This window comes from Channa argus, chromosome 2 (genome assembly GCF_033026475.1).
Source record: "Channa argus isolate prfri chromosome 2, Channa argus male v1.0, whole genome shotgun sequence".
Taxonomy (NCBI): Eukaryota; Metazoa; Chordata; class Actinopteri; order Anabantiformes; family Channidae; genus Channa; species Channa argus.
The window spans coordinates 9,810,423-9,871,370 of NC_090198.1; the positions used below are offsets into that span (position 1 = coordinate 9,810,423).

General features: G+C 38.8%; 1 protein-coding gene across 3 annotated transcripts; it reads left to right on the plus strand.

Annotated features, from left to right (window-relative positions):
• Positions 1-54,586: 54,586 nt before the first annotated feature.
• irx6a (iroquois homeobox 6a) lies at positions 54,587-60,383 on the plus strand. Of its 3 annotated transcripts, none has more exons than XM_067495214.1 (7): positions 54,588-55,488; positions 56,574-56,849; positions 57,610-57,719; positions 58,028-58,323; positions 58,529-59,206; positions 59,465-59,576; positions 59,841-60,383. In XM_067495214.1, the coding sequence occupies exons 1-6, from the start codon at positions 55,423-55,425 to the stop codon at positions 59,569-59,571; spliced, it is 1,533 nt and encodes a 510-aa protein (XP_067351315.1). In that variant the 5' UTR covers positions 54,588-55,422; the 3' UTR covers positions 59,572-59,576; positions 59,841-60,383. The 3 variants fall into 3 exon arrangements, with proteins under 3 accessions (XP_067351317.1, XP_067351315.1, XP_067351316.1); XM_067495215.1 differs by having other exon boundaries at positions 54,589-55,488; positions 56,624-56,849; XM_067495216.1 differs by lacking the exon at positions 56,574-56,849 and having other exon boundaries at positions 54,587-55,488.
• Positions 60,384-60,948: the final 565 nt, after the last annotated feature.

A 60,948-nucleotide genomic window follows, 5' to 3' on the forward strand; every position in this document is an offset into this window, starting at 1 on the left:
AAGCTGACATGACAAATTTATGCTGGTTATAATAAACTTGTTTTCTTTGCCAAACTTTATTCTGCGTATCATTGACTACAGATTTTGTCAACAGTTACCAGAAACATTTAAATTATGCATTTTAATATGTAATAATATTCATAGAACGGCTCGGTGGTAGAACATTGAGTTGGCATGCAGAAGGCCGTGGGTTCGAATCCCACCCCACCAGGTGTGGGCCCGCCCAGCCACTAAGGGCCACCTTGCTGCTGGTCCCGAGCCCAGACTAAACAGGAGGGATGCAGCAGGAAGGGCATCCAGCAAATCAATATGCGGAGCACGTTCCGCTGTGGCGACCCCTGAAGGGACAAGCTGAAAGCCGTTGATCATGCGTAGATAATTACAAAAGGATGTGGTTAAAAATAAATATGGTAATTATGGGTTTAATAACAATTTGGCTTCAGCCTATTTCATTTCAGTCTTACTTGAGCGGACATCAATAATCATATATTGGAGCAATGACCATTTGTTGTACAAACATGCAATGATATGTATGTTGAATATCCATTTAATTATAAAGACTTAAAATATAGACTCATGAAATTAAATTTAGGTTTGGGTCACACCAGTTACTGAAGACACAGGTTCACATGCTTTTTCCACACATTAATATTTATGAACATATCCTTTTCCACTGCAAATACATGAATAAGTATATTTTTAGTCTTATTTGCTTAATTGGATTTCCTTTCAGTTTAATAACTTTCATAAAAATCAACCTAAACTCTACCACTGCTACAACAACAGATTGTAAGGGTGAAAATATCCATAGTATTATATACACGATTACATATTCTCCATGACTACGCCATGGTTTGCCTGGGGGGTGTAGACAAGAGGAGACAGAAGTTGTCCCTAATACATCATTACTAGCAGTGCAACCCTATCACTAGTCAAAAGGCATCAATCAATCTTGAATGTTTGCTTAAACCCTGGTGAGACACTTCTCATCATCTCTGCATAGCAGCCATTACACAAGCCTGTGGTGACAGTAGCACTGACACAAGGTGCTTATTCACGAATATTACTGGTGACAGATGAGTATGTTAGCTTATTTTACTGTCATGGGATTGTGTAGTGATGGACTTCGGGCTCTCACAATGTGTTTACTGTAATGTTGGTGGCATACACTAGGACTGAAAATATCAGACCTGGCTTAAAGTGATGGTCCCCCTATACCTCACTGAAACAATTATCCAAAAAATAAAATAAAACAAAGAAGCTGTAAGATGAGTCAGATTCCTCTACAAAGGACTTCTTAAGTGGTTTAAACAAAATTATTGATACCTCTTAGATGTGATTAATGTATAGATTGTATTATCCTGTAGTCATCACCATCACAAGTGTGTTATTAATTTAAATGCTATTGTCATTAACATTTAGCCTTTTTTAAACGAGGGGGAAAAATACTGTCTATGTGTAAAAAAACATCACAAGTCACAGATTGGAACACGAATCTATCGTCACAAATCGGATAGTTTCTCTCATTGGGGTTGATAAAATATGAATTCTGAAATATTAAATTTTATATTTTTCCTAAAAATCTTCTTGCTCCCCCCCCCCCAAAAAAAAATTACTTTATGCCTGGGAAAAGAGTAGACTTCTTTGTCCCTAAGCGGTGTAGTGTCCGGCCATTGTTGGTTTGCCAGCATCCTTAATTATTAATTTGATTTAAAAATGATGCACACCTGCAGAGCCGTACAGATTGTGGTGGATTATAGAAAGCAAAGAAGAGCTGCAGTGAAGTGGGGAGAGGGAGAGCTGGGCGTAAAGTGGATTGATTTCAAGTCTCACACTAACGCTAGCTTAAAGTTACACATTGTAGATTTGTAGTCCAAGGGCCCCGTACATGCCGAACTGTGTGGGGTTATCTGTATGGATCAACTATAATGTGTTACACTACCGACTTGAATTGTAGTAAAGGAAAACCAGAAAAAGTGTAGCTCAGTTGGTAGATCAGTTGTCCACAGGGTCAGTGGTTCTATTCCCACTTCCTCCGGGCTACACATCAAAGTGCCCGTGGGCAAGAAGCTGAACCCCAAGTTGCCCTTGGTGTGTGCTACTTACTTGTAAGCCACTTTGGATAAAAGCATTTGTTAAATGACTAATTGTAATTAACTGGAGATTTGAAAGTTGTTCGCTGTTAACAAGTAAAATTAGAGCTGTGTGATCAACATCAGCTCTATGTTCAGATGATAAGCCTAAGCTTTAAAGAAAAGGACATCATCACTACTGTAAAACATGAAAGAGGCTCAGCTATGAACTAACATCTATGGAAAAAGCTAGAAGTTAGTGAAAAGGCTCCAATTAAACTGGAGTGAAGCGAAATAGTTTGTTGAGAAGTGTGGAAACCAGGTAAAAAGTACAGAAGACTCATGAAGAACTTGATAGCAGTGTTTGCTTTAAAGTGTGGTAGTACTACTAATATAAGGTGGCAGTCCCTATAATTTTGCTTCAGGTGGAAATCGGTTTATATTTTAATACAAAAACAATGGTAAATATCTTATCAGTACAAAATAAACTTTATCGACAAATCACACTACTGTATAGATCAAACATAGGGAATGTACAGTAGATCATTGTCAAGAAAGGAGTGAAGCATCAAATGATTAAATTTTTTTTCTGATATGTATGATTACTTTTATTGTATGGCCTTCAGAAAACTGCACTACTGTACTTAATACGACTTCACCAAAATCAATCAGGTATGCGTTTAATTTAATCCACCTTGAGTTGGAACAACATGTTCACATGAACTGGTACTGTATAATTAGATTTTTAAAAAGGCTCAAACACAAAGAAAGATCATCTGACATGACATAACAGCTACACAGAACAATGGTTGTTAAGACGTGTTCGATAGATCCGATTTGCATGTTTAATTAAGCTATCAGCTCAGTACAACAGAGACCCAAAACCTAAAGCCGCAGAGTCAACAGCCCCTGTAATAACACCTCCCTCCAGTCAGAAGGGCTGAGGAGAAGTAGAGGGAGGAGAAAAGGAGGCATGCAAAGAGGGTGTGGGGGACTTGCAGTCAGCCACTAATACACTGAAAGGGAATACGCAAAGCTTTTCATTAAGACCCTGTGAAAGGCACATTCACACCCCAACCCACTAATTAAGTCAGGCCTCACTCACTAGGGAGCAGGAGAAAAGGAGAGAGAGGGAAGGAGAAAAGAAAAAGGAGAAGAGTTGGGGAAAGAGAGCAAAAGATGAGACCGATGAGAAAAAAACTGAAAAGACAAAAATGGTAAGAAGTAAAATGGATACAGACACAGTGAATTAGAGTGAAGGAGCCAAAGAAGGAGGGAGGTGCAGAGATATCAGTGGCTCTAATCAGGCTGATTTTAAAGTCACTCGTTGCCAGTCCACTGCAGGCCTCATTAACTCGCCCCTGGCTGGCATCATTGTTCAGGCAGCGTTTGAAATCCACCAAAGGAATGGAGATTTGCTTTAATCCGGGCCCATCAAAGGTAACACTGATGCTGCAGTGATGCTGTGCCTCTGGATTAGGCCAAGCTCAAGGGGAGAGAGAGAAGAGAGCGAGTGGAATGAGAGATGCAGACCCATCCTTGAAATGTAACAATTTCAAATTCAGTAGGTGACAGGTCTCAAGAGCCTCACCAGCACTGAAGATGACACTTTCAGGCAGCATTTGAATAATCTGGATGGTCTGGGTTACATAATTATGCCATGACAATTTGGGCACATATGTCAGAGTACAGTCTGGCAGCAAGTGTGTCAGTGTGGGGAAGCTTACGGGGGGTAGGGATAAGCGCCATACTGTCCTTGCATTTACTCTCCTGCTCTGTGCTCTGCTAGGTAGTGATTTAGGAAAATTTGCAATTCAAAACAACTTTTTGAAAAGAATATTTTTTCGTCTCATGAATACAAAATTTGGGAGGCAGGGTTTAAATTGCACATAGCAACAGCAGGAGACCATTTTGTGGTTATCCTACCCCTGGCTGTGTCAAAAGACGAAGACTAAAGACCAGCACATATCTTGGAAATGACAATATCTTTGGGTCTGGTCTTCTCCTTATGTTTAGCTTTTGATTTGTCAACCAGGAAGGCCACTTCGAGCAAACAGGACGGTCCATCCTGATTAAAATAAACTAAGTTGTTAATATAGTGAATATAAGAATATCAGCGCTAGAGGGGCAAACACCAGAAAGCAGCTTTAGCTCCATACAGAGTGCATTATGATGTTTGACAGCCTTGAAAAAATGCATGCTAAAATACACACTTTTATCACTTTCTAAGTGTTTCTTGCAAACATGTTTTCTGAATGAGTAGGCTCGTCTCACAAAAACCTATAAAAAAAAGAGTCCACTAAATGCTCTACAGTGAGTATTAAACTAAACAGTTTCACAAATTTCAAAGAACAGAGCGTCTATCGCGAGAGCCTTTGACATTTGAAGTGAGTGCTCAGAGGGCAAGTCCATTCAATCTACCAGTTGTTTCATTATGATGTTAATGTTGATTCCTATGCTTGCGACATGATAAAAAATGAGTTTTAGGTGTCACCAACCAGGACCCAGCATGATTTGCCATAGTCAAACCCTAGTTATATTGAGAATTCTCAGGGGGCTTGAGGGTGAAGACGACAGTGGGGGATAAGTAGGAGTGGCAACGAGGTGAAAGATTGTGGGCATGAGGGGCCTTAGGCTCGCAGGGGGAGTCAGGTTAAGCCAGTTAAGGGCATTATACCTCCAGGCTGATGAAAAGGGGCCCTCCCAGATCAAATTGAAGTAAATCTAGCCTAAATCCACCCTACAAAGGGAGTTTAGACTTTGCTATTGTGCAGGCCAGAGTAAACAGGGGGTCCATGGGTAAGCTCTTCTTCACATGTGACAAAAGCAGACAGTTGAGGAACAGATCTTACCCCAGCAGGCCAATGTTAGCACACAGATCACAGGGTTAGACACACTCAAACGTATCAGCTGCTACACAGGCCTCTGTGGTCACAACACTCTCTTAAGCCTTATACAAGCTATAAGTTCACCACTGACTCTGACACTCTTTCATGCCCCCCGTGATTGCTCACATTTTACACAAAAGATAGGAGCCAACATAACTTTGTGCCAAGTTGCTGGCTAATGAAGATACTTCTCAAAGGGAAGTTTCCTTACCTTCCTTATGTTTCTTATATCCTGGCATTTTTACTTTTTACGCTTAAGGCATTTTTATTGCATTATGTCTCTATGACAAGTACTGATTTAAGCCTTCACCATCCTTTCCCTCAAAGCATAAGGCAATTTTCCCATATAGGCAATGGGTACTTCTACCCCTAGATCAAAGGATCATAATGGCAGGAAAAAAAATGTCTTCAGTCTCTAAAAAAACTTTCCAGAAAAGCATGCACAATCATCCGGTTAATGGTTCTAATTGAGGCATCATCATACCCGTCACACTCCAGCTGAACCTAGCACAATAAATATGTGTTCAATTAGGACCCATTGCTCCCAGCCACCGCTGCTGGAAAAACAAAGGGGGCCCCTGGCCCATGGGCCTCGTTCAATTCACCTGGCAATCATATTATGATGCTCTCATATTTGACCTGCTTTAAATTATCTCTGAGAAAACAAAACCATTCTCTTATCCATTTATGACAAGACGATTGTTCTTCCTCTCGAGTCAAAAACTTTGGCAGATTATAGCCTCTCAGTGCTTGAAAGGTACTAAAAGCAGGTGTCAACTACTATTACAGTCAAGTCTACACAAACAGGCAGTCACACAAACCCAGACAGAGGTTACAAGCCTGACAGGGGTTTGTGAGCCTGCAAGAAACGCCAACATTGCTTCAGTAATTATCAGCCAATGAAACCATAACAGTGTTCACACAACCGAAGAATGCAAAAACAAAGGAGCCATTCAACGGCAGTAACACCCAAGGTGTTTTCATAGTAACAACTATCGTGTCAGCTAACGCAAACTGCTGAAAGGAAAGATAACCACCGCAGGCAATCAGGTGCGTCTTCCATTTCCCAGGAGTCTATTCACAACACTTTGAGCATGGCTTTGTGTGCATACGTGGATATGCATGTGTTTATTTAAAACAAAGACACATTTCAAAAGTGGGGCTGTTCTGTCTTGATCGAGCATCCAAACAGAGTCCTGCTGTTCATTAGACAGCGGGTTAAAGTCTCCTTTAAAACAAATGTTAATGTATACTCATGCACAAGTACAAGTATATAAACAACAAGGTATTTACAGTTACATTTCCTCAAGTTACCAACTACTGAAAAAAAAACTTAACATATAATTGATGAACCCAAGGTGCAGTCACTCAGCAAACATGCTGTAAAAAACAAAGTATTTTTCTAAGTTTTACTACAGGGCTATGTGTCAGTGCACAGGCTGGTGCATGTGTGCAGGCTTGAAATGAAGGGTAGAGGGCCTCTCACAAGGCCGGCTATAAGGAGATGATAAATAATCCAGCTGAAGTCAGCCATAAGGAGAGTCTACCTGTCAGTCCACTTACCCTAGAACAGCCTGGGGTTATCATGACGTACTTGCACATTTGGTATGAGCGTTTGACTGCTTCACCTCCTAATCGTGACTCCTCCGGGCACCACTCTCCTGGGAAGGCCTCCCATTCACTCCACATCCTGCTGCCCCTCTTTCAGCAGACTCTGCTGTTATACTGAACAGTCAAAAGACCAAAGACAAAGCGTGGGATGTGTGAGGTTAGTTGCGGTAGTGCATGTGTACGCCTAGTGTTCTGTCCTTAAACTGTTTAGATTATAGTATACTGTATGTGTCAAAGTCCTGGTTGTGGACTCACAGGATAAGCTGAAAGGACAAATGGAGACTAAGTTGACATTAGAATTCCACTTAAACCTTATTTTTAAAGAAAATCCACTTTCTAGGTTGACAGAAATATGCAATGTGGAATACTTAAATTTCACTCACTTTGCATCACACATTGCAGAGATGGGCACTTGAGTTGGTGACTTGTACTGAAGTGGCAATCAAGCCCTACAATAAATACTGGATTTGCATAACAGCATCCATCTGTCATTGTCCATTTATTAAAGGTTGCATAAGTTGATTGTGTAAGTTTTTGTGTAAGCTGTTTGAGTGAGCTGTTGGACCTTTACAGTACACTTTTGAAGCAAAAGCATGACAGCACCGAACCATGTTTATGTAGCACCTAACCTTCTGTTTTTTGCCTCTCTCTAAACAAACTAATATGTTTGCATAGTTTTAATCCAGTATTTTTATCTGTTTTGGGGCAAAAACTGTGTGAAACTGGCTATTATTTTGGCACCATTGCAAGGGATGGTATTCAGCATTTTGGTGCCTGGTCACAAAAGAGGTCTTATCTGAACAGATATCTGCTACAAGGTGGGACAAACAGTCCTGTGGGTTTTGTAAGAGGGTAGGGACTGACAAACTATGAATGTTAAGTTTGATTACTGTCCAGAACTTACTTGACCTTTTCTTTTTAAGATAAGTATAATTTTTTTGTTGCCGTTTGTTCAATTGAATATGAACACAATTGTGAATCTGCTAATTGAATCAGAATCCTTTTGAATCTAAATATTATCAATCTTTTTTCCCAAGGTGGTTTTTGGGAGAAAACAAATCTTTTAAACATTTGTTGGTTGGAAGAAATAGCAGTTTCACTCATTTTTCCATATTCTGCAATTGAGAACAATGTTTGAGAGGCTGTGTTGCAGCGTAGAATCAAAAGTAAAACCCGCATGACAAAAATAATATTAATTCTAATTTTGAATTCAGGGAATAGCATCTTAATAAACCACTGATGTCTTGTATGCGTGATTCAGTTAACACTACTTGAAAGTGAATTCCCTATTGCACTGGTAGATTAGGTACTGAAGGCTGCTGTGAGACTGGTCATTTTTATTTTATCAAAAATGTCACAAGTACTTACTTGCCAGTTTATGATTTGTAGCTCAAGCACAGTGGGAAAATACAGCAAGTCAGTGATCCAAAACATAAATGCTAATCCACCTATGACAATTTGTCATCTTAAATGTCGGGTTGCAAAACTCTAGAATGCTGCATTTTGTGTGGCAACCAGCTATAGCACCTCTTCTCTTTGTCCATTATTTTTCTTGGTGGCGTGATTATGAGATTTTAGATCAAGATGAGCACATTTCTACAGTAACTAATTCAGGATGTTTAAAATATATTAGTTAATTATTTGGTTAAGAAATGTGAATTAAGACCTTTACATAAGAGAAATTAAACAGGACAACTTACATTTGTTTTGAATTAATTTCAGTCTAATACAAATTTACAATTATTCAAATTTTTAAAAGCTACCAATTTTCTATAGGTGGCTACACACAGCTGGGCTGATCCTTTCTGCACCTTTTAACTTATATACACACACCCCTGTCAGAGTATGTTCACTGTGTCTACCAGAATGCTTGTTGTCTTCCATGTACAGCCTTCTCCATTGTTTTTTTATTGATATTTAAGTATGGAACTTACTTTTACATAGTTATAATTTCTCAATTTTAAGGTTGAAACTGTCAGAAAGGTGTCAATTCTACTATGCGTTTATTATTGATGTCAAAAGGCAGCCTGGTAGCTCAATGGGTAAAGCAAGAGTATGGGATGCAGGTCAGTGGGTTCAAATCCCAGCCTACGCACCAGGTGAGTCTCCCCCTTCTTGGAAGAACCTTAGTCTATACTCATTTCTGTATTATGTTTTTTACAGTAGGTGTCGATATGTCTAAATGCTTTGAAATATTTTGCTATTCCTACCTGCTTTATGAATGTTTACCAATTTTATTTTGAGGTGTGTAAGTGGCGTTTTCTTGATCCCATTATTTTATTTATTTTTTGTTCTCTGCAAACTGCTTGAGACTGCTCCAGGAGATCTACCCACTCAACTGTTATGCTTGATGAGTGGATGAGCCTCAGATCATCAGATACCTGATTTCACATATTAAAGTTAACTGCCTGAAGGGTTTATTGAGGTGGATTAAAACTTGGAAATTTTTATTACTTCATATCATGAAGGAACATTAGTACCATCTGAATGTGCATTAAATATTATGTTATGATGAAAAACAAATTAATTTACTCTTTTTGCTATTTAAACACAAGTAGGTGCAAACGCTTTTCACTCAACTGTAGATAATGTGAAGTTAAATCACACCTTATTAACTTAATGATGCGGGGACCATCTTGTGAGGTATGCGGCCTGTTTACCTGTGCTTGCACCTCCCTTCGCTGCATGGTGCATTTGGCACCTGTTGCTTAGTCTGATAGGGACGTGTAAGTGAGACTTTATATTTTGCTGCCTATGTTATAAATACTGGTAATAAGCCAATGCACATTTTAAATTCATGGTTATCATACAAATGTGGTACTGTGATCCTGGTATACTCTTGCACTTCTTTTCAGAAGCCTGTTAGAAGAAAGTTCTTTGGAAGGATAAGACTAAAGAAAAACTCTGACTTAAATTAGAGACATTATTTTTGGTGATGACCAAACACTTCATCTCATCTGTAAAATGTGGTGGTGGCATTATGATTTGGGTCTAGTTTGCTGCCTCAGGACTAGAACAACTTTCCATAAATGAGAGAGGACCTAAAGCAGGAAGTTTATCATCCCTGCAATGAAGCTGTTCATGGGTTCAATCTCTCCAAGCTTCTTAGCAGTTATAAAAAAAACATAGTTAAGACTATAGCCATAAAAGGGGATCACAACAGTTACTAAAGACACAGGTTCAACAACACAGTAAATCATTTCCGGTTTGCTTGGCTTGGAAACAAAAGTTCATCTGCTGCCGGACAAATGTAATTTAACTGAACTTAGGTTAATAGTTTTGTGTATGAGTAAAACATACTTGGTTCAGAGTGATCTTCAGAGACCAAATTCAAGATATTGATTCAACTAAATAATTATAAGGTCACTCAAAAGGCATTGGTTTCTTTTGACATTTTGCCATTTAAAAAGACAGTTCTTTATGATGATATAAGGGACTGCTGGCATGAAGAACTGATTTAGTACCAGTCCCAGTTTCTTTGTTAAAATTAGACTTGAGGGGTAGAGACATGAATTCAACACTAACAGCCAGCATGGTTACCTAAGTATTAATTTTATGAAAAGGAGCATTGCAATAAAGAATATAGAGTTACAGAAAGTTTTCTACACTGATATGATTTCAAACTGCAAAAAATTGGAGTCTCTGAAGAGTTTTTACACTCAAACCATAAATGCTGCAAAGTCTGATCTCAGCTTTGTTTCTTTAAAATTGTATTGAATGGGGTCACAGCAGTTCATTTATTCATCTCCTCTTTTCAAGTTTTAAAACCTCAAGTCAGAACAAAGTATGTTTATAACTTCTGAAGTGGTCTGAAAACTAACTAAAACTAAAATTAACAAACCTTACAGATTTACATTAAATTGCCTAGAAAAGCTTAACTGATACTACTTAGATACTGTATGTTGTTTTACCCTTTATGTGATTTTGAACTTGCATGGAAATCAGATCATGTTTTAGGTCATATTATGCAGAAACAGAAAAATCCTCAAGGGCTCTGTAAGCATTTCTGCTGTGAAGTAAGATTGGCACAGCTATAAAAATAAGGTCTCAGTGCTATAAGCACAGTATGTGCAACAGTTCTCCAGGGTCCATTGCCACACTAGTGGTAGCATAATATAGCAGTTTCCTACAGGATTTTATAAGAATATGTTGGATGGAACTCTTATCCTCTAAGGAGAGCGCGCCCCACCAAGACATTTTTGTACAAAATTAGTTAAATTAATAGGCTAGATCTATGAAGAAATATGTGTTCTTGTAAACAATTGTAAGCCTTTTAATAATAGTTTATCCTTACATTTGTTTTTAGGGGCATTTTTGTCCCTAAAGAAGAGATAAATAGGAGTGGACTTTATCGAATCTAAATCCAGCACTAAATTTGGTAATCTGAGACTATCCAATGTTTGTTTCAAAGATGCTTGGTAAATACAATTTCAGTACCATGATCAGAACTCACTTGATCAAATCCATATAATTAATGCTCAATGGTTCATTAAAAAACTGGGGTGATACAAATTAGACTATGATGGGCCTCTATAGTCAAGATAATTAATGGGGAACACGAAATATTCTAACTATATTTAGGTCAAGATCACATAAAGCTAATCATTTGTGACCAGTGTATGTAAATAAATAAATAGATCATAGATTTAATCCTCATTAAACATTACATTCCACCTGAGGTAGTTTTGCATAAGAAGATTTGACTACTTTTAACAGCATTTGTAGCTCCAGTTACTGTGACAATGTCACAGCTATTTTCTTTTCCCATTTAAGCATCTATTTCCGTGGCAGAGGCAGTCTGTTTATATGTGGCCTGTGTAGGCCACATCTTCCTCTGTGGCTTGTTGTTCAGTGCATTTCTGAACCCACCCATTTATTTTGGTTAGTCTTAAACTATATTTATCTTTTTCTCTCTGACAAGTGGGACTTGAAAAAGAACATAGTGTAAAGAGCTAAGTCAGAACAGTTCTCTGCTCTCAGAGTCAAAAAAATTAGTGTATGCATCCACTGTAAGCCAAAATTGTGATTATTCATGCCATGTTTAACAGGCATGTATTTGTAACTCAATGCCAGTCAACTTGTTGACAACATCATGCACTGGAAACTCTAATGTGTCACAAAGCACACGTATATGAATATGCTTAGAGACAAAAATCTTTTAGCAAAACCAAGACATTAGAAACGCACTGCGCAACACAGAGAACACCGCTTCTGAATCTATATAGAAAAATTATTTAAAGATTCTACGTTAGTTAAACCATCAGGGTGTTTTGATCTGGACACCATATGTAACCAAGTGAGTAGCCAGAAAACACTTTAGTCTTTTTTTCCTTAAATTTAGTTCTGCCGCAGTTTCATAACAGTAGATCAGTCTCACCGGCTCACTCATAGCTCTGCCAGTATGGATTTTAAAGATTTATACTATCACCACTCTATCAATAGTTTAACATTTTTAAGGTTTTCTTCTAGTGAGTGTAGTCCCTACCTAAATCCAACAAAAGTAGAAGGATGCCTTCCCTGTCTGTCTAGTGTTTCTTTATAAATGGAATCTTAGGGCCACAGGGAGTTCAGGACCAATTCTGCCAGTCTGACGGGATCACACTGTTGACAATTTGGAATATGCCTTGTGCTTAACTTTTGAGATATACTTAGGACCATTTCATAGTAGCTGTCTGCTCAGTAGGCAGTGGTCTACAGTGCAAATACCAAATGGACTGGTATGCACATTACGGTCATGCACAGGTTTTAGTTCATACTACAGTCTGCAGGTCAGCATCATCAGTACCATGTGTCCACGCGCATGTTGATAAAAGTAATAAAGCATGAAAAATATCCATGTACAGTGAATTTTGAGAAAATAAAGCCCAAGCAATTCATTTGTCTTTTTTTTTCTCCTTTGAGATTAAACAAAGTAAATTTTATATAACACAAAAATGCCAATCCAGTGTTCTTGGTGACTGATCTTACTGTAGCTGCTGTTGCCACATTAGTGCTGCAGAGTGATTAAAGGCCATTTTATACTCAGGTTTCAGGGGGGACATGTTTAACTTCTGCCACCCTGCGGGTTCAGCGCTGGTCTTTTGAAACAGTTTTGAGTTTATCTCAAACTGGGTTTGCTTGGCTTCTTGTTGCTCTTTAAGGAAGCACGCTGAGTAAAAGAAAACAGACACTGTTGTCCACCCACACAAACCTTCCTCTTACACTAAAAATTTTGACAGCTCTACTCCAAAGAGCATTGTGCAGACTGAACGCCTAAGCCACAGCTAGAACTTGGAGGTTTAAATGATGCAAGAGGGTGGGCAGCTACTCAGGAGGATGAATCAGAATTTCTCAGTGCATGGGTATACACTCTAAATATAAATTATTAAGTGGCTATCATACCCCCATAGTATGAAAATAAATCCAGGGCTGGATAGAATGAGAAGGGGCTGAGGTCATGGACATGAATACTGATGGTGGAAATAGATCCCAGAGGAGGTACAAGTACTAAAAGCCACCAGGAAGCTTGCTTGGATCTCCCACTTCAAGTGCCTGATCATGCCTTATAAGCTCCAAGATTGTAGATCACAACACAGACTGAGACCACCAGTGGTCAGACATCTAACTGGACATTTTCGGTTCTCCCATCTAATCTTGTAAAGCAAAGCTACTGATGGGAATTAGCGTCTTACTATTATATCTGAAAATCAGAAGGGCGATAATCCAGTGACTAATAATGCAGTACCAAATATCTAGCAATTAAAAAGTAGAGCTAAAATAACGTATCACTACATAAATGGCTTATTTGAACAAAGTCTATTATAAAGCTTTAGCCATTTAAAATTTAGCTTACTCCAGTTGGGGTTATAAGTATATTGAGGAAAGGACATGAAGTTAGTCTAGACATTGCAAGATTCATGTACAGCTTAGTGTCACAAGCAGTAGGAAAACCAAGTATGAAGGAAAGTAGCATTTTTTTCTATTTATACTCTTATACTACTCTCATTTAATTTGAAGGACAAAACAGTTCCATATATTGCGGGTGTATTTTGAGAAAGATCGAAGAGTTGGGAATTCAGACATAAATGTAATTGAATCTTTCACCACAAGATGGGGTCTGTCTAAGAGGTGTTATTCCACTTTAAACATGCTCCTGTAGCTCTGGGACACAGTGCCCTAGGACTGTCGCACACCACAATTACATACTAATATAGTTTGTGCTTCAGATATTCTAATTAGAAATCCTAAATAAGCCAACTGTTACACAGCAATAAACTGCTCTAGTTACACATCAACTTCATTTTGAGATAAATATTGTCAACTGTAAAAACTTTTTTTTTTTTTTACAATGGAGCAACTTAACCCGTTGAGCATCCACACACTAAAGAACTATACTATTCTGTTATCTAAACTTACATTAGTAAGTTAAGTACTTTAGTAAATCTATTTATCAAAATCTTTTTTTCTAAACTTTTACATAAAATATTTCATTCAGATATTGACTTTTTCATAAATTTTAATTTCAAAGCATGGGATCACAATGTTTTGTAGTAAGTACATAATGTTTTAGTTACACGTAGTAGTGCTGAAAAAAGACAACTGCAATGGGAAACCATCTGGAAAACAGTTGCCCAACAAAGGACTGTTGAATGAACTGAGATTTAAGAGGCCGCAGTAAATATTATATACTGTACATCAAATTCTGTTTCTTATAGTAAAGATATGAAAAGCTGACAGAAGAAAAGATATTTCATGCTCCAAGGTCACACCAGGTCTAAGCTTTAACATCTTAACACATCACACCAGAACAAATTGCTTTAAAGCCCTAACCCCTATTTAAAGATGAATCAGAAAGAACATTTGGGAGTGAATCCAACTAAACCAGAACCATGTGTGCAGCAGCATCTAGGCAGCCAGTTTTGAGCCCAACTCAGTATATGGTCTTAGCTAGTTTATGCAAAAGTATGAGCATTGCAGCTAACTCTAAGGGCTTACTCACACTAGTCAATCTGTACTGTACCCAGTGATGTTTGTCCCCAAAGTCCAATTCATTTGACTAGTTTGATTGCTCCATTCCATGCTGGCCTGCTTGAAGAGGCACTCGTCAGTGTGATCGCTAAAATGCACCCAACCACATGCTAATGATAATGTCAGAGTACTTCTGTGTACAGGGACATGTTCAGACGCCCTGTCTCCTAAAAGGTTCTTAAGCAACTAAACTCCAAAATCATTTTGTAGCCAACAATTGATGTTTGAAATTAATGAATTGATACAATTTCTCAATACATGTACGTACAGACATGTGAACCCCTGTCCATCAGTCCACTGGAGTGGCGAGAAAATAATGTGCCGCGTTTTAATGTCACATTTACAAGTTTGACTCCAATGTTGTTCATGATGTTGCCATAACCAGCGATCATTCAGACTCAAAGTATTTTCACTTTTTATTACATTAGTTCTCCTCCATTATTAAAAAAAAAAAATTATGCAGTTATTTTCCTTATAGCCTAATATTAGCATCCACTTTAAAGAAAAGACTTTCTCTCTTCTCAAGTGATCCCGGTTCAGGTGTCACCTCTAAAACTCCAGGTCTGACGTGAACACGCACTACTCTAAATGTATCAGTTTATCGGCCTATAAATTTGACCAGACGTTTTCAGCCCAGTGAGGTCTGTGCAGCCAGCGGTAATCTTGGTCCACTGCCTGTACGTACACAGCAACATCATCAGTGAGAAATAAACATATCCGAATTATACAGTTAACACTCTCAGAGTTAATCTAACACTGGAGATTTTGCTGTGCACCCGTATACTTGGTTTGGTTTGATAAGTCAAAGACTGTAACAGCCAATTTTTAGGGTAAAATTCCTTGTTGTTTCGACCGCTACACTAATGAGGCTGAATGCGCACGGTCCTTTAGCACCTGAATAAGAGACAGTTTCAACTGGTCAAAGTGTATCTCTGAAAACAGGGACAGCGTTTTTAATACTCCTCTGTCCCTTAAGAGGGGGGAAAACACAAATACAGAAACTACAGTAACAGTGATTCCAGCCATTCTCCTAAAATCTGTATTCAGGACCAAATACATTTTATTCTCTCTCCTCAAATTACTTTGACCTTTGTCCTTCATTTTTTGTTTTCCCATGGGTCGAAAAATCCTGACTGCAACCAGTATCATTCAGCTGAATATTTTGTGCATTATCAAAAAAAACTGATGAAGATTTAAAAGACCAGCAGGCTACAATAGTTCCCAAGTAAAACCAGTTTTTACTGGGGAATTCAAAATGACACATGATTAAAACTGAACAGTTAAAACTGAAATTCTTAAACTTCATGTTTGGAAACGTTTGGTATTCTTGTGCTTCTTGAATAATACTGTATACATCTTCTACTCCCGTACTTAGCTGGTTGTGGTAGGGACTTGCGAATGATTTGCGCATGCACCGGGGTGCTGTAACTGCGATTTCAAGTTGAGCACCACCTGCAGACCATATACTGTAATCACATGACATCCCGTGTGAGCTCATTTGAATTTGATGGCAGCAACACCTCAGAAAAGTTAGAACAGGAGCAACAAAAGGCTGGAAAAGGAATTGCTGCAAATAAAAAAACAAAAAAAACAAAAAAAAATGGAGGAGCGTTTGTTTTACCTGGCTGAAACTGAAAATGTAAACCTAAATATATTAAGCAAAAAAACTTTTGACTAATATGAATAGACAGATGTTACAAAATCACAACTATAAATCAAATCACAAGACCAAGGTCACAAAATATTCAAGATAATTAACATGCATTTTTCCGCCAGATGCCAGCGGAAAAATGTTGGTGTGGTGGGCATCGTACCTGCGGCCTTCTGCATCTAAACCAAATGCTCTATGTTAGGCTCTGTGTTCTTGTCTGCTGCCTTTTGTTACGCACACACACAGTTGGAGAAAGCCAATTAGAAATCCAGTTACGTGCATGAATGGCAAAGAAATTGGCAGTCTCTGACAGAAGTCTACCTGGGAAAACCAGGTTTCCCTAATCACCTACCCTGATTTTCTGAAAGTGGTCCCAATTAGGATCACTTGAGGTTGTGACACCTAAGCTGGAAGTGTGGCCCCAACAGATTCCAGGAACAACATAAGACAAGAAAAGTGCAGTACCAGAAACAGTGCCAACCCTAAACCGTGTTTATTATCATCCGATCGTCAACCTCAGGTTTGAGAAGTGAGTTTACATATGCATTGATAGACATAGATACTTATAGTACAGAAAAAGTACAGTGAGCATCTGTTGTTGTCTGACCTCAGTCCTATAATTCACTCTTTAAGTTGTGATGTGTTAAAATCGGCTTTTATTTACACATAAAACAGTCTTCTATAAAGCTGTTAAAAGTGTATCCAGCAGTATCTCTCAAGCTTCGTCCAAAAGTGCGAAAAACCAAACAACAAAGAATAAAAGCGTATACCGGTGCCAGAGTCTGACCGTCTGCTTTCACTATCACAGCCTGCTGTTTGTTGTTCTCTCTCTGTCTCGCTTTCCCCCACCTCTTTCACACTTTAAGCGCCAAGTATAAATACGGGAGCAGTCCAAGAAGGAGAGAGTGAGCTTTCGAGAATTCACCTTTTATCTCGTATATAGTACGCTGCGAGAAAAATGTAGAATGTGAAAAGGGCAATAAAGTGGTAGGGAAAATTGGAGATGAGAGCTTAAGGAGAGAACCAGATAAAAGGAAGTAATGGATAAAGAAGAAAAGGGGGTCATATTTATGTTCCTTCAGCATATACTGTATTTCATGTTCTCTGATCTGGGAAGAAACTGTCATTTCAGAGTGATAAAAAGAGAATGATATAGTTTTCAATGCAATCCTCCAAAGCACTGCCAGCTCTCTGAACTACACCAACACATCCCTTGGAAATTGCTTGTATTGCTTTACTGATTCTACAACACACATAATCACATGCAGTAATGATATTATTGTTTTCCAATTTTATCATGTGTAAACTCATCTTGCATAAGAATGCAAAAACTATCAACGTGTTCTCTTTTGCTAAGCTCCTCTGACCACAAATGTCCATATGCAGAGCCGGTTTTAGTGCGTTCACACATACGGATACTTGGGCTGTCACTTTTTTACAGAAATTACTTTCCAAATTGACATGAAATTTGTTTGAAGTAGTTCGAATGCAACCCACAACCTACAGTGCAATGTTGCATTGTAAGCTTCATCTTTATAGATATTGTTGCCATCTACAGTGTAGAACCCGAAATAATTCCGCACAAAGCTTCTGAGATGCTTCTGGGTTGTTATTGTCCAATCAGCATGGTTTTGCTTGCTAGTGTAATATAATGTTAGTAGATACGTTTACTGAGAGATCAATAGAGGCATGCGGATCACACTGATATTGAATTTTGCGCCCTCTGCTGGTCACATGGCAAGTGACATCATTCGTCCTTGTGCTCAGACATACAGTTTTGCTATGTTTGCATTTGAATAGAGAATTACTGTTCACATATTTGTTTTTTTTAAACCACATTCAAAACAATGTTCGAAACTTGAATTAAAAGTGAAAGCCCTAATGCATACCGAGTACCAGGCAATATCTTGATTCTCTTTAGCCAGTTATTCTGGGCAGCGTTATGTTTAGCACAGGATTTACGCTCTCTTAAAAATGAACAGGCTGTAAATCAATGTGTTAACACTGTCTGTGAACTTAAGCAGCCACAAGTTACATTTACTATGAAATTATATTAGCTGCGGCCCATAAGATACTCTCCTACCTCCACACAAGAACCTGCTGTAGCAACTCCTTGGCCAAACCGTGACAATAAATCTTTAAGGAAGCTGGCAATTACATTTGTATTAGTGGTAATACAGAGTTTTGAGTACTGAGTGCTATAGGGAAAGGCTGATTTCCTGCTGCCTCAACAGTATATCGCTTGATAGGTGAAGCCAGTGGTTGGGAACATTAAAAAACATGGTGTTGGCACAAGCTAAATTTAACCTGCACTGAAACTAACAGAGACTACACTGTAAGCTTAAAATGGGAACACAACTGAAGACTAGTGAAGACCTTCAAAGACTGGACGGTTCATACATAAAGACCACCAACTACCAGAGATTTCTGGTCTCTGACAGTCTGGAAGTAGCACAAACTTAAAGACCGATTAAACTGAGGACAACACATCGGCTGGGAACGACTGGATGTTTGGAAAAACAGGTCAGCCACAGATTTTTCAAGCAGTTATTGCTGAAAGTAAAATTTCAGATGCAAATATGCCTAAATATAACCCAATTGATTAAACAAAACTAGAAAAAGATAATAGAAATACCAAACTGTGTGTTTTCAAACTTTTTCATTCAGTCAAAATATGTAAAATAAAAAAGCTATTCTACCTGAGATAAACACCCAAGCAAATGTTGCCTAGTTATTGCATCTATATCTATATAAATCTATATCGATATCAATATAAATCTATATCGATATCTATATAAATCTATATTGATATCTATATAAATCTATATCGATATCTATATAAATCTATATCTACCTATATACATCTATATCTATCCATCCATCCATCCATCCATCCATCCATCTATATCTATATCTATATCTATATATATTATGAAAATTATTATGAAATAATTTCATTTTAATCAAATCACTCCATGTAATGCACAACTGTACCCTATTACTTAAATGAATAGGGTGAAAAGATGATGGTGGTCTGTTTTATGGACAAGCAATTTTAAAGTGGAAACTTTGAGGACCATGAAAGGTCTGTTGGTCATATTGGAAGCATTGCAACTAAATGGGTAAAGATGGCTGGTTTCCTACGTGACAGTACAGTGGTCCCTGGTCGAGAGAGATTGACAAGATGGGGATCTTGTTTCGGAATGCAAAGGCTATAAGCAAGAAAGACAGAGCTTTTATTATATTAGCTATGGTTTGTGGTGAGCAAAACAGTTTATGTTAGGGGCGACTGTGGCAGAGCGGTTGTCCACCAATCTCAGTTGTTGGTTCCATCCCTCCTCCGGTCACATGTCGAAGTGTCCTTGAGCAAGACACTTAACCCCAACTTAGTTGCTCCAGGTGAGTGTTGGCCAGCTGCATAGCAGCTCCCCCATTGGTGTATGAGTGTGTGTGTGTGATTGTGAGTGCGAATGGGTGAATAAGAAGCAGTGTAAAACACTTTGAGCGCCAATAGGTAGAAAAGCGCTATATAAGTGCAGACCATTTACCATTTAGTGCCAAGCCCTACTGCATCACTGATGCATATGCTAACACCAAACCCACCAAAAGCAGTATTCTCAGGTATTTATAACGTATTTATGTTTTCATGTATTTCTTACCAGAGCTGTCAGAAGCAAATCAGATTGAACATGGACAGAGAGACAAAGAGACAGAGAGAAGCACCTGACAGAGACTTTCAAGTGTGTATATTGGCCGGTATTTAATTTGATGGATATTGTGTTAAAATTCCACTTGATACAGTCATATTACAGTGTATTTTTGTGACCAGCACTCTAGTTTTTGGCAAGTACGTTCTGAACATTTTAAGCACATTTAAAGTTAGTAAGATAATACTGTAACCCTAAAAATGATCGTCATTATAAATTAGCCCAATCAATCATTTTTTGTGTAAATCTACCATCCTCTTTCTCAGATCTGCATCCAGCTCCTTGGGCTCTGCCACTGTACTGTGCATTGGTCAAATCCACCTCTGTCAAACAACCGTTTTTATGTTAGCACAGATTAGCTACCAGCTGTAGTTAATCGTGATCACTCACAGAAAATGAAGAGGTCTTGAGCTTGAAAGATGTAAAAAGATTTGCAAACTTACAGCACCACTGACTTAATATTTTCATTTGGTGAAAGTGTAATTTTGACCTTGTATTTACTGTATAAACGTAAGCCTGCGTTGATGTCAGGATAGCCCAAATAAATTAAACGTAATGCACCAAATTCTTGGGATTTTTGGTTATTAGACATGTATATTTTAGAATCAATCAATCTGTCTCAGCAAATAACTGTTCAACAAAATAATTTAAAGCCCAATAGAATAAATACTTCTTTGAACTTGTATCTCTATACAAGTGTCTGTGCGTGTAGTTAAAGTAATCATTCGAGGGCAGAGCTCAGGTTAGATAAAGCTCCGCTATTAGGATGAACTGTAAATTAAGATGGACAAAGTTAAGAAGAACTCCCATCAGTTGTCAGACTCACGGTCTCTGATGACTAGTGAAGGGTATTCATTGGAGAGGAGTTTAACATCATTGCGTCCGATTGACTGGGCTTTCAACCACCCTAGGTTAAGGGGGCTCCTGAGGTTAGACTGGTCAGACAGAACAGGAGAAAGGAAGAGTGTGAGAGAGACGGAAAGAGAGGTAGAGAAATAGAGAGAGAGCATTTCAGTAAATAGTTAGTCCACAGAGAACTGAACAGCAGTCTAATGGAGCCTCATCACAGCCAGTCTGTCAGTCACTCAGGTGAAACAAGGGCTAACAGGGTCCTAATGAAGACAGCTTAACACAGAGTTGTCTTGACTGCCCAGGTAAAAGTAGACACTTATTATCCATCTTCCATACTATGGAATATTACTCACTCAAACTCACTAACAAGAACTAATAAAGATCGAACTGTAAGTCCAAGCCAGACAACAACAAATATTGTTCATCCTCTTTAGAATGAACATTGCTGCAAAACAGCACAGAACAATAAGTACTTTTTTACTCTACAGCTGTAACTCAGTTGTATGCCAAATGCTTATAGTTACAGATGTGCTGTTATATTTAGTGCGTATAGTACACAAATGTTTAATATTAGCACTCATGCAATGCGTCTTGTCCAATCAAGCAATGAATGGAATTCTCTTTCTCACAAACTCGTATAACTTATCAGCTACTATATATACCTTTTATATATATATATGTATGTATGTATGTATGTATGTATGTATGTATGTATGTATATATATATATATATATATATATATATATATATATATATATATATATATATATATATATATATATATATATATATATATATATGATAGATAGATAGATAGATAGATATATAGATATATATATATAGATATAGATATATATAGATATAGATATATAGTAGCTAATAAGTATAAGCTGATAAGTATAAAATACTTTTTGTATTTTATATATATATAATTTTTTTGTTTGTTTGTTTGTTTTGTTTTTTGTTTAGTGTCTCTATGTAGTTATTGTTTTGTATGGTGGCCAGCACTAAGCTATAAAACAAATATAGAACAGCTTCAGAACTGTACCGTAAATTACATTTTATTTTGATTCAATTGCCTCATCCATAATGTGTATTATTCCTGCAAGCTCCATCAAACTGGATGGAATATGAACTGCCATCATAAGGTCTCAGGAGATGATTTAAGACTGACACTTGAATGGGCAGTGCGTTTACATGCACTTAAGTAACCATGTTACGGGAAATCCGCATATACAGAAAAGTAACCATATTCTTCCTCCACCTCAGACTTATTTTGGAAGCCCGGCACAGAGATTTTAACTGTATAGTGACTGAAATGCTGCTTTCTGACTTTTCGTGTGTGTCTGTATGTGTGTTTTGACGCAGCACTGACAATGCAGGAAGGGAGAATTGAAACAAATAACATAGCTGAACCACAATAGTCTCATTTTAAAAACCTGCGGGGAAATGACTTATTTAGACTTCTACAAGGGGCTTTGTGTTAGTTACATTTTCTCTTAGACTTTAGGCAGATTTTGTTTTAAAAACGAGGCAACATCGCCCCCTAAAAACCTCTACTTTCATTAATTTTTTCACTCAGCTGCGTATTCCTGTCTGTAGCCTTTTGTTATGCACATGCGCAGTTGGAGAAAGCTGATTGAAAACCTGGTGAAGTGCATACATGCCAAAGAAATCAGTGTTCTACTACAGAAATCTACCAGTCGTGTCGCACAGATGACTTGTAAAACTCTGTTTCAGTGACTATTGGGTTCTTGGCTTGACATTAAGCTTAGACTACTTACCCAAAACTAAATATGTAAACAAAAAAAACAAAAAAACACGGATTTTGACAATAATTATATTTTACTAATACACAAGGAGATAAAATTGAGATTTAACAATATATATTTTCTAGTTTTCAAAAGTATTAAGTATTAAAGTTGGGATAACTTTGGATCAGCTGCTAGAAAGGTCTGTCTATTAATATCAGAGCCATAAAAAAAGTATGAAGTGTTATTCCTTTGACTAAAGGTATTTTAGTTTTCAATTAATTACATTTGTTTTCAGATGTGAGATTTTGTGTTAAAAGTTAAAAAGAACTAAAGGATTAAATGTTGTATGTGCATGTTGGTTAATTGAGAAGGCAGAAATACTACAGTGTTAGAGTGAAGCATAAATACTAATGACAGGTCAGAATAAAGCCAGAAAATAAGATGAAAATCTGAAAAAATAACATGTTGATTAAATGTTTATTTCACACATTAATACAACATCTGTAATATGACTTTACACCTTATATTTAACAAGCTAGTTGATCCAAATACTATAGGGCCTGACACACTGACATGACATCAGTGAGAGTAAGAGACCCTTGAATAATGCATCACAACATACATCCAGGCAGAAGTGTTATTCCACCGTTTTATTACATCTAAATGAAATGGAGCCCACAGAGTTATTACAGTTTGATGGAGTTGACACATTACATTTTTGGGAGCTGTTCACATCGAGTTTCAGTTTACTAGTTGGATTATTGGAAATAATTAAAATATTTTAAGGGTGTACTTTTTTGTTGTTTTTTTTTTATGGCAAGAAAACTTTTTTACTAGTCATTAATGTCAAGGGCAGCACAGCCGCACTGCCATGTTAGTTCAACATTAACTAACTTAATGTAAAAGTTGAGGCAGCTGAGGGAGAGTTTGGTTGTGTGTGTGTGTGTGTGTGTGTGTGTGTGTGTGTGTGTGTGTGTGTGTGTGTGTGTGTGTGTGTGTGTGTTGTCGACACACCTTTCAGTTGTGTTTTAACCAGAAATAGTGTAAAATCAGTGCTAAATGATCAGCAAACTATGAAGCTGCTCCATACATATTGTTAAGAAAACATTGTTTGCCACATTTAAACATAGTGAACGCTTTTTGTATTGCAGATATTAATGTTTCATGAAGTTGTGGAAAAGTTAGTAAACAGGTAGAATAGCATCAAATGGCCAGATGGCCCTGGTGGTTCCAAACGTCTTTCATTTCATCATTAAGCCCACTGTGCTCAGAGACACAGGAAAGATTAAGAAATAGTTTTATACTAGGACTGTGCCATATTGTATCAAATATTGTAAGGTCAATAATTCCTCTACATGATAGTAAAAATGCACATTGTTATTACTTAATATATACTGTAGCTTCCATACATGCCATTAATATAGATGTCTGAAAGAAGTCTCTAATCAGAACAAGCATGGTGGAAGGGAAAGGCCACACCTTGAAAGCATTTGAGAATTAGTCAATTTTGAAAAGGAGTTTCCTCTGTCATTTGGAAATAGTTCGAAAACAAATCACATGTTAATTAAACATCCATAATTTGCAAGATGTATAAGAAACACTAATCAACAAATACATCACATTTGTTCCCTCGTCTCAAAAACAATTATCACCTAAACAAGAAGAATAAGGTAGGTGCTAGACCAACAGAAAACTCATAGTTTCAGTAAGGTTTGCCAACCTCAGGTAAAAAACATTGGCTTAAACTGTTATAAAGTGATAGTTACTTATATTGACCAAAATGAAAAAAATATCATGATAACATTTTTTTTAAAAATCATACTACCCTCCCCATTCTACACTTTTGTCCTAATTTATGCTTTGCTAGAATTTTACATTTCCCACGTAGGAAATTTGGATGGAACATAATAAGTTTAATAGTCATCATCTCATTGAACTATTATACACCCATATTAAAATTTCTTGAAAGCAGCACACAGAAGCTACCAACAGGTGACAGTAGAATGAAAAAGCCTTCTACGGTGTTCATGTAAACTTTCCTTGATCGTGTCTCAACCCCATTCTACAGGCACAAAAATACTTTTAGGTTGGTAAAGGAACAGTAGAGAAACTAAAAAGCCAGTCATCCTCACTGTCCATCCCAGCAGCATTGCCTCAGGACACAGCCTCTGGGTGGTCCCTAACCAGGCTTTGCCCTGCCATCTCTATGGTAAGTGCTCTGTCAAAAGGCTGCCAGGGGGTACAGCATATGCCATGGAATCCCTGGAGTAGACCCCATGGTAAACAAAGCTCTGCTAATGGAGGGGTGAGTATATACCGTATGTATGTCTGTGCCTCAGACTGACCTTCAGCGAGGACACTCCTCCTCTCAGGCAAATGAGTTTATGGCTGAATAACACATCATTGCCTGACTTGTTACATGTGGAAAACAGTGATAGAAAGAGGAAAACGATGGGTGTGAATGACAAAGCCAGACGTAGACCTACTTTATACTCCTTAACATCAGAGTTCCAAGAAAATATATATTCTTCATGTTCATGTGCAACCATGGACGCACCTCACATGTGCAGTCACATCTCCACAAACATCTTCACATTTTAATCTATGGCAAGGCTTTTGTAAAAAAAAAAAAAATTACAAAAAAACCACAACTTATAATACTGGTATTTGTTTCACATTGCTGAGAAATTTGAGTTTTAAAAGATATTGGGAGACTACTACACAGACATTTGTACTTATCCTAAAAAAAGACGTTGCCCACTCTGCAGTGTTATGATCATGTGTTACAATAACCACTGGTGTATTTTCATTGTTCAGCATATAAACAATTTTTACACATAATTACAGGCTTCTGAGCCATCCACCTATGTATAAACTGCCCGCAAGGACGACAGAGTGGAAACTACTGTATTGAAGATTTGACCTATAAGCCTTGGCAAACAAACCTTTCCAAGTATTTATTTGTACTTACTTTGTTTGTACTGCATGCGTGCCTTCCACCAGTCAGGCATGCCATTGCCCACGCTGTAACCTATGCACTGAAACACAATCATAGAGAAAAATAGATTTAATATTTGGTACTTCTTTCCCTCACAATGGCCAGTTCCCCAGTGTGTGTCTGCCATTCTGTGGGCATCTAACATAATTACAAGGCTTTGTGGGTTTGTATAGAGTATTAGGGCTAGATAAAGCCGTCATTACTGTACATACACACTGACAACACATAACCCCAGTGCCGAGTACAACTACAACTGTGTTATCTTTTCTGTACAAGTCTATAATTAGTTTTCCACTTGTTACAAAGTGGGCATATGTTTCATGGAAAAAAGAAAGAAAGCGATTACTTCAAAAGTTAACCCTGTCCTATTTCTCTGAGATAGTTTTACAGCAGACAAAGATATGAGGACAGCTACATGGAGGGACTTTATAATGTGCCTCAATAACAGTGAGTATGCAGGGAGTTCAGAAGCAGAATGGAATGAAGAGCTCAGGGCTTATGTTCTTAAATCACAGCTTTCCAAAGCATGCCTCTGCTTTACAGCATTGAAAATGTTGAGGATAGGATTTTTTTTTTTTTTTTTTTACAGTGAATGTACTTTCCCAGATGCCCTTACAGTGTGTATGTGTGTTCATTAACCACAGTGAATAATATCAATAAAACCATATTACATATCATTTTTAGTGGCTTCTGTCCAAGAAAGTCGGGAAGATGTGTAATACCAAAATCTCATCAACTCATATTTTATTCACAGTATACCAAACAACGTATCAGATGTTGAAACTGAGTAATTTTTACATTTCATGGAAAATATTAGCTCATTTTAAATTTGATGGCAGGAATACATGGTAAAAAAAGTGGGAAGAGGGTGACGTTTACCATTGTGTAGCATCCCCTCTTCTTTTAACAACTGTCTGTAAATGTCTGGGATGTGAGGAGACCAGTTGTGGTGTTTTAGGAGAGGGATGTTGTCACATTCTTGTCTGGTTCAGGATTCTATATGCTCAACAGTCCTGGGCTTTTGTTGCTGGATTTTTTCTTTTATGATGTGCCAAATGTTTTCTACTGGTGAAAGGTCTGGACTACAGTCAGGCCAGTTCAGCACCCGGACTCTTCCGCGTATGAAGCCGTGCTGTTGTGATGGATGCAGTATGTGGTTTAGCATTGTCTTGCTGAAATCTGCAAGACCTCCACTGAAAGAGACGTTGTGTGGATGGAAGCACATGTTGCTCTAAAACCTTTATGTACCTTTCACCACTGATGGTGCCTTTCCAGATGTGTAAGCTGTCCACGCCATAGGCACTTATGCACCTCCACACCATCAGAGATGCAGGCTTTTGAACTGGCCACTAATTACAAGCTGGATGGTCCCTCTCCTCTTTAGTCCACAGGACACAGTGTCCATGGTTTCCAGCAGAATTTCAAATTTTGATTCATCTGACCACAAAACAGTTTTCTATTTTGCGTCAGACCATTTTAAATGAGCTTCAGCCCAGAGAACACAGCGACATTTCTGGATCGTGTTCACATATGGCTTCTTCTTTGCATGATACAGCTTTAACTTATATTTGTGGATTGCACAGCGAACTCTGTTCACAGACAGGGATTTCTGGAAGTGTTCCTGAGCCCAAGCAGTGATGTCCAGTAGAGAATCATGTCTGTTTTTGATGCAGTGCTGCCTGAGGGCCAAAAGATCACATGCATCCAGTTTTGACCTTCGGCCTTGGGATTCCTCCTGATTCTTTGAATATATTGATCTTATTATATTCTTTGCAATTATTCATTAAAGAACATTTTTCTGACATTGTTCCACAATTTTTTGGAGCAGTTTGTCACAGATTGGTGAACCTCTGCCTATCTTTACATTCGATAGGCTCTGCCTCTCTGAAATGCTCCTTTTATAGCTTTTACGTTACTAACATGTAGCCAATTGATCTAATTAGTTGTCAGATGGTCTTCTATTTTTTTCTGGTTTGTGGCAATAACATTTCCAGCATTTTGTCACCCCTTTTCCAACCTTTTTTTAGATGTGTTGCAGCTAACAAATGCAAAATGAGCTAATATTTTCCATGAAATGGTAAAATTTCTCAGTTTCAGCATCTGATATGTTCTATTGTGAATAAAATGTGGGTTGATTAAATTTCATTGCATTCTGTTTTCTTCCAAACTTTTTTGGAATTGGGGTTGTAATTATCTTTATGGTATGAGATGACAATATTTTATTTAACTTCATCACTAGGTCTTTTGTGATAATGACTAGCTGGCAATAGACATGCATGAGAGGATTCACTCCTTGTCGTGCTGCTGAGCATGTTTTTCTTGGCAGCTATGCTTTCCCACCAATGGCCAGAATGACAGTATTATCTACAGTCAAATTTATGACAGCATAACTTTTTATCCTGGACCAAACACACTACCACATTTCCACATGCACTTATTTGTCATCTCTTTCTTTTACTCACTTTCTGTATTCAGGATCCAGATCTAGTGACCTGGTTTATGGCTAGGCAGTCAGGGGGGAAAGGTCAAAAGAGAGAAAAGTTAGAAGTCTAAGAAAAAAACACACAAAAAAACTGAAAAATAAATCGAGTGAAAAACCCAAGAACAAAGAAGAGGGCGGGAGAGTGGTGTCTTGGGACCTGAGAGAGGCTAGTGCCATGCTATTGAGCGCCTGGAAGAGCACAGTCTCTGATTTCTTCCTCTTCTGCTTTTTTCCCTTTCAAAGACCACTTGAAAGCTCTTCTGAGGTATCGAGCAGGTGGGAGTGTATGGTGAGCTGAGAATGGGCAGGCCTGTGTAAAGCAGCTCCCTCTTTCTGTATCCAGTGCACAGAAGTGGAAGACTCACAGGTCCAAAAGCCCAGTGGCCCAGAGCTCCAGCCAAGCATCTCCGAGGAGCCTTCAGCCGGGCAGAGGTGGAAATTGCAGGCATGGGGCTGGGCACCTAGGATGAAGGCTAAATACAAAGGCTGTCTAAAACGTATCTAAGCTTGGAAAAAGGACAGCTACGTTGATACATATTTCAAGAAACATACTTTGACACTTTTCTATACTTAAACTGCACAACATTAGAAAGTCATTCTTAGTGTTTTTACATCACTCATAATAACCCACCATACCCACTGTTCATTTTGGGAAGTCTAAAACAACATTTATTATACTAAAAGTTTCTCTTTGATGTTTGTCCTATTCACTAGGTGTACTGTATCTGAAAATTTAAATCAAGGTACATTTATGCCAGTATTGCCAATATTTAGACATTCAATACTACATTATTACTATGGTAATGACCATCCTGAATATGAGCCATTATGACACCTTGATTTTATTGAAACCTGCATAACACTGTTAAATTAAATCAGGCCAGAAGGCAGTATTGATGCAATCCAGATTTTTTAAAGTTTGCACTTTAATATAATTGATCAAAACAGCAGCAAGCCTTTGAACACTTGGTCCTCTGAGAATAACTTCAAATAGTATCAATTATAGAAATCGGCTCAAAGGATTCAGTTCCCTTTCAATAAAGTATTCAGCGTCAATTGCCAAGAGATTAGGGAAGAGATGAGCCAACTAGCCAACTACATACCCACAGGACTGTCTAAATCTACTGCATGGTGGATGCTCCAGTAAACCAAGTAGCTTCAGATGATCAAACAGGAGCTATTTCAACCAAACACTGTATAGAGCTACAGTAACAACAACTGTTACTCTGGAGAACTGATCTTAAGCCACGTGAACCGAGATAATGGAACTATACTTTTAATAAGTTTTAGAATTAGTCTTCACTGTATCTTACATACCTTACTAAGGCTGTGCAATTATTCAAATTTGGGATTGGACTGACTGCGATGAAAAAAATACAATAAAACAATTATTGTTTCTGTTTTGCAATGATGCTCTTCTTTTATGTTATAAATCCACCAAACTCTAGTGCAAGTGAGACAAAAAGGTGTTTGTCCAAAATTAAGTTAAACACTTAACTATAAGTGGAGACACAAATATGTCTTTATTCACACTAAAACAAACAGCAACCACAGGAAAATTGCCTCACAGGGCTTGTAAAAGGTTATATCACATTAAAACCTCTACATCATAATACATTACAAACATAAAAGACTCTTGCACAGTCTCATTTAGGCTGTAAAATTGATTTATTAATTAATTATTTTACTTTTTATTATTTCACTTAATAACTTTTTGTTTTATAGCTATTTAAAGCTGTCAAGGGTCCATCAGTAAAACAATTTATTATTTTAAACTTAGCCCTAAACCTGACATAATAATGATAATGCACATTCAGCTTTTTTAGTGTATAAAAAAGTTAAATTATATCAAAAAATTAAAATGTATAAATGTTTGCACCCCCTTGATTTTTAATTAAACATCAGCTTGATAAAAAATTGTTTTACACTTTTTGCCATTTCAAAATGAGGAGATGCAAACCAACCCAAAACATTTGATAAATCTTGATATAGATTCAAGTCTACATCTCTCAACCCTACTGTTTATTGCCAATGATGTTCATGCATACAAACAGTATAAAAACATACCGAAAAACATATGCAAGCACATTCCATCCACTCCTCCGCTTTATCAGTGTTACACTGTATAGATCTATTGACAGTGCCATATCAATGACACCTTCGATCTTAACAGGCCCTTCTCCCTAAAAGCCTCTGTTGTGACACAATCATTACAAATTGATTGCAAAATAGCTAACAATCATGATTAAATCATTAAATTCTTGTCTACGCTTCAGAGAATGGGGAGAAAATTAACTTCCCACCAACCTCATTTTTTTCTGAACACGAAATAATGATTTTCTGCCAGTCTAATTACAAAGCCAACATCTGATCAAGCCTACATCCAGAGGGGATTATCACATGCACTAGTATTAGACCTCATTACCAGCCTGAGTGCAGAATTATTACATCTTGTAATTGGATGGTGAGATTTATATACAGATCAGGCTGGTTTCTGTAAGATTGTAATTACAGGCTTCGTTGGTTCGCTACTTATCACTCAGCAGTGGAGTGAGGGAAATCGGGGCGTAGGAGAGCATTTCATTAACCCCTCACCCTGTCAGAGAGGGGAAACACTGTACCTCCCATGTCTGTTTAAAGAAAATGGCATCATTCTCACATCAAACAGTTTATCACCCCCTCCATTGCCCCACCTGGTCAGAAGCGCTCAATTTCTTTTTAACGCTTCTATGAAGAAAAACAAAAAATTTGTCAGAATTAAACCATCCATTTTCATTCTACACAGATAGCCAGTTTGTCAATACACCCGAAATGTCAAATGGCACCTTATATCAGTATTAGCTGACAAGGGTTAACAGGCTAGAAGCGTGTCACACTGCATCTCAGTGTTTCTGGGTGTATGTTCGAATATCTATCCACTTGGCTTCATACATGCACACAACTAAGAGACCTCACTAACTTTGCCATCCCTGTATGGGAAAAACATGTTCTATTTGTCTTTAACTTGTGTACATTATTGAAAACACTTACATTCCATTGACTTAAAGGGCAACTTCCCCGATTTTGAACTTGCTCCCCATGGCTTTAGTTTGGGGTGTAAATATGCAATAAAGCTTTTAAACTTTGCTATATTAAATCTCTCACTTCTCTTTGCTGAAAAATGCCTCCAGATAACATCACTTGGAGGAACCTTCAATTCGGATTGTGTCATCTCGTTGCTCAAGCTATGGAGGTTGTGACCTTGGTCAACCTGCCTTTCCAGACCCCCCCAGATGATATTATCTGAACTCCTAATGATGTAAAACTCCTCTGGGTGATGTCATCTGGAGGCACTTTCAGCCAGAAGAAGAAAAATATTTTAAAATAGGGAAGTCAGAGAGAAGTTTAAATTTACACCCCAAACTAAAGACATGGGGGGGCAAGTTGAAAATAAAGTTGCCCTTTAATGGACCACAACACTTGTTAAACACTTTCCATGGTACATCTTCCATGCTACAAATTGCCAAGTGGTATTAGGACCAGCATTCTGCAGTTCATCATTTAAGCCCAGGATTTTTGGTAAAGGGGCTTTAATATTCGTGATCTTCATTCCTTATTGCAACTCATTGATTGGCTGCTCTACTTACAAAACACTGTCTCCTCACAATAAACCAAAGGAAATCAACTCTGACAATGTCAAGCTCTGACACTTACATACTGTAATAATTTGAAAACAGGACTGAAGCAAATGACATAAAAAATGACAGAAAGAGGAAAAACAAGAAATGTGTGCAATATCATGAAGCTGAGAGAACAACTCATTTGCTGTTTACCATCCTGCAACTCAGCAAGAAACACCTTGAGCCACGAGTCAGGGTGACACTGGCGGTGAAGAAATGAAAGCATCAGCAGCTCTTCACAGTTAACACCCATACAACTTACTTTCTCTCTGCATATCACAGAGCCCTCCCCTGTACCAATCAATACAGGCCTACATTTTATGAGACAAGGAGTTAACTTGTTCAATTATGCCACAGACAGCTCTATTCTTTTGTAACAAGTAATCTGGGTAGTGAAATCAATACTGACAGGTTCACAGCACGCTAGCTAATTTCATATTACCTCCAGCCAATGGTGGAGCAGCTAGTAATGGAGCTGTAGTTCCACTTCATTATAAGAAAGGAGGGAGGGATCAATACCACCAAAGGCGCACATACGCCCACATCGACACACACACAGCAAAAAGGTCTGATTTTTCACACAAAGACTAACACAATCACATACGGGCAAAGAGGGCAACTCTGCTACTTCACAGGCCCCAAGGGGCTACACAGAGCTGTCTGACGCAAGGCAGATGGGGTAAAGGGTTGGACTGAGGGTCCAGGGTCATGACCTCCCAAAAATAAATTACACTTCCAATTGTCAGCAAACGTGCCTGCACGCACACACGCGTGCACAGGGTCACGCACGCGCACACACAAACACACACACCTCTCTTTTAAAACTGCCAAGCAATCATGAAGTAAATATTCACATTTTCATCCACTTCCTCTAAAAATACAAACAAACACATACACAGGCACACAATTAACGCTTGACTCCTTCACAACAAGGTCACAATTTGATTCAGAGGGTGAATACTGAGAGGGAAAGGGAAGAAAGAGGAAAAATAAATAAGGGAGGATAACCTTCAGATTGCAGATCAACTCTTTGACCTCTGAAGCTAATTACAAATTAAACTCCATATCTTCTGTTAAAAAAAAAAAAATCTTCCATTCTTTTTTCCCATTATTGTTATCACTCTGTAGGATTAGCTGGGGACTAAGGGGATGATGTTGTCTAAGCCGATGTCAACTGTACAATTACTCAACTCATCCATCCCTTTCCAAGAAAAATAAGACACTGTAGATTAAGATAAGCCGTCTTGAGGAAGAATGGGGATGTAAAGCCTTTGACAATTACTAAGTACGCTAAGAACAGGGTGACAATTGCTCTTGGTAAACAAACTAAATACTCATTAAACATAACTTCAAAATCCTTTTTTTCATAACTTCTTATTATGCAATTTGTATTTATTGCACTCATTAATTACCTTTACCGGTTTAGGCCACAAACACCATGACAGGAGCATCATTTAACTTTGGTAAAGGGCACCCACAGAACTAACGGATATGTGAGAACACATCTACCATGTTATTCGAAAACACAATTAAATGCATCTTAATCTAAATATCACTCAATATACCTTATTTTTTTCTTTTAATTCCCTTGCTCTTATTCTCTATGGACCTCAAGTTATCCAGGAGGCAAGTTTCTGTGAGCCCAGCAGAGTCGTTCTACCCTGGCACTCTTCAGTATACAGCCATTACCAGGCTTGCAATAATTACTAATAAGATGGAGTACACATGTTTCACATACTAAATAAGAGTTCGAGTGTATAAAGTTTAACATTTGGATCATAGTGAGGTTTCCCTTATTTAGACAAGAGGAAATAATTGCCACTTCCTATATTGGTGTCACGGTGCACTTGTTGGTGCACAGTGACTGTACGTATTCAGCTCTACATATTGCTTTGTGTAACATTTGTTTAAACAACAGGGGGATGTGACTGTGAAATGTATTCAAATTAAAAAAAAAACTTTTTTTTGTCCTTTCAGCTTATCCCGTGAGTTCAGGGTCGCCACAGCGGATCATTGTCCGCATGTTGATTTGGCATAGTTTTTACGCCGGATGCCCTTCCTGATGCAACCCAATAACTACCAGGCTTGGACCGGCACTGCACAGCTGGGAATGGGAATGGGCTGATGGGGGTCAGATGTATTTAGTTTCACATTTTCAATTTTGATTTTATTATGATAAAATCTTTGGTTTAAGTTCAATTTCATTTTAGTTTTATTTACAGTTAATTCCACAAGTAGTTTCATTTGTTTCAGTATATTTTTTTTATTTCACTGACTCATTTCTATTTAACTTTTGTTTTTTCTTTCAGGCATAGTTTTAGCAATATTTGGTAAAAATAAGTTGCTGCATACCCAACATAGAACCCTGACATGCAACTCATCAGAAATATAACTATACATCACAGCAATGCAGATCTCATCAACTGTCACTAGTCAACTTGGTCAGTTCACTGATCACACAGTCCATCCTCTCAGTTGTCTTGTTTCTTTTCTGTGTTGCAGTAGTAAGGTTTATAGTAAAACGTGACTCTTGTTCAACATCTAATAACACAAACTGGATCCATTTTTTTGCCAACATAGTCTCAAACTAAGCATAGAAACCCCACTACAACAACCGGTTTGGCAATTGCAGAATGACACAGACACACCAGCACATGCTTAAAAATGCTCTGAGTAGATTCAATACAAAAGCTTAAATTAGTTTAACGCTCTGATTTGCACTTTTTTAGGGTAATAATTTATTGACTGTGCACAGCCCCAAAATTCTAATAAAAAAAGCATATCAATAAAATCCTCCAAAGCTTGCGAGTCACAATAACCTTATTTACGTCAATATTAATTAACAGATTGAGGAATGTATTTTAATAGTAACTTAATGGTTAACTATAAGATCATGGGCTTTTTCCTCTTTTATTCCTATGCCACCAACAGGGTTCCAACATTTTAAATCTGACAGATTGACTTACTCTTTTTATTGATAGGAAATAAGCTGTAGGTCCTGGAGAGCTGCTAATACATCTTAAGGTTGTAGTCTACAGCTACCTTGACTTTTAGGACAAATTGGGGTTACGGTTAGGTTTATCAAACATGCTAAAGAAATAAATAATTAAACTGTAATGTCCTGCATAAATCCACGTTTGTAGATGTATCAGGGCTTATGATTTACAGTAAGTTGCTATGCGGTCCAGCTTGACCTCTTGCATGCTCTCAGGGTAACTTAACCTACTGATGTGTTTGTTCTGAAGAGACGGGTGATCCGAGTAAGTGATGCTTATGGGACACAGAATCATCTCTGAAGCAGTCTATGGTGGTATTGTTGGTTCTAAAATGTATTTAAAAGATAAACTTGCCATTTCTGGCAAGTTACCAGCATTAATTCAAATGAACTGCAGGTCACTCTGTCAAACATAATTTTCTGAAAAGGTGACAGCTCAACCAGACATGCAGCTGTAGGTACCAGGCAGGTAGGCAGAACTCAGAAGAACACCTGCAGTGCTGTCTGTACATAACCATGATTATGTACTGTTTATAGTTTGTATTTTCTCCACCTATGCTGTAGTAACCATAATTTATTCTCTTCTTTGAAATTCTTTTATTTCAGTTGGAAATGTTTAAAACCATTCATTTTTGTGTTTCATTTTAGAATACAATAACAATGATAGAGGGAGAGTTAAGATATGACTGATCAAACAAGTTCTTTACCTTGGGACACGAAGCCCAACCCAATATTTAATTTACATAAATTATGACGCCTTCAAATAAGCAAACACCATACAGAGGTGCACCTGTTTGAGCAAAGAAGAAAAAGACGACATATTTATGCAACTCTGTGTTCTACTTCTTCTAAAGCCATTTATATTTTATATCATCCTAGGTTAACAATTATTTTGGTTAACTCAAAAAAAGATTTTAAACCATTTCAATCACTACAGCATTGTAGTGTTCCTTATTGTTTTTTTATGATATTTGTAATATACTATTAGTGATTTAAATTATTAAATCAATAAAGAACTAATTATTTAACTATGTCCTTGCAAGTGAGACAGAGGCAGAGAATCAGAGACAGGGAAATCAGATGTTGAGAGACCGAAGATTCTAAGTTAGTCTCCCCTTTTTTTCCATCACCCATAAACTGATTAGCCTCCCATTTCTTCCCCATCAGTGCAGTGACCTGATTTCAGGAGGATAGCGATGGTCATTCAGGGTGGGATCTAGTGAGAGGGGCCAAACCATTTGGGGATGGCGGAACCATAAATCAGCATCAGCGGGAGAGAAGAGAGAGGAGGGATTTATAAAGATGTTGTGCTCAGCTAGCCCACTTGTGGACACTGTGATGAATTCACAAGCACATTGCCAAGACAAACTACTTCATTATACCATGGCCCACTGGTCATTAATCTCCCTGGGAGGCCAGTATCCTGGGGGATCGCCAGACCAGAGAATTTATTCAGGCCTGGAGGTACCCATTTCATTAGCCATTCAATCTGTTCAGTACGCCCCACTCTCTCTCATTTTGCCACCTCCACAGTTATTTCTCTGTGTTGTCTTTATTATAACAAAACACACTTAAGCCCAGCATTTTCCCAAATGTTAATTGCATTCAAATAATGGCATTTCTTACACATGGGTTGAATTTGGCTCTGGTATGACTGCATTAACAAAAAAGGTATCCTGGTTTGTTGTGTAATACTACATCACACTTATGATCAAAACATATCATGGTATGTGTATTTGTGATGTTTTATATTGTGAATGTAGACCATAAAGAAAAAAAAAACAAATGGCCAAAAAATGCACTTCTAGTACATGTTCAACAGACAACCTCCTAGACCTTGTAACAAGGAGGTGAGGCAGAATAGAGAGAGTAGAGATTCCCAGAGGTCTCTCTCAACTGCTGGCTACTTCGGTCCTATAATGGTGTCATTACTGGGGGCAAGTGCTGCTGGTCTAGCATGTTATGGGAGGCCCAACATGTGGTGATTACTTATTAATGATGAGTCTCCTTATTCTACACACACATAAAACAAATATGCTATCACCTCTGCCTATTACTGTGATCAAACAGAGCACCGACACAGAGGAGTACACAGACAGACAGCTACATACACACAAGCATGCTTCAAGGGGAACCAGAGATGTCTTTGGAATTGTGAATTCCAGAAGACATACAAATATTTCTCTAGATACGGAGTGAGGTGAGTTGTAGTGGCATTAACAACTGCTACATAGTAAGCTGTGTCAGACACAACCACAAACAGGAATATGTAAGCACATTGTCTTCAGAGACGCACTGAAGATAATTGTAAAAAAAAGTCCACAGCTTTCTATGTTCCCTTGTTCCTCTCCCTGTAGGATCCTCTCCCTGTAGGACCATACATACAGTAGATGTAGGATACTTTCATGAACCATGCTCTGTCTCGGTAGACCCATTCCACTTTATACACTTAACAGGCTAAATAAATAATGATGGCTTGAGCACTGTGTGAGTGTTAACATTTACGGCATAAACCACTAGTTCTGAGTCCCAGAGCAGCAGGAGTCCTTAAAGTGAATAGTTTGCTTCTACACAGACCACCATACTCTAGCCCTTCACATAGCAGATTATGGACCTTTAAGCAGCAGCCCTAAGTTGTGACTCTAGGGCTCAGTGGCTGTCAGGAGAAGGAGACAAGACTCCTTAGAGAGAAACAGTGGGACAGGGACAGAGAGGAATGAGGAATGACAGTTAGGAAAAATGCTAAATCAATCAATATGAAGGGAAGTGAGAGATGGATGGAGGAATGGGGTAGTGGGATGCCTAAGGAGATAAACACAGCAACCTATTGCAAGCTGCCTATCTAGTCTGCTTAAAAGAAAAGATAGACAAACCAAAAAAAACAAAAACAAATTATGCACAATGTCAATAATGTTCAAGATTCAAAACAAATACGTCTGCTCATCACCCCAACTGTTTCATTACTGAGTTTAATGATGACGTTGCATATATTACAAATTAAAGAAACCATATAATTTCAATTTTGGCAAAGCATAGATAGCCTCTGTGTCATGTCTGATTGGTATTGTATCACAACAGCTGTCAGATTTCCATTAACTTGTAAAAATTAGCAGCATGTACCACAAGGAAACATTATCAAAATTTGTACTGTGAGCACTATGAACTCTGGTACATGTGCAGAGAAATCAGCCCCAGATATTGTTCAGGGTTACATTTCACACATGTACCACAAAGCGGGAAATTGTCATAAGCGTCCCGACAGGAGACACTACTCTTGATTTCAGTGCAGGGTCAGGAGTCACAACATGATAGAAAACTCAGGCTGTGGGAAACATTAGAACCCTGCATCTATCACTGCCCACAGCAGTCAAGTTTTTCATCAACACACCCATTCGCTCACTTTAAATCCTCCAGACAATTCAGTACAGAGCAGTGTGTTTCGCACACAGGCTCATGCACATAATACAGACATTGTTCAAGAGGGGGTCACAGGATGAAGTCCAAATAATCTTGGACGCATCTCACTCGGCCATTAGCGTTCACATTCACCACTTCAGGCAAAGGTCAGGAGAATTTCAGTATAGGTATTTATTTATTGTTGATTTATTGTTTTTTGGTAAGTACTGTGTGGGAACCTGGTGGATCAGTGGTAGAGCAATGGGTTGGGATGCAGAAGGTCGGAGCTTCGAATCCCGCCATACCACTAGAGGCCGCACCCAGCCACAGAGGGCCACCTTGGTGCCAGTCCCGAGCCCGGATAAAATGGGAGGGTATGGGTATTGGGAGGAAGGGCATCCGGCGTAAAAAGTCATGGAAAATCAACGTGCAGAACACGTTCCGCTGTGGTAACCCCTGAAGAGACAGCCGAAAGATGTTGATCTTTTGACAATGGGTAGGTACTGCAAATTTATCCATTAACCACAATGACCCCCGAACGCAATCATAAACTTGGCCTTAAAACGTTATTCACACTTGAGCGCAGTCAACATCCTCCTCGCCAATTTGTCCCTGCAGTGCTAACACCAATTCAAAACATCTTTAGTAGAACAAAATAAGACCAGAACATGTTCTACCTACAATTTTGTGCATTGGGAAACAACACTTATCAAATGCTTAGATAAAGAGCTTAAGTGTTTATGTGTTATTCAGAGCCTGCACCCTGAGTTTGGAGCTTATAATGATAACCTCATTAAGATATCAGGCTTTAAGGCTTCTTTGCCAGAACAAACAAAAAAACATCAATAGCATCCTTCCATTAAACAGTTCTTACTCAACTTTACACTGAAGATTTTCTACTATGAGCAGCACCAGTAAAACCCTGGAGAAAGCAAGCGGACACCATTGTTTGATCTATAGTGCCATCTCTTTACTGAAGAGAGGACAGAAACATCAAACCCCCTCAAATGACATCTGAACATCAATAAATGTTCCTCGCCCCTCCAATGTGACAGTAAAAGCCATATTGATTTCCACACAGATTAAGGATACTGTTGGGAGCAATTTAAACATACAAGCTTCAGTGTCCAGCCCCAGTCCTGAGTGATGTCTTTCACCCTGTATAATCACACCTCTGTAGTGTGTTCTGTGGAAGAAAGCGTCTGGACCACGGAAATCTAAAGGACCTAAGACGCCCCAGATACATAAAGTAAAGCAAATAATCACATTAATTGAAACAAAGACAGAGAGACAGATTTAGTTAAAATTCAAACATTTGCAGTGTGTCAGATTACTTCCCCATATCACGTCACTACAATATATCTAATATCTTTTAATTTTGTTATCAGTCTGAATACATTTTAAGTCGTGCAACCTCTAGTAACTGTTGCCATTTTTTCCAAAACAACCTGCAAATAGATTTGCATTAATTACAGTATGATATAGCTTGATATAACCTTGGTCACAAGCACATTATCAGCGTTAGCTTGTGTGTAGCTATCAAGGTACAAGCTAGCTTGTTACACCTGTTGAAGCAAGCCAGGCTAAAAACGATTTCTGCATAATTACGTGAGGTAATTTTGTTATTGAGATAGCTAAGTAAACATGGTCACTACTGAGAATATAACCTGAAGAAATTGCCAATTGTACGGTAAAATTGTTACTTACCAAAGTCAAGCATGCTGCCTGCTGCAACTACTTCCGTGCACAGTAGCGTCAACGTCAAAACAAACTTTGGCGCGTGCGTTCATGACGTTACTCACATAGAAGGTCTTGTCCGCGTTTCCAAATGACGGCGTGTGGCAATGATTCTGTTTCAGCACCGGGAACAGCGTTTGTACTGTCAGTTTTGTCGCCTAAAGGAAACTTTTAAGATTAGCTCAATGGGTAGAGCAGCAGGATGGGATGCAGAAGTCTGCAGGGTCAAATCCCAGCCTACCCACCAGGTGGGTCCCTGAGTGAGACACCCAGCGTTAGCTCCCCAGTGGCTGTCCACTGCTTCTCCCAGGGAGGGGTAAATGCAGAGGATGAATTTCATTGTAACATGTATGTGCAATAGGTATATATGTGGTCAATCACGACAATAAAGGTTTTGGTATCATTTATTATATTTTATGCAATGATATTTGCTATTTGTTTTATTTGAATAGTGGCTATAAAAAACTTACAGTCTACCTATATACAGTATATCGCAGTGTCTCCTTCTGCCTTTGAGATAACTGCTATGAACATCTTAACCATCATTCAAGAGTCTCATATTTACAGTACCAAGACAGATGTGCACATGCACCTACAGATGTGCAAGTAAATACATGTTCACATACACATCCATTCAGTCTATCCAGGTGTGCCTTGCCCCAGCTGCTCAGCAGTGCTGAGGCTATGTATCCTGATGGCATTGATGATGCGTCATGCAGCCCTAAGACCTCTGAAGGTTATAGTCTCGACCTCTGCGTTCTCCTAGTTGAGGGCTGCCTGGGCAGATATGTGTGTTCCTAGACATTTTGTCCCATCAATTTTAGCAGAGGACGTGCTTATTAAACCTGTACAATATCATCCTATGTAATATAAATTGCAGAGATGTTGCATGAATTTCCCATACTGTAACTGTCTGGCATGTAAATAATAATAATAATAATAATAAAAGTGCATTTTTTTGTAAATGTGATTGATTATATTTTTCAATCGATATATACAGTTTTCATTCACAACTCTATACTGGCACAAAATATTTGTAGAATTATTTCTAAAATATTAGAAATATGTGCCTAATTATTTTTAGGTGAATTGTGATCCAAGTATATGCTTTAATTTTGGGTTATGCTTGCACGGCCTTCAATGTAAAGTGTTTCCCTAATGTTAAATGTTCCTTCTCTCCGTACACACTACCTGCCGGGGACCATTGTAGAATATGACAAGCGGCGAAAGCAACTAGGTGAATTAAATAAAGCAGAAAAAAAGGCGAAAAATTACTGGGGCTGGACACAAGCGAAAGACAGCAGTTGTGGGATAAGAAAGAGGGCATAAAGCATGAAAAAATAATGTGTTAAATGATACAGATTAAAGACATTCACAGACAGATGAAGAGAAAAAAAATTCTTGGCCAAAATTAAACAACATTCCATTCAGTGTTCTAGAACAATCTGATTTGTGAGACCTGAACAAGCACATGAACTTGGTTAAATGTTGCTCTTGAACGTGCGATAGGTGCAGGAAAAAACAAGCAATTAGAGCCAGTTCAGGTAAACAAAACAGGACTCCAGCAGGAACAAGCAACACTGAATGGCTGGGTGAATGGGTGGGCGTCTTTGAAGTGGCTCTGAGAATTCCCCTGACACTTCTGAGATATTTATTTGAATAATGTGCAGATTCACACCCGAGTGAGCAGAGAGCTGTACGGTAGGTGGGAAGATGACACGGTTTAATTTTCAACTCTACTGAGGGGAGTAGTGAGAGTGAGGGAGGGAAAGAGAAGAAAAAGAGACAAGGGAATTAGAGAGAGGAAGAAAAAGAAGGTACAAGAAAGAAAAGGCAGATTGAGGTATATCGGGTTCCCTAAAAACATTTGACATTTTAAACCTAAGGCAGTTTACAGGCAGTAAATAAAGGGAAAGGAATCAATAGCAGTCAGTGATAAGGGGATAAAGAAGCTAAATATAAAATACAGCCTAACAAAATGGTATGGATTTCCAATGGGGCCACGTGACACAAGCTGCTTTGAAATGCAAATAGTAACTTATGCACATTGTCCTTCTCAGGCCTGGCCACCTATTGATCCACTAAAACAAATTCTATTGATCATTGAATATTTAATGGCGATAATTAAATCTCTCATGGAGGTACTTACACCCCATTTCCAGTTTTCAGCGTCTTACTCAGGAGACCTGCCTTTGATTCACTGAAGCTTTAGGACTGCTTATTGAAGAACACCACACAGCCCACTGCAATATAACTAGATACCGAATTCATGTTGAGAATATTGCACAGGCTGTTTCCTGTAAATGTGTGTGTACCTCGCAGGGGAAGAGATGTCTGCTAAAAATGTGAAGTGTAAATCACCTTGTACACCTCTAATTGAGGCGGCCAGTTATCAGCAAATGATTTAAAATGTTTCTGCCTGAGGCTTACATAACATTTGGAATTAATTCATTAATATATTGAGAATTTTACACTTTGGATTAAAACTATGTTTTGCTCAAGTATCTTTGTGAGAAAAGAATAAAGGGTCTTGCCAGGCGCAAGTGAAAAACTACAACCAGTCTAGTTGAAACACATTGAGCATTTAACCTCAACACTGTCTATATCATTGGTTGCCAACCATTTTTGGCTGAGACGTCCCATTAACACCGTGGAATAAGCTTGAGTACCCCTTCACTGTCATGCCTTCTTGCTTGTCCTTTCTTTTTTTTTTTAAATAACACTTAGTGTGGAAGAACTACTTAACTACTGCCTTTTTCTATTGTTTTTAGCTTCCTACTGTATATAAACCTCTGTGTTCATTTACTAACTAGGTTGTATGACTGTGATAACTAGTGTTACAGATTGATGGGGAAACTCCGGAGTGGTTTTAAAGTAGCTCGTAGTTTTTAAATGTTTCAGATGAGCCTTACTCCCGTTTGTGCTCAGTAACCACTTCATTAGTTACACCTGTACAACCCAATGCAATCCAATAGAGCAGCTCTGCCAATAATTTTATAATTAAGTTTATAATTTGAAATTGTCAGAAAGGTTATAATTCTACTATGTTCTTATCTTTGTGGTTATAGTGAGTGGTGGAGTCATATGGGAGTGCATTATATTAAAACGTGGTTCTAATTTTTTTAGGCCCCCCTATGTAAAATGAAAAAGAGAAGCAAAACTTTAGAACCACCTCTTATATCAGACAACAAAGCTCTCTCTCTGTGCAGAATCAAACTACACTTCTAAAACCTTTTATTTGATTAAGGCTTGTCAGTATGCTACCACTACAGCCAATACCTGGCTACATATGGCTGCAGACCTCGTGCAGAGAAACAGGGCAGATGACTAAAGGCATGCATGACAAAAAGTCTTAACTGCTTTTGTGGAGATTCCTACACAACCAGTTCCAGCCCAGATAATACTCTGTACCAGATGCATGACAATGATACAGCATCAATCATCTCATATAACTGTGGGCTTTGACAGAAAAAAATAATTTAATACTAAAAGTAGCTCTCAGGAGCCAAAATATAAAAATGCCCTTCAACGGATGACAAAAATGTGAGGGAATGAAAATATTCCTAATTGAGCAACATAATTTATGACATTACAAGACTGGCAAACAGGAAAGGGTTGCTGTCGGGATGGTATTAGAGGGCAGTGTTAAACAAAGTGCCAATCAATAGCCCTTTTATTAGTGATCACAATCAATGTACCAGTGACTGAGTGAGCCAATTAATGCTATCGACCGCCTAAGCAGGTGAAAGGGAAGAAGAGAAGGGGATGGGGGCATAGGAAAGAGATACCAAAGAAAGTATGGGAGATGATAGTAGATGAGCTGCAGTGTTTTCCTCAGCGCTTGTTTTCCTTCTCATCTGTAGGGAGGGGGCATCTGTGCAGGGAGAAGACCAGATTCCCACCAAGCAAGAGGCCCCAGGGGTCTGTGGTTGAGGACACCCTGACAGAAAGCAGAGGCCGCTTATCTCCCAGAAGGAAGTGTGTGTGTGAGTGTGTATATACGTGTAGCAGTAATGAGGGGTGGAGTTGAGGGGAAGTTGCAGCCCACCCCCCCACACACCACCAATTCATGCACATCATCTAGTAGAGTTGGCGGGGAGCTGTACTGGGAACGAAGCAGCGTTCATCTTCTCACTGTGGGTTCTGAATAGTAATGAGGTCACAGGGCTGTAAGGTCTCTGTGCATGCTCAGCTTCACCTTTCTTCCCAAGAGGCTGATCACTGTGTGACAATGTAGGTGTGTTTGTGTGTGTGTTTGTGTGTGTGTGTGTGTGTGTGTGTGTGTGTGTGTGTGTGTGTGTGTGTAAATTACATAATTTCCAGTGGTCTCCAATATTAAACTGTATGTGACAATAAATGTCAGTGTTGCTGAACATGTGTGCGCTAAACGTAACTGATAATAAACAATTTAAGACAATAATAGGTTTAGTGTTGCTGTGAAAACTTTGTAGCGAAGGGCCATTTCTATAAAACAAAATCTTTTGAAATGCAGACCTGTTCAGAAACATTGTGGTAGATTATTACATGATCAGCATGTCCATCAATAACCTGCCTACATGCATGTTTGTTTTTCATTACTTTGTCGTGTAACATTGAAAAGGTCTGAAAAAGGCCCGTAAATGTACCTTTCAAGTAATGTTACTGATAAATTCATTGACACCCTAAAACATAAATAATGAGCTTATGTTGATAGGGCCAAAGCATAAATGTTATGTAAAGGACAGCTCTACTTAACAACAATACAAATTTTTCTCAAAAGATTTCTTTCTTTTCCATTAAATAAGTATTATTCCTGTTCATATGTTCAGCACCCCAGCCTTTGTATTTGGAGTCCTGTTTCCAAAGAGGAAAGAGTCAGGAGGATATCTGCTTCATGTCAGCCGGCAGTGTAGCACTTGGCTTAGGGGTTATTAGGCTCCATCTATCAGTCTGTGGTTGGAACATGGAGCTCTCCTTCCTGAAGGAAACGCTCGGAACCAGTGTGCCGACAGCTTGACGAGGTACTATGGAGAGAGAAGATGGGAAGGACTGGGGAGACCTGAGAGAAGTGTAAGGAAGAGGATGAGGATGGAGGATGAGTAGAGGAAAGACAATAGGAGATGACAATGTGTGTGAAGCGATTAGCCTCTGGCAAGGACCCCCACACCCTGGGGGAGGACTGGGGGCTACAAGACATCAGCCTCAGTGTTCAATCTTACCACTGTCCCTGATGACCCTGCCCAGCCATCTCACTGCCAAAGTTGTAGACAATAAGTTCGCTGATATACTGTAGTATCTGACTGGAGTGTACTTTACAGGTATGTGAGCTACTGATTGGCTGAATCTTAAATTTACATAGTGATGACATTACTCATATGAAAACACCTATAGTGACAATTTTGAAAGCTAGTTAATTTAAATTTCAAACTAAAATAAAATCTAAATTTCTTTGAAAAAAGCCATTATTGATTGAGGTGCAATGCCTAATCACTAATCACAAGTGTTGAAGAACATTTATGTTAGGTTAGTGGCTGTGTTTAATTACAATATGTACACGATGTGGGTTATTGTTTGCTACAGTATATATTAATATTTTTGCATTTGTACTATTTAGGTTCTTGGAGAATGATGTTTTGTAATGACTTGTTCTTTAAAAATAAAAATCAAATGAAACAAACCAAAACATATGTAAAAGTAAAATTACTTGAGTCTAATGATGCTAAAAATAAGAAAGTTATATATTATATAAAATTACTCCCCTGCCTTTAAAATTCATTAGTATGTGAAAATCACGTCTAACTACTATGAATCTATTTATAGACCAGACATTGACTGTTTCTGGATAACAGAAGTGCTGATTCAGGCATGTACACAAGATGAGGTGAGCACGGGTGATAGCAGAGAGAGCGAGGAAGAGAAAACATACACCATACTCTGTCTTTTTCAGGGTGGACAGTACAGTAGCACAGTAAGAGTGTGCTTTTATGGATCAAACGTATCCAAAGGTCAAGACAGGTGATAGGGAGAAAGGAGACGAGGGAGCTGGATTTAAATGCAGTCAGGCCCATTTCACAGATACACACTTAATCCAGAATACAAGAGTGACTTGCTTCACTAGGTGTCAAAAGAAAAAAACACAGAGAGATTATAATAAAACAAAATTAAAATGAGAGAAAGTGAAGAAAAAAACAGGGAGCATGAGAAATAAAGGACCAAGGGCGATTATGGCAGTGGAGTGTATGTGAATGTAGCTCGGCTCCAGACTGTGAGTACACTGCCAGACATTTGTGGTGAGGGAGCTTCAGATGAAGCACAGCGAAGTGAGCCCCAAAACCAGGGCTAAGTGAGCAGATTAGAGGACCACACAGTGGTATCACTCTTCCACAGCATTTACGATCCTACTGGCAAAGGTCAAGCACAAAAGACATCCACACACAGATACACCAATCAGCAAACACAGTCCCCCATCACACAAAGTTAATGGCGTTAACAGCAACTTTAGTTTATACGTTGATAGGAAGCTCATGGTTTAAACCGATGGTACATGCAATACATTATGACTGGATGAATTGCAGAAATAAAAAATATAAGATAAAATATGTTTAATTTGTTCCCTTACAGGCAGATTAGTTTTTAAATGTGTTTCCTTAGCATATGTTGTTAGTATTTTTTTCTGATTTTGTCAGGGTATAATTGCTAATCTTTTTCAAGGTTTTTGCCACAAAAAGGGTCATATTTGTTGTTTTTTTTAAATATATTTTTGTTGAGATGATGGGAATCCATTTCTTTTTTTCTTTCACATGGAACTCTGCAACTCAAAATGTAGAGAGTGAAAGGTCAAAAGTGCATTGCATTGTTATTTAAAAAAGTGGGGAAGATAATGTATGTTACATCTAACGTGTTTTCATCCAACAGTGCTTTTTTACATCCTTTGGCGAATCATATTGACCCCACAGGTTCCCTTTAGCATTAGTAATGCAGGCTCCAGGAGCGCCGCTACTTAACGCAGTGAGAACAACAGCATTTCATTTTGATGCTGCAGGTAGACAAGTACAGTACGTCAGTATTAGATGCTCCAGGGGGGTAAATATTTGACTCTACAGGAATGACACAAAAACTGTGTTAGGGTTAAGGAAAACAACTTCAGGGTAAGGTTAAGTTAAGAAAGAGGATAAGTTAGAGTTAGGCACAAACCTTAAGTTACAGATAAATTACAAAACGCTACAAACAGTGACACTGACACACACGTACATCCTTACTATAGTAACCATGTACACCATGCTGTGTTATGTAATATCTTTATTATCAAAGCACACAATGTCTCGCACTTTTAGCTTTAAATAAAACACTGATATGAAATATTTGTCAGTTGCAAAACACAGTATTTCCTCAGCCTATGGCTTCAGTGTGTTGATAATTATATTTATTTTAATCATAAACAAAGTTTGTTATATATTTGAAATATCTAACATCCATCGTTATATTATCCATATTATTTCAGGGCTGTTTTGAAGTACTCATTGTTCCGTGATAACCTCTAGAAAAGGACTTGACTGTTTGACCGTCTCAACCTTGCTTTTTGTTTGTTTGAAGACAGAGATCTCTAATACAGCTTTAACATAATTTCCAGTCTTTGGTAAAGGGTGAGCATGCACTTTTCCTTTAGCTAGAAATCTACTGTGTGTTCAGTACGATGAATACAAAATCTCTCTTTATACTGTAAATACACTCACTGGCCTCTTGATTAGTTACACCTGTACAATCTAATGCAATCCAATACAGCAGCTCTGCCATGAATTCTACTTTTAAAATGTTATAATTTCTCAGTTTTTAAGTTGAAACTGTCAGAAATGTGATAGTTCTACTCTTTTTACTGAGGTCGAAATAAGTGGGGGACTTGTACTGGAGTGCATTTTAAGACGAAGAAGAAGTGGTTCTAATGTTTTGGCCACATTGGATTGGCTGCTTTGCATTGCATTAGAGTGTACAGGTGTACCTAATAAAATGGCCAGTGAGTGAGTGCTATTATTATTTGCTCTGATTTTTTTCTGCTCCTGGGTAAAACACTTGCTTTATTTTGTAACTCATGTGAACTTCAATCTCTGTGTTTTTCCCCTATTTAGCCCAAAGTTAACATCGTATATTTACACCTTGGGGTGACACTTCTGTGCTTGCCGCATGGAATTTAAGCTGTGCTCCCGACCAAAGAGCTGTTTTACAGCCCCCTCAGACACCCCCTGTGTCGATTTGTTTTCCCACAAGCAATGTAAACACAACACTTCTTGAAGGACCCTTATTCACCATATATTTAAAAGGAACGTTACCCCCACCCTCCCCTTGTGCACCACTTTTCTCCCCATATTTTACCCCTTATCTTCCTCAGAATAAATATCCTTGAGATAAATAGCAGGCACATCTACGCTGTAGATACCTCAACCTCAAAATGGAAAACATCTTGAACTGAGCAGGGAAGCAGAATCTGGAAATGAATTGTATTTTAAGACTTCTGCTCCTTTATTTAGAGGCGTCTGTGTTACTCCAGGGGAGCTTGTGGAGATCTGATCCACTCCTCTTGCTTTCTACACAGTAAGCTAGAAAATCTGCAAATCAGAAATTAGCAACAAAAGTGTACTTTTCCTGTAATCTGATGATGTGTTGGGCATGAGGCCAAGGTTATGGTTCACCCAGCAAACCATGAACAAAGCTCGTTTATGTTAACCAGTGAAGTAGCCAATCAAAGGTATATGATTTCACCTTCTCCACAGTTAACCAGACCTTTTGATGTTGGCAACCATGTAACATCTGCTTTTAAATTGGATGGACTGAGGGAGCCCCTTTCTTTGTTTAATTCCTTTTTCTGAGGTAAAAAAACAAACGACGGACAATGGAAAAAGAAGAGGAAAACTTTTCTTTGGCTTGCCAATAGAGCTAAAACTAAAAAAAAAACATGGAAAAATATAAAAAATATATTTATTAGTTATAAAATAACCAAAAAACACAAATCTTTCTTAGAAATCATATACAGAATCATGTCAAATAAGCAAAATAAATAAATGTATTTATGTGTACTGTATGTCATTTTATATTGTATCACTTTGGTTGCTATTCTTGTCATATCTCTGTGTGTGTTGAGACTAAACCCATCATTGGTGGATGGAACAAAAATGTCAGGTTTGTCCACCGACTAGAAGACATACCATCATTAGCTCTGCAGCACATGATGTGGCTGCAAAGTACATGAAGACAAAGACAAATGTTGCAGAATTATATATATATATATATATATATATATATATATATATATATATATATATATATATATATATATATATATATATATATATTTGCGATGCATCTGGATCTAGTTGGGATTCAACCATGGAAGACCTCCACTGGCTAAGCAGCAAATGAGTAACAGAGCACCCAAACGATTGAACTGTCATTGGTGTAAGTCCAATTTTCATTCTTCAGGGACTGTGGCTGAGACCCGGGGGCCTGGGTATCCGTAAAACTTTCAATAGAAAAAACTATCTGGTAGCAGTTAGCAGTAAGCTGGCACACTTACTTGGACATGATATCAATCAAGTCAATTTTCTTATACCTGCACCAAAAGCAGAGTTAAATGATCATGACTACCAATTGGTCACTATGCATTTTATTTTGCCACTATGGCAATGTACAATCCAAGCAAACAAAGTGCCTGCAGTGATGGAGAAAAAAGATACAGTTCACTATTTTCCATATGTGTCAAATACGTCTAATTCACCTCACTGCATTAGATTGTTTTTTTCCATCCTTTGGTGTAGCCTTGACCTGTAGGCGAAAAATCAAAGTGGATATGCAAGGGCTTTAGGAAGAGAGACGTTTTCCCCCATCAGGCCGCTGAACTTTCGACTGAACTTTTAGCATGTGTTAAACGCTACGCTGATATTATTGAAATAGACACTGCTTTGCTACGAGGAAAGAGAGAGCAGCTCAGCAGTCTCCGCTGTCATTCACGCACATTCTAGGCACGCACATATATACACACACATACACGCACACACAACTCACTGAAAAGTTCACAGTCCAGACTCTCTGCCAGGAAGAAAGAAGAAAAATCCAAAACAATCTTCTTTTTTTTTTTTTAAGAAGAGCAAATCTAACTGTCAGCTCAGTTAGCATTATTCCACCATGGCTGGCTCTCCAACTTCCCCACCGTAATCCACCCAAAAAACTCTTGGTGAAGCCTTTCAAAACAATTTATGCAAACAAACATCAAGCTCAGCTATTTGTATTGGCACCACTTTGCAGTAAACCAGTCTGAACCAAGACCAGATGGGGCTGGGCCTTTTCTGTCTCCATGTGGTGCAACACAAGAGGCAGCTCAACAGACACGCTCAACCCAGAGCACTGTCTTCTGTAATGGAGAGTGTTTCAATATTTAGACCACTTCTCATCACATTCTCCGCTTCTGGGTGTATATGTGTATATGCGTGGTTGATTTTTACAAAGACACAGAAAGCCACAAGAAAAATAAAACCCTCTCTCTATTGTGTTTTGTCATTATGTTTCTTTTTTATTCATTTTTAGTTGTTTGCAGTTCATATTGATAAAGCAAACTGTAATTTATCTAGTGCACGTTGTGTTTGAGGTGTCTACTTTAGTCATCTCATGACTCTGCATAACGGCTAATTAATTTTAAACCATTTGCTTATTGCTCAAAGCTGTGCTACATAACATACAAGTTCCCATGCTAAGGAAATATGGCCATACATGAAAGAAAAGATGCCGATACACACCATGACCTGTCTGGTGTTGACAGCAGTGGCTGTGCTGTGGCCGGTAATTGGACTGACAGTAATAGGAACTGTCTTTCTCCCTCTGTAGGCCCTAGAGATGAGCCACAATGCTGCTCTGGATTTAGCAGCTGCAGTCAGATGGAAACCATGTAGCAGCAATTTTCTTCGTTTTCTTTTTTCTTCCCCTGTTTGAACGATGATATGATCATTTATGAGTTGAGTGAAATTTCATGACCCTCGGGCCCTTGAAACCTGGTCAAATGCCATGTGATTTTAGAAATACATGGTTGTCAATGAGAAAATGAGCCTTCCATTCGTCATTCTAGAGGAGCTTGTTTTTTGCAGATACGGTACATGTATTTACCCGACAGAAGCATTTTGCTGCTGCTGGTCCTCTGCCTTTAGGGAAAGTTCAGTTCGAAGTCAGCATTCATTTTGGCGGAGACCACACACAAGTAAAGGCATAGTAGCAAGGAGGTTGCCTACACAGTCTCCTGCTGGTGACTGAAAATAATGTACACATAGGATCCCGTTCACGTCCAAGTGTGACCGTTAATGCTCAAGGAGGTCCAGGCAATGCCACTGCAGCAGCTTTGACACACCCAGAATAGACATGTACACACACACTTGCCAACAAGAACACACATAGACAAAAAGCCTAAGGCCTTGACATAAAAGACGGCACACGGATACACATATGATCAACCTACTAGTACACACACAAACACACACACACACACACACACACAAACACATACACACACACACACACATATCACAGAAAACAGACACACATCCCTCCCAGTCACTCTCCATCTCTCTATCTCCCTTACACACACCTACACTCACACAAGCTGTGCGATCCAGGCTCCCTCCATAAGCAGTTATTTCCCAGAGTCACTGCCAGCACTCGCTCTCTCTCGCTCAGTGACAAGCTACAAATCCCTGACACCACGACTGATGATAGCTTTACAGTAGAGCCTCAAGGGGACTCTGCCAGCCAGCAGACACAAACAACACACATGCCTTTCTCTCTTCCTCGCTCCTTCTTCTAGGAGCCCCAGGGGCCTAAAGAAAATGCGGCTCCCAACACTAAATGTCTGGGGTTTGTTTGAGTTAAACATCTGACTACAAGCAATGAAAGTGACGAGGGTACAAAAGAAACAGCAATTAAGCCTGTCCATTCATGCACAGACCTATGTTTGAATCCAAACAGACCAACATATGTGTAACAATTTCTTTTTTCAAAACACACATTGTATTTTAAACTTGAGAAGCACACCACAGGAGAGTAGCACTACTTACAAGTTACAGCAGTCAAACTTGTAAAGTCACATCATATAGTCATTGTTCCTTTTTTTTCTCTACAGCAGATTGATTTATTGAGACAGTCGTCATGATGTCATACTCGCCATATCGCTTTTTGCTCTGTTTGATGAATCCTTAATGACACCCTCTGTGTGCTGTAATTACTCACCAGCCCAAAGGATGTTTGTTTTGGTGTTAACCGGCCACTGCTATGACCATGTCCCTCAATGCTCTATTATATCTCATTACAATATTTATTACTTTTCTTTCCATTTTGGATAATTTAGCAGTACTAATAATGCTCTTCATAGGGGACGTTTGTGTGTATTCCGTGAATGTGTGTGCTAGTGTAATAATTCCAGATCACAATTGCCTTGGATTTATTGGCATATACCAATTTGGCTTTAATGAGATCACACACCTCCAGGTAGGTGCTGCCTCATCCACTGCTCGGCCCGGCATTCTCCCTCCATCTCTCCGTCTGTCTGCCCTTATTACCATTTCATACACACCCCCTCTACCTCCACTATGACTGCCTCTACCCCCCATCTGATGAAAAACCAGAAAGCCTTTGTGTGGTTCATTAAGTCAGCATAGGAAATGTATTAAGTAGGAGAATATGGCTGGAAGCTACTGAGTGTTGACTTAACCTTTCCAGATTTTTTTATTTTACTTTTTCCCACTCAGTGATGCTTTTATTGGAAGATGTGTCCATTACTCAGTGTCATTAGTAACCACATGCATCAGTTACAAAATGACATAACACTTATTCTTAAATAACAAGAGTAAATTACTGTAAGAATGAATGTCTTTGTCTGATAAATGTTGTAAGTGATCAGTCTTAGTCCAGTTGCTATATCTACAGATTACAACCAGTTGTGTTGATCTGTCTGACTGTCTCCACGAATGTGCTCCATCAAAAATGAATAAATGAATTTACTTCCTCATTTTCCTCCATTTCCCCAAACTTCATAAAAAATCAGCAGCAAGATGTAAACACCATGCTGCAGGCTGACAATGACTTGAGTCTCAACCACTGGGATCCCTAATTGCCACCGTCAGTCGTTTAGCCACTAAAAAACAAAACCTTGTTGAATTTGGTGAGCAGCACACAGAAAGTCCACTGTAAAGAAATGGTTCTTTGTTGGGCTGTCATACATTTTACAAGGAAGGGCACTGTGGTCAGTCTGCCATTACAATTAGTGTTCATTTCAGCCTGATTCAGTGGGATCTACACTGACTGCTGGACATGCATTATGCATGAGTCTGTCCATATGTACTTGGGCCATCATGCATGTCCTTGTGGAGATGCATTGACTACCGGCATGCAATTACATTTAGCTTTTCACAACCTTTTCTTTGTGCACCACATTCTAGCAGTTTGGGAAGAATACAATCTAATATCCACCATCAACGGTAAAAGTTAAACATTTGGCTTGTTGTTGACATCTGTGTTCAAATGCTCGCCGCTGACCGGCAACTGATAATATGATGTATACAATATTTATTGAAGAATTAATTATTCATTTTGAGATCGTTTCTGATTTATCTTTCTCATCTTAGTGTCTTAGTGTCTACTACAAACAACATACTGTATAACTGAAGACTGAATGAATCAACAAGTTGGAAACAATATAAGTTATACTTGTAATGCTATTGAAAGAGATATTCTACCAAACATGTGTAATGCAGTTTGTTAACACTAAGAATAATGCAAACTGTAAAGATGTTTTCTAATACGTTCCCTGCTTTGGAGACTGTCATAAGCAACTAGCGCTTGTCAAAAGCAAAAACGTGGTATGTGTGAGTGTTGCTCTAGCCCGTGGATGTTTAAAAATGGCACCTCCCAAAGCTTGGACTACATTGTCCCCTTTATCTCTGTGGAAAATCTCTGACGGGAGATCTTCATCTCCTACACGCGGCTCTTTAGCGCCCCTCGGAGAGAAAGCCAGTAATCGCAGGTGTGTCTCTTGGGGAGGAAACGCCATACATCAGTTTGGAAAAGGAAGGACACCGGGAAATTTGGCACAAGGTATCACTCGTGACAACGAAAACCTTGCACAGCCCTAGATAGTCAGAAACAGACAGATCCCACGACTCAGTAGGACTGATGTTTGCTGTCACTGCCAATACAAATATAGTGTGTATAGGGGGGAAATCAGACCCCCTCCCAAGCTGTCCCAGCTCAGCATCACAGGAGAGGGTTGCACAGCTTGTTTATGTTTATTCGAGAAAGCAAAATAACTCGTGATGGTTGGGCTGCTGATCTAATAAGGCTTAAAATTGTTTCTCGTTTCATTCACTGTGAGGCAGCACTATTCCTTAACCATCTTTCAAGTGAGCATCATTCAATTAAAATGCAATTCTCGTCGCCCCCATCCACGGATATTTAATTAGACTGGGGAGCAGGGCTTCCACTGTCTTTTTTTTTTTTCAAGCACAGCTTTTCGGATTTCACCTCTAAGGCATATTTTCACTGTGTTACTCGTTGGTTAAACAAGGGCATGTATCCATTTGTTAATTGATACAATTACGCATTACGCGTAATGGTCACGTAGGTCTCCAGGCGCGCATCAATCACTGGTCTATTGACCTGCCAAACACCCCTCTAACAGTTCCTGCTGGGACTGCCCCACTCTCTAATAGAGAAGGATAGAAACATCATCGCCATTAACTCCGGGATGGACCTTTGGCCAGAGAGTCAGATGCGAACAGCGGTCGAAAAAAGAAAAAGAAAAACAGTCTTAAAAATGCATATTCAATCCGCTTTAAATATGATGGATTGTAAACAAAGGGTAATATTTCAAACCGCAATCTTTACATCAACAGCAAATATTCATAAAGATTATTAGATTACATGCGTGACTCGTATTTGCCTGGATGAAAAGAAAAGACAATCCTCTGCTGAAAGTGTGATAACTGAGACGACTGCCAGAAATATCTTCAATGTTTATTTTTTTTATAATGTATTTAACTTCACAAAAACTTTCCATATATTGCCATGCTACAATTTAATCATACCAAACACTAATACAGTTTTCCAAGACTTATCTCTACAAATTGGTAAAAGAATTCTGTTACAAAAATGGGACAACACTTAATACAGTGCACCTTAAGAAAACCCTGTGTTGGATGTGATTGGCAAAGACATTATTCTATCCTTGGTACCCTGCCGTTCCGGGATTACAGTGACGTCACGCTGATACCCTTGCATGGATGAATGCTAAAGAACTATAGAGCCACAAATAATAGCACAAGCAGAGTCCATATCTTGCAAGTCTTACGTTATCCTTTAAGCCTCCTTCAGCTAATACAACAACAATTTTTTTTTGCACTTAATGACGCTTAATTTCATTTCTTATCGGGTCCTCGGGGGGATTATTCATTCATATAAAACAATCTGCAGCTGGTGCCATCCAAAAGTATCCCTCCTATGAGTGAAGTCATCTATTATTGAGCGAAAGGCCGTACGTGGAAATGTGTGTAAGACGGTGGATTTGAAGTAGAATTGGTTGCAATCGATCAAGGGTGAAGAATATTGCTGATGGTAACAAAAGAAGCAGCTATGTCTTTCTCGCAATTTGGATACCCGTACAATGCAACTTCCCAGGTAAGCCACTTTGCTTTTTATTTCTCCAAACTTTTACTCGCACACACATAAATAGCCTTTTTTAAAAAAAACACGTTTTCTGTCATTTCACTATATTCTGAGCACTTTTTCTCTAATGGAAAAAGTAAGGAGTGAGAGACTCCTTTGTCAGTATTGACAGCTGTTTTAGTGTGGTGCTTTTGTTGATGAACCAAATATCGATAAACACGCACCCCTGTCCAATTACACTGAATTATGAATGAACTCACGTGTTTTTCTGATGACAATAGAGCTGAATGTCACCTATCGCACGCTACGAGGTGTAGTTGGGCTCCAACGCATGCTTCACACATTTGGAAACTTTCTATTCAAATTACTGGGACAGGCAGACACATTTGAGAGCGTGGAGAGCTCAATTAACGTGGCTCATTAGATTTAAGACAAGTCGCTTTTTCCCTAAATTATGATAGTTGGAATAAGCTGATGTTAATAAGAGACAAAAGTTACTCTTCTGGCAAGTTGTCACCAAACTTTTATATCGATAATGGTTTTAGCGTTCAGTAGTATGATCGTAAAACTCAAACGTTTCACACATGAAACGAAGTTGTGATTGTTTTTTTATCCTGTGTTAAATTTTGAAACCCGTGAAAAACTGGAACAAGTCACTTTTTACGCACGCATTGCGCACATTTGATTTCGTCCCAACAATGCAATGGAAAATATTCATCGGGGGAAGCTGACTTTCATGTGCTGTAATTTTTTTTTATTAAGACACAAAAATGACAATAACTTGACAACACTTATTTCACCTTTTCTCTTCGTACTCTGTCTCATATCAATAATTATCGGAGACTTACCTCGAGCTAACGCACGTCACAAGTTAAGATAATGGCACCTGATTCATAACTGAACAGAAAACAAAGAAAAAAAAACTCTTTACAATTTTAATTTGTGCTGAGATTTCAGGACTCAACACTAGACTGAGCAACTTGCAGCGATGGTTATATCTTTTTCTGTCAAATCACCCACAGCCACTCCACAGTTGTCACAGACATCCAAGCTAAAGCAGCCAATGACCATGTCTGTCCACGGTTCTCTTCATGCAGTTTTTCGTGTCGGCAAACCCCAGTACGACTTGCTGCGATTCGATTTCCAGGTCGGTCTCTGACGGGACAGGCGTCTCCCAGACTGCCGCTGCCGCCGCCGCCGCCTCCTTCTGCTGCCCGTCCTATGAGAACCGGCTCCTGGCGAGCAGCCGGACGGAGCTGAACGCGGCGCTGGGGATGTACAGCTCCCCCTACGCCGCAGCGGCCGCCGCCAGCCAGAACTACGCCAACTACTTCCCCTACAGCACCGACCCATCCGCTATCTACTCCACTCTGGTGGGCTCACTTAGCCTCATCTGATGCGCAAACGGGGGGAGGGAGCCTCAGGCTGATGGATCAACCGGGTTTTGCTGATCAATTTATCTCACACTGCAAACACTTCAAGCTCGACAAGTCTTTTAATCCAGCCTCTAGTTTCGTATACTTCCACTTTAAAACATGGAAAAAACAAAACAAACAAACAAACAAAAAAGAGGCAGGGAAAGTCGTTTATAAAGTATGGAAATTGAGGTTTTATGTGGAAATTGATAAAACAATCATTTTCATTCTTTCAAAATCTAGGCACTTGTATCTGTTGCTCAACATGTATTTGAAAAAAAAAAAGTATTGGACTGTCAGAAATGGCAGTCCCCTGCAAAAGTAAAGGTGTTTTGTTCTAAATAAAGGATAACATATCTTGTTAGTTTGAGTTTTTGCAGTGAAATTGAAAAATGTCTTTCATTCCTCTTCTTTTAAACAGCTAAAGTCAGACACATTTTTACTAATAATGTAAATATTGCACATGAAACGTGAAAATGGGTGTAACGTTATGAAAAATCCATACATAAGTGATAAAAAGTATACTTCTTGTGCGATTCAAGTGTGTAAAATCAATATCATGTGTAGAAACATTCTTCCAGCTCCAGTCAATCTTGATGAGACTAACTTACTTTTGTTTTAAATGCACAAAAATGAGAACAATATCTCTAACTTTTATGTGAGTATACTCAGTTCTTAGGTTGTTGCAATGTTATAACAAATTTCTTTTCTTTCACAGAACCCACAATATGACATCAAGGACAGCACAGGCACTTTACACTCTGGCATTACTCAGACGGCTGCATACTACCCTTATGATCATTCACTGGGGCAGTATCAATACGACAGGTGAGGTCTGTTTATTTCTGGCCACTATGTGTAATACAAGATTAAGTAACCAGCCAAAAAGTATTCTAGCGCTTATCATTTGAAGCAGCCGTATAGTTGAGGAGTACACCAGATTCAGATCAAAGGTCAGAGTGTAACTCCATACTGATAGCTGCACAGAGCGAACCGTACATACGTCAAACAGCAGGGAGTAGGGGTGTAGGATGTCTGAGTGAGTGGTCTAAGATATCCTTCACTTAATGTACTAATGGCCAGCATTTGTGTGTGTGTATGCGTGCGTGCCTCTGCGCGTGTGTGTCATGTTCCAGATACGGGACAGTAGACTTTAATGGTACAGCCAGAAGGAAGAATGCAACTCGTGAAACCACCAGCACCCTGAAAACATGGCTGTATGAGCATCGTAAGAACCCCTACCCCACCAAGGGTGAGAAGATCATGCTGGCCATCATCACCAAAATGACCCTCACTCAAGTGTCCACCTGGTTTGCCAATGCCAGGAGGAGGCTAAAGAAGGAGAACAAGATGACCTGGTCCCCAAAGAATAAAGCCAGTGATGACAGGAAGGATGACCTTAACAAGACTGACCCAGACTGTGTCACCAAAGGTAATCTTTTCTTTTCTTTTGTTGTCAAAAAGCCAAAATTAATAATCAACCTAATGTATTTTATTAACACTAAACCAAACATGCAATTGAAAGAGCAAAAAGTAGATTCCAGAGTAACAATATAATCAAAAGTTTTCTGAACAAAAATTTACAATAGACCAGTTTTCAGAAAGTGTGACCTTAAAATTGTCTTCCCTTCATGCAGATTCAAGTGACTGCAAGGAGGAAAAGGATCTACATCTGAGTGATTTGGAGGACATGGATGATGACGACTGTGACAAGCTGGACAGTGACTGTGAAAAACTGGTTGCAGATGAGCAGGACCTCCAGAGGACCATGGCAGCATCTGGAGCCCCTCACAAAAGAGACTGCAGTTCTGAGCTGCACCTGAGTTTAACTAACAGCTTCCACACATTCCCCTCTGCCATTAAAAGTGTCACCGCCCTCCCTCCTCTCCCATCTGACTTCCTGGATCCCGTAGTGTCCAAAGCACCTTCCTCAACCAGCCCTGCAGCAGGAACATTGTCCCTGTCTCACTTTGAAGCATCGGATAAACCACGGATTTGGTCTCTGGCTCGCACAGCAGCTTCAGGGGTCATACTGAGCCCTCAGCAGCATGGCTCTGAGCTGAGGACAGGCAACTCAACTGGAGACTGCCAGCTCCAGAGTACCAGGCTTACTGGGGCTCCTGCTGGACAGTGCGGAGGCATGAGAAGCCTCCATGAATCCAGCAGTCTCACTAATGCTGACAGTCCCTTCTCTGAGGGCTCATCCTTGCACTCAAAAGTCTATGGCACAGGCAGCTACAGTCACAAGAGCCTCCAGCTGCACTGTCCATCCTTTGCTACACTCCCAGACACATGCCAATACTCCACTATTGAAGGTATGTCACCTTCTATTATATTTAACATTATAAAGAACGCAGTTGATTTTAAGCATTACATATTTACAAGTGTTACATTGACAGACAGGTTAACAATGAGTATAGTGTTAGTTCACAGCATGGAGAAACGCATTAAAACATTTCCATGTGTTTTTGGATGGTGAATAGAGTTTTTATTTTTGGTTTATGAAGTACCAGTTTCTACCAACTTGCACATGGAACAAGTTTCTTGAACATGTTTTTGTTCGGGCTGTGTAGGATTCTCTGGTGGCAAAGCAGAGACACAGTCTTCTGACCTCAGTGAAACCGGTGGGACCATGCAGGATGACAAGGTCACTGCGTTCAGACCAGTGATGAAGAGGTGAAGCAGGTGAGAGTCTGCACTGAGCTGGAAGACACCAGAATAGTCACCACACACACACACACACACACACACACAGAGAAAAACAACATTGAACATGTGAAAAAGGACATACATTGACTCTCACTTAAAATAAAATATATGTAGCAAAATTAGATTTTATTGAAATTAAATTACTGAAAATACGAACATTTCTTTTTATAATACTTTTTTGAATAATACACATTTTTAGTGGCTTATATTAATTTCTGTTGTCATTTTTGTTTCTTCTAGATTTCTGGAAACTGCACCACAATAAATAATGGGACACTAATTATGCACTAAAGGACACAGTGGCAGAGCAGTGGCCTCGGTGTGAGACAGGAGAGCTCCCTGCAGTGAGCGCGGTTAAACTGTGGACAGATCATTTTGCACAACATTGTTTTTATGGTGTTAAAGACATTATGCAAAAATTCTAGATGCAAAGGTATGAATATGGACCCATACAAATGGCCGGAATTTGTGTATGGCAATCGTGTAGTGCAGCAAAATTATTTATTTCTCTGTGTATTTATTATTATGTTATATTGTCCGTTTGTTTATTTAATGTGCTTGATCGGTTCTTTAATTATTTTGTTACATGTTGCGTTTTACTGTGGCTTCGTGTCATTTTACTTGATGTATATGAGAAAAGAGTGTCGGACATAAAGTTGGCTCAAAACGGACTGGATCCCCTGTGCAGAGCGTGGACCTGGACATGTTTTTGTCGTTGCGTTAAAATGTGAGCTTCTCCTGTGTTTGGCATTCATACGTTTTTTCTAACAATACATTTTTTCCCAAGAGCTTCCGTTTTCCGTGTCATGCTTATTTCTAGAGCTGAGCGTCCACTGGGCCAATTAAAACATTTGCGGATGTGAATCTGATCAAAGTTTATGATATTGACTCGACGCGTAAAGCCGCAGCGCTGGTGCAAGGTCATAATTCAGAGGGAGACGTGAGTGAAATCCACAAGTTGTGGAAGAAAGCGGGCATCGTCCCTCTATTGTCAGCATCTAATCACAAGTGGCATCAAACACTTTGTTACTGTTCAGGGACACGGGGTGAATGCTGCTTTGTCCTCTGTGTAGCGAGCCGCTGCACTAACTTAACATTGTGTTAATTAAAAGGTGATTTGTAGGATCAAACCCAGCAGAGACATTCTCATGGTCCGTCACAGTCCCTTTGAGTTGAAGGTTTTTCCTGTAGTCTGTCTCGTTAGGGCTAAACTTCCGCCTCTCCTATAGACACATGTAATGAGATGATCACTGTAGCGCTTGATGCGCGCTGACGGTCTGAAAAACTCTTCCATCCTCACATTTCAGACTTTTGAAATCAAATACTAACGTAGTGCACGACAAACGGG

Coding starts and splice junctions, on each gene's coding strand:
- irx6a (XM_067495214.1), top strand. CDS start 55,423: ATGGTAACAAAAGAAGCAGCTATGTCTTTCTCGCAATTTGGATACCCG. Junction 56,850..57,609: donor CCGCTATCTACTCCACTCTG/GTGGGCTCACTT, acceptor TTTCTTTCACAG/AACCCACAATATGACATCAA. Junction 59,207..59,464: donor CCAATACTCCACTATTGAAG/GTATGTCACCTT, acceptor CGGGCTGTGTAG/GATTCTCTGGTGGCAAAGCA.